At 52.3% G+C, this 70,464-nt stretch overlaps 1 protein-coding gene across 3 annotated transcripts; it reads right to left on the reverse strand.

Moving 5' to 3' along the window:
- Positions 1-31,001: 31,001 nt before the first annotated feature.
- On the reverse strand, positions 31,002-52,039 carry WNT11 (Wnt family member 11). Of its 3 annotated transcripts, none has more exons than XM_039848089.1 (6): positions 51,740-52,039; positions 47,719-47,899; positions 39,763-39,998; positions 37,871-38,148; positions 34,821-35,113; positions 31,002-31,845 (listed from the first exon to the last, which is right to left on the reverse strand). In XM_039848089.1, exons 2-6 carry the CDS (start codon positions 47,799-47,801, stop codon positions 31,671-31,673), a joined length of 1,065 nt encoding a protein of 354 aa, XP_039704023.1. In that variant the 5' UTR covers positions 47,802-47,899; positions 51,740-52,039; the 3' UTR covers positions 31,002-31,670. The 3 variants fall into 3 exon arrangements, with proteins under 3 accessions (XP_039704023.1, XP_039704022.1, XP_039704021.1); XM_039848088.1 differs by lacking the exon at positions 51,740-52,039 and adding an exon at positions 49,917-50,661; XM_039848087.1 differs by lacking the exon at positions 51,740-52,039 and having other exon boundaries at positions 47,719-48,144.
- Between the last annotated feature and the right edge of the window lie 18,425 nt (positions 52,040-70,464).

The following is a 70,464-nucleotide window of genomic DNA, read 5'->3' on the forward strand; positions in this document are numbered from 1 at the left end:
TTATCAGATGTATCATTAGCAAATATTTTCTCCCAAATAGTTGGTTGTCTTTTTGTTTTGTTTATGGTTTCCTTTGCTGTACAAAAACTTTTTAGTTTGATATAGTCCCAATTTTTTATTTTTTCTTTTGTTTCTCTTGCCCGAGGAGAAAAGAAATTCCTGTATCTGAAAAGAAATTCCTGTTAGTAATATCAGAGAGTTTACTGCCTATGTTTTCTTCTAAAAGATTTATGGTTTGGGGTCTTATATTTAAGTCTTTAATCCATTTTGAGTCTATTCTTATATGCGATATAAGAAGATGGTCCAGCTTCTTTTTTTTTTTTTTTACATGTATCTGTCCATTTTTCCCAACACTGTCATTACTCCAAAGGAGGTATATTCTTACCTCCTTTGTAATATATTAAGTGAGTGTACAGGTGAGGATTTATTTCTGGGCTCTCTATTCTGCTCCAATGATCAATGTATCTGTTTTATGCCAGTACCATGCTGTTTTGATTACTGTAGCCTTGAAGTATAGTTTGATATTAGGTAGTATGATACCTCCAACTTTGTTCTTTCTCAAGGTTGCCATGGCTTGGACAAAATTTTTTAAAACAATTATTTAAAGGTCCTGGGAAGTATCTCAAAACAGACAGAAGCTGAAGGAGAGTTTGTTTACTCTTGAAAAGCTGCAGCTGGAAGAGCTAAGAATCATGAAGGTGTTCTCAACCCCCCGTGGCTATGGCAGATGGGGAACCACAGCCTCACCACCTTAGGTTGCAGAGAGTAGAGTTCAGAGCTCTAAATGGAAATTTCAAAGCTGAAAAATATAATACTTGAAATAAAAAATTTACTGTCTGAGCTCAATAGTAGATTGGAGATGGCAGAAAAAAAAAAGAATCAAATCACTAACCCCGAAGATAGATGAACAGAAAGTAATGTGAAAAGAAGAAAAAAAATAAAGAAAAATGAACATAGACTTGAGGGATAATATTAAGAGGTCCAAAATTTGTGTCGTTTGAGGGCCAGAAGGAGCAGAGAGAATGGGAAAAGGCTGGTAAAGTACTTAAATACATACTGGGCAAAAACTCCCCAAATTTGGTGAAAACTTAAACTTCAAGAGCTGATAATCTGAACAAATTCCAAGAAGGAAAAGACAAAGAAAACCACTTCTAGGGCACGTAATGATCAAACTGATAAAAGCCAAAGATAATGGGAAAATCTTGAAAGCAGCCAGAAAAAAAAAAAAAAAGATACTTTGCAGACAGAAGAATACAGATAAAATTAATGATTGATTTCTCATCAGAAACAATGGAGGACGGAAGATATTAGAGCAACACGTTCAAAGTACTGGAGGAAAAAAACCATTACTGATTATTCTATATTTAGAAAACTATCCTCCAAAAATAAAGTAAGACATTTTGAGATAGATAAATAAGGAGATAATTTATCGCCAGGAGAAGTTCATGACAAGAAATGCTAAAGAAAATTCTTCAGGCTGAAGGGAACTCAGATCTGTAGTAAGGAAAGAAAAGAATTGAAATTGATAAATGTGTGGGTCAATTAAAATATTATATATATTTTGGGAAGGTTATGAAGTATGTATATGTAATTGACAACAATAGCATTAAAGACTATGGGGGTGGGGGTAAGCGGAAATATATTACTGCGACATTCCCAAATTCTATCTAAAGTAATTCATTAACTCTAATTAGACTCTGATAAAGATTTGCGTACATATACATATCGCGTATATATGAATACAATAAAGATGTGTGTTGTACTCTCTAGAGGAACCACTAAAAGTTATGCAAAAAGATATAACTAGAAAGCCAATGAAAACTGAATAAAATGGAATACTGAAAGATATCTGATTAACACAAAAGAAAGCCAGAACAGAGGAACTAAGGAACAAAACCCAGATGAAACAAATAGAAGACAAATAGCAAAATTAAATAAATTTAAATAAATAAATAAGACAAATAAAACCATTTCAATAATTATAATAAATGCAGATGCAATAAATATTCCAATCGAAAGGCAGGGATTGTCAGACTGGATTTTAAAAAAGCAAGAATAAGTTTTATGCTGCCTAAAAGAGACATACTTTAACTATAAACACACAAACAGAATTAATGTAAAAGAATGGAAGATGAGATCATGCAAACAGGCATGAGACAACTGCTGTGGCCACATTTAAATCAGATAAAGTAGACCTGGAAACGAGACTAGTACTGTGCATAAAGAAGAACATTTCATAATGACAAGAAAAAACTCAATACATCGAGAAATGTAAGAATTACAAAAGTACATTTTAAATGGGTACAATTTATTGCATGTAACTGTACCTCAGTCAGATGGATTAAAAAAGAAGAAGAAAAAAGCCCAGTGGATGTTCAGGAGTGGAGGGTAAAAGGGAACTTAGGCTGGAATGGAGGCAGGATGGAGGGTGTAATGCAAAGAGGAAAGGCAAGTTTATCAGGAGAAATACTAATTTCAGATTAAATGTGTTCAGTTCGAGAGGTTCACAAGGGTAGATGTTAGTAGGGACCACGTGTGCAGGCAAGAGGTCACTGGCATTAGTCAGAGAGAGACTGTAGAGTGGGAGGAGTGGGTTCAGAACTGAGCTCTGAGGTTCATTTGGAGGTGGGGGAAGGAGGAGGAAAGGAACCCTCACAGGAGACTAGGAAGAAATGGCCAGAAAGGTGGGAGGGAGCCAGGGAGTCCAAAGGAAAGGGTATTTTAAGAAAAAGGATGTGGCCAGCCCAGAAAGTGTGGCTGAGAAGTCAGGTCGGAGTCTGGTGCTGTGGGGAGCTGGAGGGCAGGAGCCAGGTGTCTACCGTCGGGACTGACGGTGGCGATCCTGGCAGGAGTGCAGGCTGGAATCGTGGCCTCACCCTCTGCCCTTGGCCGGACGTGCTCACCAGGCAGGCAGATGGCAAACCTTTGCTGAGCCCAGCCTTAGCGACCTCTCTCTGTTCCTTGGTTCTCCGGGCACAGAGAGGACCTGACCTAGTCCCTGCCCCACTCTAGGAGCTCCCAGTCTGGGACACGGAGGTGGGTAATTATACTTCCCCGTGTGGGAGCGCCTGGACTTTGGAGGTGAGATGGGGAGCAGGGAAAATCTACCTGAAAGAGGAGCAATGTTTGACGGGGGCCATGAAGGAGGAGTAGGAGTAAAGGGTTTCCAGATGGTGAAAGGGAGGTTGGTTTTGTTCTGCTTGATCTGAGGGGTGGACCCGAGACCCATGGGTGGGTGGAGGTCACAAGGAGGCAGTGTTCACTCCACACAAGGTTTCTCGTAGGTGTGCCTGGCCAGGGTACAGTTGGCTAGAGAGGGGACGAGCACCTATGGGGGTGTGGAAAAGTGTGCCGGCAGTGGCTGAGCACCATGAGGAGGAAGGCTGCAGAGGGTCTGGCTGACACGGGTCCCCCATCCCTGAGACAGGGCTCGCTAGAAATGCAGGCTTGCCAAATTCATTTCCTATGCAAGCTACACTCCTGGGGGCCTTATCAGACACATGCAGTCAACTGCCAGAGGCCTGGTGGAAATATATTACTGATGTCTGCTCCTTCAGAACCCCTGCTCTCCTGGCCCTGGCCAGCCACCAAGGCACTACCTGCTGAAATGCACCCCCAATGTGGGGAGGTCTGGGAAGGGGAGGTTTTCAAACTGTGAAGTGCATGGGGTTGGAGGAAACATGCAGACAGAGGTTCCAAGAGAACAGGTGAGGCCTGGGGGCGGTGAGTGCCTGGATCTGGGGGAGCCCCTATTTCTGGTCACACAATTTACAGTCAGAGACAGCATATTATAGAGGTTACGAGTGAGGCCTGTGAGGCAGGCGAGAGGCAGATCGAGTTTTGAGGGACTGAAACTTGTACAATATGGAGAGCCCTTGTTGAGAAACAAATTTTGCCTGACATTTCATCTGAAACAGTCAGATTTCATCGGGACAAGATGAGTCAGTATACAAACGTGGGGTTCGGTGAGTTGGGGCACACAAACGTGCAACTTAACACACGATGTATTTGCTGTTTGTAGTACTGCTCCAGGTTTGCCAAAAACACAGGAATTGTGGTATATGTTATTTTGCGTGATTGTCATCAGAGAAGAGAAAAAAATGAATGCTGTTTTATTGAGTATATCCTTGACAGGAGAGAACTTTCATTTTGAGTATACACTGACAAGAACCAAATCTTCCAGTTACGACTTCACACAATCTGATGATTGGCAGAATTTTCCACAGACTACCATTTGGCTCTGTTCGTTTCAAACATTGCCTCTCCTCCATTGCCCAATGTATCAGGGTCTGTAGGACATGTTGATGTCACAATACAACATGTGGCTCTGCACCACGATGTCATGATGCTGGGGGCCTCTGAGCAGGGGACAGTGTGAGTATTCCTGGAGGCGATTCCACCCCAGAATGACTAGCACCAACAGAACTATACATGCAAGGGACTGTGACCACATGAAACTCATACTCTACACAACTTCCCCTTAGATTCCAAAAATATCTAGAGCTGCTCCAGGGAAGGCAGTACAGTAGAAGTCAAAGTGGAGAGAGATAGAGGTCTTAACCAATAGGAGTTAAAACATTATACTTTTGGAAACTTCACAAAAACATATGTGAACACATGGCTAGCCCCCACCCTCTCTGGCCTCAAAAAAAAACTAAGGGACCTGATGAATGAGGGACCTGAAGCTCGAGCCTCTCGGGATTTATTTCCATCTTAGTTCTACCCTGTCTCTCCTTGCCCGACATCCTTCTGCAGTTCCCCATTACCCTTAGGGAAAAGCCGAGCATTCAGGTCCTCAGAGGTCCTTGGGGGCTTCGTTAGCTCTCCCTCGTTCCCTGAGGAGCTGTGGAAGGCGGGCTTTCGAGGAGAAAGCAAAGATAGGGAGCCAATGGGTGAACTCTGAGGACAGCGAGAGTGACAGACCTTAGGGGTCAGTAACCCCAGGGTCAGGGTCAGTAACCCTTGGGGAGAGGGCTTTACTGATCTCCGAGGAAGCTGCTGGCACCCACCTGAGAGATAAGGGCCCATGGGTCGAGGCAGTACCCACCCTCTTCGTTCTAGCATCTTTCTTTGCTGAGCCAGTGGGGACGCCAGGGCAGAGCCCCATTCTCCTGTGAAATTCTTTTCTGGGCCGCAGAGTGGGGATTGGGGTGGGGAGCATGGGAGAGGTGGGAGAAGGGCAGTAGAAAGGACCCTGGCCCTGAAATCCATAGACCCAAGTTCAAGTGCCTGCTTTGTTGGCTGTGGAACCTTGGGCAAGTGACTTAACATCTCTGAATGTTAAGTCATCACCTATAAATGTGTCCTCATCTATAAATCAAGAAAAACTTGTTCACTCCCTGGGTCCTGGGACCCAGACACACAGTAGGGCCTCATCTGACCCTGGCTGACAGAGGACACTGAACTCATTTGTCTGTCTTGATCCTGAGTGACTCTTGAACCTCCTCAGTAGGTTAAGCAATTCGGTCGACTATTTATTAGCTTTATAAACTCTTCTGATGTCACTTGGCCCCATCTCAAAGCCCCACAAAATCCCGTTTCCCACACTGGCTGCCCTCATACCACTCGGCTGTGGGGACCATGTGGTGTGGGGATAGTACTGGGCAGTGGCCAAGCAGCCGAGATGAGCTCTGCACTGGGCCAGGCCTCAGTCTCCCTGGCCGAACCTCGAGGGGCGAGCAGGCTGAGATGAGTCCAGAGCAGCCCCTCCCGTGGCCTCTGGTTCTCATTACTGCTCTCTCTTGCGTTCTTCCAGGCCAGCGTCTTCCAAATCCCTTTCAGCACCACTTCTGGTTCTTCTCTGGAGACGCCCTCTGCCCGTCCCACCTCCCCATACACCTCTAGGCGCCCCACCTGGCCACCTGCCTGGGCCTTGTCAGGCTACTCAAGGTGGGAGCCTGAGGGGTGGCCTGAGGCCGAGGGGCTTAAGCTCCTAAGCCTGAGGGGGTATGAGTGCTCATAGAGTCCCTAGAGATGGGAGGCTGATCCAGTTGGTGACACCCTGACCGGGTTGGCCCCTGGACCGCACTCTGAGTGGCCGTGTGACTCTAGGTTGGTCTCTTCCTTTGCCGAGCCTGTTTTCTAAGAGGTTAAAAGGGGCTGCTGGGAAGTTTACAGCAAAGGGCCTAGCCCTGCTCTCAGAAGGAGCCCTCTGACTGATGCCACGTGGACCTCCCTGAGAAGGGGCTCCCTATGCCCTTCAGAATAAGCGGTCCCCGTGCTCGGGCCCTCCCAGTGTGGGGCGACTGGTCCCAGGCCCACACTGAGATTGGCCCCGCTCCAGGCCTTTGCACAGATGGTCCCCACACCTCTGTGTGACTCTGGGCAGTCACCTAGGTTCTTCCCTCATTTTTCATTCGTATTTTGAACATTTTACAATTTGTGATGTACATTCATATCTCTCTTTTCCTTTGACTCTTGAAATACTGTGCTTCCTCTCAGGTATGAATCATCATCCCATTTTACAGATGAAGAAACCAAGGCTCAGAGAAGGGTGGTGGTTAGGCCAAGGTTGCCCAAGTGGCAAGGGGCATAGTGCACCCAACCCCAAACCAAAGCCCAGCCTCTCCCCATCCCTCATGGGGCCTGGCAGGGACCTGGGATCTGGCAGGGAACAACATTTGAGTTTGTGATTTGGGTTGTTGATGAGAGTGGAGATGAATTAACTGAGTCATTTTTCAGTGAGGCATTTTTGAACTCCAAAACAGACGAGTGTTGTGGGGAGGTGGGGTCCGGAATAGCTCGGGCAGTGGAGATTCTTCTTGAATTGTGGGAAAGGCCTCCCTCTGCTGCTGGGCACATGGTCAGGGCTCCGGCACCTCAGGGGGCAGTGGACAGATGCACCACAGAAGGCCGGGGTCAGGGCATGCTGGGGGAGGACGTGGGCATAGAGCCTGATCAAGGAAGGTCTAAAAGTGGGAAAGAGACCTGGGCCCAGCCTCCACAGCAGACGTTTCTCAGGGCACTGACTGGGCAGAGGCCCTGTGCTCAGAGAAATGGCTGTACCCGTGTCTCCTGCAGCAGGCTCAAGCTGGGCCTGGACAGGGCCAAGCTGGGAACTCGACATCTGAGTTGTGGTCCTGCCTGGGCCTTTAGTGCTCTGTGTTGACCCTCCCTGGACCTGGGAATTTCATCTACTGAGTAGGGTGGCATTTCCTGCCTTATTAGCAGTTCTGGGCTCCTGGGAGCTCAGAGACAGAGGACATGGAAGCTTTGGGGGAGACAGCCCAGTACTGAGCTCAGCTGGGCCTTTTCTAGTTTCCTCATCCGCCACGCGGGGCATAGGCCTTCCCTGTCCTTCCTCTCAGGACCCAAGAAGTGAACACAGAGGCACTGTGTAAATGGTGAGGTGCAGGACTCATGGAATATTATCACTGAGCAGGGAAGTAGAAACACTTTTCTCTGGACCCGGTCTCCAGTCAAGCTTGGACTGTAGGCTTTGTGGATCCCAGCTGTTTCTTATTTGGTCACGGATCCATCTACCTCTCCATCCAACAGCCACCAACTCCTGTCACAGGAGTTGCAGCTAAGGCTCGGACAGCACGATCCAGAGCCAGCCTCGTGCCTCCTTCTCAGGAAAGGCCGTATAAGCACTTAGATACCCTTAGAGATGACCTGGGGTTCCCCACTCCACTTCCCAAATGTGGAAGCTGAGGTCCCAAGAGAGGCAGGAGGGAACCCTAGGATGATCTGACCGGTTCCAGACCTCAGCTTCAACCGTTCCTCCCTCCTCCCCGGGCTGATCTCTGACCCTGCCCTGGACCAGCCTGGGGTTTTTCGGGCTTAGAGTGAGTCAAGTAGGACAGGGGCCAGGTTACACCCCGGGCACAGAACAGCAAGGCCCCTTCCCAAAAGCTCAAGCTCAGGCGCAGGCAGGGATGCAGAGCCTGGGGGGATAGGTGGTGAGGGAAGGAGCTGGGGAGGCCCAGCCTCACTAGTCTCCAGCATATGATATTATCTCTGGCCTTGGCTCAGCCCTCCAAGCAGGATGCGGCTTTCAACACCTCTTTCCCCTCGGATGGGCTCAGGGCTTTTGGAGTTTCTCACGGCATGGATCAAGGGGCTGGGCCTGGGCAGAGGAGGCCCCCAACCAAGGCGGCCAGTCATCAGACAGTCACAGCCCCTGATGTAGGGGGATGGGCCATGATGCAGGAGAGGGAGCAAGTCACAAGAATGGGTCCCCTGATCAAACGTCTTCCCAACCCCCTCCCCGCTCTGTTGTCCATAATCCAGGGCGCCTGTTCAAGGAAATCTCCACCCGCGTGTTAGTGATTTATTTAGACTCAGTGATTTATTTAGACTCGACTCATCCTGCCTGCTCGGCATCCTGCCCACCCGGCCTGTGACAGACCCTCTCCCCACCTCCGCCCGTCACCGGGTCCCTGGGGCGGTTTTCATCTCTAGCTCGGCAGGCCTGGCCCTGCTCCACGCTGCTCCAGATGGCGACTGCTCTGCTGGACATTGCAGGCTTTCAGGGGACCCCAGAACCTCACTTCTAGGGACCCAGGCAACCCCCTAATATTCTGTGGACCCTGGTCCTCAGTCCTACTGGGCCCCTCCTTCCTAACTAAGGAGGTGACAAGTGAGCTTTAAGAATAAGAGGCAGTCTTCTGGATCCTTCAACCCAAACTCCGCATTGAACAGGTGAATAGCTAGAGGCCAAGAGAGAGGAAGGCTGGGAGGCAGTGGGGAGGTCCCAGCCCAGTATCTCACAAAAAGGCCTTTAGGATTAGTGAGGACCACCCCCCCCCATACACACACGTCATCTCATCTAACCCTCACCTAAACTCTCCCGCCAAGAAAGGGTTAATGTCTCCACTTCACATGTGAAAGAGTGAGATGGAGATGGAAAAGTGGCCACAAATCATCCGACTGGACCACAGCACAAGCTTGAGTCTGTCCCTTTTCCTCTCTGTCTCACTCAGGCTGGGCCTCCAGCTTCCGGGCTGGTTTACTGCCACCCCAGCTGCAGGGCTTTTCCATCCAGCAGAAGCTGGGCGTGCACGAGGTGTGCACAAATGTGTGTCATAAGCGCTCATCCTGCCCTTCGAAAGTGGGGTAGGATACTCCTGCTGCAGGGCCTCCGGGAACTCAAGAGCACTGTAGGGTGGGACCCACACCGCCCCGGGGCCCCTCGGTGCCTCCACCAGTCCTGGTGAGCATGAGGAGGGATCTGCCCCATTCTCTCCTACAGCCTGCAGCAAGAGTGCACCCTGGGGTGAGGGCCCTTTGTGCTGTGGCCTGAGAGATTTGCTCACCATCAGCTCTGGTCCTGAGACACATGATCAAAAGGGAGAGCGGGAAGAAGCCCCCGTGTTTCTGGCTTTTCTCAGCAAGTTCTCCTTGCCTCCCTCCCTCCAACCTCCTCAAGGTAAGCAGAGGACAGGAACCATTGTGCAGATGAGAAAACTGAGGCCCCGAAGGTTGCAGAGATTGGAACTGGCCTGTTACATGACGCTGGGCAAGTCACCTACCTTCCGTGGGCCAGTTTCTCCATCTCGCTCTGATGGGAGGGGAACAGTTAGACACAACATTCTCTGGAGCTCTCTCTTCCCAGGCAGCCACATGCCACCTGACTTCCTTCTCTCAGTGCCCAGTGTGAGGCCAGGTGCCTTATGACAGAACCCAGCCCGTATCAGATCCCCACTGAGGGTGCAGATGACATGGATGTGCAACTGAGCACCTGCTGTGTGCCAGATGGTAAACCAAGTCCCTTGCATACCTTCTCTCAGTCAAGCCTCGAAGCCACTTGTGAGGTCTGTGCAAACACCCCTGTATGATACAATGAGGCTCAAAGAGTTAAGTGACTTATCTAAGGCTGCATGGCTTTATGGGGACAACAGTGTCACCCTCCCTGTCTTCTTGCTTAGCAGGTCTTCCTGGCCAGGGTGGAAGGAGTGTCTGGACCAGAAGAGGAGGCAGGCTGTCTCTGTCCTCTGAGTGTGCAGGAACTAGGCTAGTGAAGGACTAGATGGCAGCACTTAATTGGAGGATTGGGGTTTGGGACTGTGGCCACCGAATATTGGTTGATTTGGGGGTTTCTCTCACTGGGTCTCCGAGTTTCTCCCCTTCTCACACAAAAAAATTCTCCCTGGTTCTGAGCTAGCAGAGCTCTCCTCCCCAGGGTGATCATCTTCATTTGCCTGGAGATAGCAAGGACCCAAGGACCCAAGGCTCTCCATCCCCGGGCACAAGGGGAGGATGGGTGGGCCAGGGACAACCAATGGGCCACTGACCACTCTGTGCTCAGCACTGGACTCTGGAGAATTTTGGTGCTGGTCCCTGCTCTGCTATCATCCTCTCTGCAGCCTGGGAGTCTCCTCCTCAAATGCACCTGTAGAGACAGCTGGAGCAGACATATCTGAAGAGCTTTGGGGCAGGCATATCTGGGTTGAGTCTCACCAGGGATAGATTATAACAGATTGGGCTCTGGGTGTCACACACCCTCCTCAAATTCCAGCACTAGAGTTATCAAGTTGTGTGGCTGTGGGCATATCACTTCACCTATCAGAGCCTTGGTTCTTCATCTGTGAAACAGGGGCAGTAACGGGGACCGAGCTTACTGGAGTATTCTGAAGATTAGAAGAGTTAATAGTACAAAGCACTTAGCCCAGCTAATGGCACATGGAAAGCAGGCAATCATTGTTGGCTCTTATTATTTCTATGATTGATCATTGACTCCTTTGGGCCATGGTTCTTTTTCATAGGGTGGGATTCCTGATTTACGCAGCGTGGGGTTGCTGCGATGAGCCTCTGTAGCAAGATCTGACACACACACACACACACACACACACACACACACACAGCCACACACACACGGAGAACAGTGCACTCATAGTGCCGCCAGCTTCCTCTCTATTTCAACCAGAAATGGAGAGTAAGATGCCTGCTTACCCACTGCCTAAAGGGCTAAAACATGGGATGTGAAAGTGATAGGAATAAAAAAAGATATCATGATAGACCCAGATCATAATTCAGGTATCATTTTTCACTTAAGACCCAGAGAGAGACAGTGACTTTCCCAAGGTCACACAGCAGTTAGGGCCAGTCCAGGGGTGCAGTCAGTTCTGACTCCAGCTCTTTCTCTGAGAGGTCCACAAGAACTGGGCAGGGAGAAGTACCTAGAAATGTTTCTTGGATGAGGGTTGAACATCCACAGGGTGGGATCATGGAGGCCTTGAAATCTGGATATGATCCGGCAGGCTGCAGGGTGCCCTGGGGGATTTGAACATTGAGGGGAAGCCACCTGTCAACACTGTGAGCAGAGCCCTACCCTGGAAGATAGGGAAAGTGAGAGGGGCCCAAGGATGTGTCCCATTGAGGGCGTGGCTGTATTAACTGGAAGCCGTGGGGCGGTTTGGGAAACACGATGTCAAAATTCATTCTGTTCCATGACCCAAACCTGAGCCCAAACCCAGGACTTGGCAGGGTCCTTCTTGCCATGCCTATCAACACCCGCTTCCTGATCCCTTCCTAGCAAATGAAGGGCTGGGTGTGGCTGCTGTCAGGGCTCATCAGGGTCACAGGCCACCATGATCAGACATCACAAAGGCCGAGTTTCATGGCAGCAAGGCCCTGGTCCTGAGCCTATGAATGAAATCAAGCAACACTCCCCATTGAGGACCCTGGGCCAGCTGTACCCAGGCTGGTGCCCAGTTCCCCACCACTTGGCTGGCCCAGAACTGCATACAACAGGTACTCAGGGGCCAATTACTTGCATAATGGTGACTTCCTTTGGCTGGGCTTGGGAAGGACAGGGAGGTGGCAGGGACACCAGGCACCTGTCTGCCATCTATCCACAGGTCTGGGATGTAGATGAGGCAGAACAGGAAGCGGGTGCTGCTGAGGAGGTGGAGAGAGCCTGGGCAGAACCTCTCTCTCCAAGCATCCCTTGGGGCTTCCTTGAATATTAATCTGTCAAACTAGGGGGATAACAAGGAGTAGAAGTCACAGATTGGAAACACAGGCCTGCGCCTGTTATTTCAGGTGTGTGTGTTGAGGGGCGGGGGCAGGGCGGGGGCAGGGCGGTAGCAGGCTGGCCCTTGGAAGCTAAGCCATCCACTGGCAGCCTCAGCCACCAGCCTTCTGTCGGATGTCTGTCTCCTCTCCCCTCCAGGGCGGCTCAGGAAGCCAGTCTGAGGCCTTGGGGGAGCAATAGCTGCTGGTAGCTTCGGCTGGCAGTACAGGCATCCTAGAGGTGCGAAGGGCTCCCCCACAGGGAGGGCACCTTGGGCAAAGGATGCTGGAGCCCAGCAAGTCCGCTCTTGTGTGGCCCCAGCACCCACAAGTCTGAGTCTCTGTCCCCAGTGCTTGGCACATCGGTACCACCGTCAACAGGCGCCCCAGCCCCTGAGAGAGTGCTCCCTGCTCCTCATACCTCACACTCTTTCTGGGTCAGTCTCGTGGTGAATTCAGTGAATGTGGTAGGTTTGGGACAGGCTGGAGTCTTGCTCGTATTTTCCAGAACCTTTTCAGACCCTCCTTACCTGGGCTGGTGCTGGGAGCCAGAGGAGGATTTGACCCAGCCCTCACCTGGAGGTGTCCCCAGTCTGGGGTCATGGAGAGCTGGGTGATTTCATGTGGATCTATACCTGATGGGATTCCTCTCTAGTCCCATGAACTTGTTAGGGAATGAGTGACCACCTGAGGCAATGCTTGCTGACCGCCCTCCAACTTCGTGTTTTTAAGGCCCCTCCAATTGCAAACTAATCTGGAACTTCATCCACCTGAGGTGTGAGGCAGAGGCAGGAGCCCCCAACTGCCTCCCCTAGCCCAAGTGTGCTGTATGTGGGTGGGTGCGGAAGACCAAGGAGGACATGCGGGAAGGGGAATCAGGGAAGGCCCAGAGCTCTGTTTTCCCAAGCCAGGCTGACTGATCACAGGAGAAGGGCCCGTGAAAGAGTAGGTGGGGGAGCCCAGATGGTGAGGGGGGCTCAAGAGACAGATCCACCCAAATTCCTTTCCCAGAATATCAAAACAATGAGTGGCCCAGTCTCTGGAGACATGTGCCCAAATGAGGTTCTTAGACCCAAAGGGAAGACAGATAACCAAGGCCCTGGGGACATAGAGCCCTTCCTCCCTGCCAGGTCTCCCTCCACGCCTTTCTGGCTCTCCCTCTTCATTCTTCCAGTTGGTCAGTCAGTTTATTCATAGAACGTTGTTAGGGGCCCCGAGGGCCAGCCAGAATCTATTAGACCTTGGTTTGAACTAACTAGAGCTTAGAATCAAAACTGATAACTTGAAATCTGAACTCAAAACTCAGATGTGGAGCCCAGCTGGAGGACTTGGAGTGCGAGTTAGGCCAGCAGCCACCAACCCTTGTGTTTCTGAAGCTTTTAAAATTCATGTTCCCTTTTGGTAAACAAACAATCTCTCATGCTATCTTTTAATATTATTCGAAATTCAAAGTGAATTCAATCCTGTGACTAAATGTAAATGAGAGCGACAGGATTTAGCTGTGCCTCCATTTTGATAGGATCATTTTGCCCTGTCTAGGTTTAGCGATTCACTGCACACCTCAGACTTGCAGTGCACAAGAGCTCTGGTGTCCCTTCTCCTCATGGGGGAGGGGACCTGCCAGAAGCCAGTTCCCTAGGCCACACTGTCTTTGGACAGGTCAGGCCATTAGACTCCTTGGGCTGGTTAATTCAGACTCTCCTCTGAGGGGTAAAACCCAATCACTCACACTTTAGTGCGAAATGGCAGCAAATTGACGCTCATCATCGCCCACACCGCGATAAGTTCTGTGGCTTTTTATTTTTTTGGAGGAAATAGGGTGACTTGTAGGCCCAGAGAACTCCAAGGTTACAATCCTAGAGGGGAGGGTAGATATCTTTTCAGGGTCAGGTCTATGGTCTGAGTTCCCAAACATGGCAGGGAGGGAGAATCACCTGGGACTCTTGTTAAAATGCAGACTCCCGTACCCACCCCATTTCAATGAATCAGGATCTCTGTATTTTAACCAGGTCCTGGCACAAAANGGGTCTTTCTGCCCAGGTATCACTTCCACTAAGCACGGCCCCTTGGGCTTTGTGGGCACCTCACAGATTGGCATGCCCGCAACCGTGGCGATGACCAACAGAACTGCATAACTTGCACTTCACTATTTGAAACCCAGTTTGGGCATTTCTTCATTTCTTTTATAAACCGGAGCTAACAACAAAGGAAAAGGTGGCGACCCCTCAGGACTCCTGAGAGGCTGGAGGTACTTGTGAAGAGAAGCCTGGCCACTGCCTCTCATCACAATTCTCACGAGCTCCGTGAAGCTTTGTTGACTGCATGAATGAAGGAAATGATGGTGCCAAACTCCCTCACTTGTGGGCCCTGTGGGCTCCAGCTGAGTCCTTACCACTTTGACCATGTGAGGGGTTGGGGAGCCCCTGAGCCAGCTCCCGCCCACCACTGGTTGGTATGGTAGGAGTACAACCGGAGGCCTGACTGTGGGTCTCCTTCTCACCCAGCCTCCCCTGGTCAAGTTCACTGTGAAGAGAGGAGGTGAGACGTCTGGCCCGCCCAAGGAACCCCACGGGAGCCCAATTATTTACTGGAAACAGTGAGAGATGAATTCTTGGCGGCTTCAGTCGGTGCAAATCAGAGACACGGCTGAACTCAAGTCTGGTTTTGATCAATTTCAACCCTAAAAGATGGCTCGTTAAATCTGAGCTGAAGAGGCCTCCTTTCAGGAACCCCCTCTCCAGGCCTCCCCATCCCACCTCAGGGCTGGAAGGCCTCTTGAAGAGTGGTGAATCCAACGTACCCGTTTCACAGATGGGGAGATGGAGCCCTGAGACCTCTCCAAGGCCACTGTGGCTGCTGTCGTCTGGGAGGGCCGAGCCAGGAGAAGGGGAGCAGTGGCCCTGCAGCTCTCTGAGCTGAACAGGTCAGATCTGGACACATCATTCTGACCTCCCCAATCCCAGCTTTCTAGTCTGGATGCTTCCGCTAGGTTTCCATGGATATGCACTCTCTTTTGTGGTCGAGGATGGGGGGCAGGAGGAGACCCAGACAGGAGACCTCTGGGCCTCAGAGTCCTCATCTATGAAATGCATTATCATGACACAGGCACCCAATTTAATGAAGAGGGCCAAGCCCCGCCCAGTCTGGTGCACAGTAGGTGCTCTTTGCTGAACTGGAATCTGCCTCAATGTAACCTCATCCTCAGGCATCTCTCAACCCCACTTTCTTGAGACCGGGACTGCCAGCTTGGGTCAGCAAGTTCAGTGGGCCTGGCCCAGCTGTCAGCCTCATCCTTAAGGCCCTTTGATCCACTGCCAGCTCCAGTGGCTGGAGCCTGGGCTGGCAGGCCCTGGCAGTGATGGATGTGCCTGCCTGGCGTCCCGCTGGAAAACACATGTCCCCTCATGAAGGTTCTGGGGCCTCTGTCTGACACTGGAAACCCCCCAGCCTCACCCCCTCATTACTGCTCTCTCTTGCTCACACCAGCCCTTTGTTACCCAGCCCCTCATCCACCTGCCACCAACCACCTCCAGTTTTCTCTCCTACTGTCTCCTCCTCCTCCTGTAGAGCTCTCCGAGCCAGAGTCAAGTTCACAGCTCTTGGTCTAGTACACAATGGCTTTCATGTGTGCCCCTTAACTTTATTCCTACCACAACTGCAGTGTGTGAGGCAGGTGCCATCACAATGGTCCTAATCTTATAGATGGAGCCGCTAGAGCTCAGTGAGGCACTGTTACTGGCTGTCACTGATGAGAAGGGATCGGGGTCCTGATCTGTCTGCTTACATGCTATGGGTCTTGGCTGAGAGAACTCTAGAGGCTCAGAAAGTCCTGGAGTAAGGGGGCTGGAAGGAGCCTGGGGAAGCCGTTGCATTTGATACAATTTCAGGGGAATTCTCAGCTCAGGGGGTCACTGACACTCAGAATCTCAAAATAGGGAAATGCGTTGGTTGGAAGGATGCTTGGTGGTCCCTGAGCCCATCCGCCGAACTCCCCAGTAGCCTCCAGCTCCTGAATAACCCCAGGGACAGGGGGCTCCTTCTCTACAATTTGCGGCAGTCTCTGCCCTTGTGGGAAAGCTCTGGCTGGAAGAATGTCTTTCTTCCTACAGATCTCAGTGCCCTGTATCTCCTTGTGGTCCCTTAGAGTCTGGAGACAGCAGCCAAGGCCCCTGGGTCTTCTTCCTTCCAGGCAGGGAACACAGGGCAGGTGTGGGTGTCGGGCAGACATCTGGGGCTGGGCTGGGGCAGAGAGAGTCCTAACTTAAGTCATCAGGGCTGGGCAAGAAGTCCAGTCCCACCTGCCTTGATGTGTGGCCCCCACTAAGTCTCTAATCCTCTCTGAGCCCTGTTTCCCCTTCTGGAAATGGGAGAGGGCAGCTGAAGGGCTGACAGGCTCCTGGCTGTTCCACGCGGCCACCGTGAGGGGCTCTGGAAACCTCAGGTAACCTTTGGCTGCCCTCATCTCCCTGGGGGTCGCTGCGCCAGCGGCTCCTTCCAAGCACTGATTAACAGCTGGGGTGCACCTGGCAGGCAGATGTGGGCTCCTCATCACCCCTGCCGATCCTGCATGTGCATGCGCACGAGTGTGCATATGTGTGCATGTGTGTGAATGTGTGCGTGTGTGGGTGGATGTGTGTGCACATAGATATGAGGGTGTACTGGGGAGTAGAAGAAGCATCAAATCAGGGGCCAAGGATGAGCCGGCTCTGCCGGGACCCTGGGAAGCCCCTGCCTGGTCTGCACCCAGGCCTCCACAGCCCTGAGTAGTGCACTCAGCAGGTGCTGGGATTTGTGGGTATGCCCGAATGCGCTCTGTCTCCCGGCCTGGGGGTCAGCCAGCAGAGGGGCCTCCACAGATGGGGTTTCTCGTGAAGAGACGTGAGGCTGTCTTGGGAGGCTGTGAGAATGAAGAGCATTTGCTGAGAGCCGAGGGAGCCTGGTGTCAGGACTGGGCAGAAGGGTGCACCTGGTACCAGCCCTTGCCCACACTCTGCCCTCCAGAGTCTGGTCCGAGGTATAAGGAGAGGGCACTGGCTCCTCCAGAAGTCAGCACAGACTACCTCAATGACCCTGAGAGGTCGGGGTTGAAGTCCCTATTTGACAGCCGAAGAAACCAGGAACAAGGGAACCCAGCCAAGGTCTGTCTAGTGGGACTGACTCCTAAATCAACACTTGCCCCACATGACACTGGAGTCAGAAGTTTACCCAGGCCTGGATGGAGCCAAGGAGGGGCTCCAGCAGGGCCCTGCTGTCCTGCAAACTGGGGGAGTCTCCCCTTTCCGGCTGGGCTGGGCTGATGATTTCTAACAGACTCAGGCTGGGAGGAGGTCAGGCTGCGGGAGGGAATCTGGGAACAATTTGATAATTAGGCGAGAGGCCTTGACAAGCAGCCTCTGTGGGGTCCATTAGGGGGCCCTAGGGAGGCCTGCGGTGAGGCTGGCCACCTGCCAACCCTCCTTCCTGATTCCCCACTGCCCTCCTGCCCACCCTCCGCCATCTCTCAATAGTTTCTTCTACTGGGCCCCAACAAGCCCCTCCCAGGAAGTACCCCCCAGGCCCTTGCTGTCTCTTCTCCCTCATCCCTTCCCCCGACCCCAGTGCACTAACAGCTCTGAGAACAGGGCGGGGCCTTCATCCTCTTCAGCCTCAGTCACCTCGGATGGACTCCGCAGCGCTGTGAGGCCGCCTTCTACTGACCAGAGATGGCAAGCAGCCTTTGTCCAAGCCCACACAGTGAGGCTGTGAAGAGCCGGAGCTGGGCTCAGGCAACTCCCTCCCTGGCACAACCTCGGTGGGGAGCAGAGCCCCGCAAACTCAGAGCACGTAGGGCTCCTAGAAATGACAAGCCCCCCCTTCCCCGCCTAGCCCCATCTCATAGCTAGTCATTGTGCCACAGAACCAGGCCCCCAGAGAAGAGAAGGACACTGGGGGTGCAGCCAGCTCTGCCCTTTGCTGAGAGAGGCCTGGGGCCTACAGAAACTCAGGCTACAGTAAAAATAGCGGGACCCATGGTCAGGACGGGAGCGGCAATGAAGAACAGGCAAATGTTGGGGGTCAGCCTCTTACTGGAAGGGAAGAGGATCGCTGACATCCCTACCCTCCCAGAACTCAAGTATCCTGGAAGGTCCCACTGGGCCAGGGATCTACCTTGGCCTCATCTTCCTGAAGATGGAAAGGAAGCCTGGGCTACTCTGATCCTCCCCTTCCAGCATCCAAGGAGAGCCCCCTCCTTGTGGGGCCCTGCCCCGCTGGCGATGGCTTCATCAGAGGGTGACCATTGGGCCTAGCACTGGAGCTAGAGCTGTGAAATTATTAATGATCACCAACCATATGCTAGGTCCTTCACTGAACCTCGCCAAAGGTATGCTCACACAGCAACCCCTATGTGTCCTAATAACGATATGAGCAACAAGTGTTCTGTCTGGAAGGTGAGGCTCACAGACATTTAGAGACTTGCCCAGTAAGTCGTTGAATAGGTGGCAGAGCAGACGAACAGCAGACTCCTCTGACTCCAAAATCCATGATTTTTCACCCTCCCCTGGTTCCATGTTGCCTACTGCCATCTGGAATAACCCTTGCCAGGGTCCATCAGCCTGGAGATGAGCAGTGGTATGGGCAGGTTCCTAAGGACAAGCGAGTGGGCAGGGGATGTGATCCAGACATGAGGGGTGGGTAGGCTCTGGCAGGTGGCAGTGGAAGGAAGGGCATGCTTGAACAGGGCATGGTGGCTTCTGAGTCCCAGGCACGTGGGGAAAGCAGTTGGGTGGTTCACAGCAAGGGTGGGAAGGGAGGTGGAGGAAAGGGCCAGCCAGCCCCACTGCCAAGGTCGTGAATGCAGGCTGAGAAGTGGGCTTTACTTGGAGACCAGCCACTCCTGGAGGTAGGGCACCTTGTTCTGACGCTGTCCCAGGATAGCTCAGAGTCCGCACAGGACAGGTGATCCCTGAATCCCCAAGGTTTGTCAGATAAGGGCCACTTTTCCAGGGAGGCCTCGGGAAGCCACAAGACCTTCTCCAAAAAGCCCCCAACCCAGGTCCAGGTAAAAAGCATTTGTTGGTTCCTGAGGAATGGCTGACCAGTGGAGGTGGGTGGGTGGAGGGCAGTCAGGGTTGAGGGGGGTCTTTCATCCCTCTGCTTGCCTCTGCTCCTGTGCCAACTCCAAAACAATCCCAGAGCCTCAGCACAACCAGGAGCTTTCAGCATGGCCTGGTAGGGAGGGGGTGACCCGGGGGAGAAAAAGGCCCCCAGCTGGGAAACTGGGCCCTCCTCCTGTCCCCTGGAGCTTCTGGCCTGCCTGCCATCCACACCCTCCGGTGGAGGCCGGGCCTCACCCAGATCTTTGGCAGTAGGACTTGAGTATTTCCAACCCTTTATCTGGTAGCCAGATCTTCCAGCCCTGGGAGGTCCTCCCCTCTCTCCTAAACCCTTTCCTGGCCCAGGGCAAACACGGCTCCCTGGGTGTGGTGGGCCCAGGGGTGGGAGCCCTGGGCTGGGCGGCCAGCATCTACAGCCAAGAACCACACGCTCAGCTGGAGCGCTGGGGCCTGGGAAGCGCTCACCCACGGAGGTGATGTTGAATCTGTCCGTGCCCCCCTCGTCAGGGTGTCAGAGTGATTTATGTGCAGATGCTGAGAGGAGAGGCTGGAGAAAAACAAGCAGGCTCAGGGCACGATCCTCCCCACTCCTCCCTGCCACCAACGCAGAAGGGGAAAGAGCCTCACTGCTGTGTGACCTCGGGCAGGTGCCTTCTCTCTCTGGGCCTCTGCTGCCTTTGAAATGGGTCTGAAATCCAGCCTGAAAGCACAGAATTGCCAGAGGTCCAAGCGAGAAGTCGGATGGGAAGCACCCAGCTCAGAGACTAGTACAGGGCAGGTCAGATTGGGCCATCGCTCCCAAGCCCGTGGTGGCTCCCCTGCTCCCTCAGTCTGATCCTGCTGGTTTCTAGCTTCATCTCCCACCCTCTCCCCCTTGCTCACTCCCCGCCAGCCCCTTCGGGCCCAGAGGCCCCTGCTTGGAATGCTCATGACCCTATGGCTTGCATCCTCATCCCACCTGGCCAACCTAAGTGACATAGAATCCTTCCTCTCCGCCAACTGCCCCTCCTCGCACCAGCATTCTCTTCCCCCTTCAGGCTGTTGTATTAACTTTCTCAATATTTGCCACCACCTGATTAAAAAAATTTTATTCGTTTATTGTCCTTCTCCTCAACTAGAATGTCAGTTCTATGAAGGCTGAGGAATCCTTCAGTGTGTGGAACAAAGTAGATGCTCAAGAAATGTGGAGGGATGGAAAGTGGGAGGGAGGGCAGTTGGACTTTGAGAAAGGGAAGATGGGGGTTGGTGAAGCCAGGGAACTGGCCTGGGGGAGGTGGCACTGAGTTGGGCCTAAAATGATGGTTTGGCACCTGACAGGTGGCAAGGGAAGGCACGCTGGTGTGAGGTGTAGCCAGATGCCTAGAGACAGGCACAAACATGAAATGGGCACATTAACAGGAAAACGAGGAGGCCAGGTGGCTGGAAAGGAGAAGAGGGCAGGCAGGAGGAGGGACAGGGCAGGTGGGGCCAGACGGTGGAGAGCTGCTGCATATATATAACAGGCAGGATTGAAAAATAACAGTGTGTTCCCCACATAATTTTTTAAAGATTAAGGGTAGTTTAAAATAAAGGATGCAATAGAAGTCTTAACTAAAAGCCCTTAGATGGAGTAGGAAGTAAACTTATCAACCACATAGTAACCTATGTAATGACTGCGATTAAGATAACATTTAGCTCTGAACTTTCTGTTAACCACAGCAATAAAGGAAATAATGATGAGTTAAATACTTGGCACTGTCTGACCAAAGAAAGCACAGCAGTTTAGAAGAGACTAAGTTCTAAGAGCAATTAATCACGTGGTTGAGCTCTCAGAGGGAAGGAGCAGAAGAGCCCAGAAGAGTCAGGTGCTGTCATTTACCCATCACATTTTATACTTCGTGATGTGTCTTGTGCTATCACTTATATTTCAGCAAATTTGGGAAAACTGGGGCTCAGAGATGAGATGTCACTGGCTGAGGTCACCCAACTGGTCTGGGGGAGCTGCTGGAATTCTAATTAAGGACCATCTGACTTTAAAGGCTCAGGGGAGGGTTAACCAGAGCAGGACGGTCAGGGCTAAGGGCAGGAGGTGGGAGGGGTGGGTGATGACACTAGTCTGGAGCCAGGAGGAAGGCCTCGATGTCGGAGGTTTCCAAGGGAGTCTATCTTACTCCAGAGCAGCAACAGCAGCTCCTAGGAACCTCCGAAGCCACAGACAGCTGTGGGTACCAAACTGGGGTCTTTTCTGCCTGGAGAAGCCAGGGAGGACTTCCCAGAGACAGTGTGTTACAGGATCAAAGATGTTTCCAGGCCACCTAGGGACAGGCAAGAGGGATGGAGATGTGAAAAGAGACTACACAAAGTGTGAGAGGTGTGGAGGAAGGGGGTGGGAAGGAGCAGAGGGGTTGTGTGTATGCATGTGAGTGTCCAGAGGGGCCGGCTGGGAGTGGGGCTGGAGAGCGGAGTCGGAGGCCAGACCAGAGGGCCCTCCATGCCAGGCTCAGGAGCTAGGATTTATCCTGCAGGCACAGGGAGCCACAGAAGGTGTGAAACAGGAGAGTGAAGAGGTAGGGTGCGTGTACTAGAGCAGTGGTTCTCAATCTCTAGCACCAGAACCACCTGGAGCCCTGGCTAAAATACCCATCACCAGGACCTCCCTCAGCTTCTGATTCTGTAGAGCTAGAGTGGGGCCTGGGAGTTTGCATTTCTAACCCATGGAGTGGGGGCGGTGACAGGGCTTCCCATTCATGCTGATAGGAACCCAGAGGGGCTCAGGACGGGATGGTGGGGAGAGGGTAAGTCTGAGGCTCCTGGAGCCTCCATGGGAACCCAGATCTGGGTAAAGACACTGCAGCCAGGCTTAAGGCCAGGGCAGGGTCCTGGCTGTAGAGGAAAAGGAGAGGAGCCTGGGGGACAACTGGTCCCCAACACAACCTGGAGAGAGGCCTCCCTCAAAGGCTGGGCTGATCTGAGCCCTAGCTTCCCAGACATGGGACCAGGACTCTGCATTTAGCAACCTACTGCTCTCTGTGACCCTGGACAAGTCACACCCCTCCAAGGCCAGCTTTACCATCTAAAATGGCAATAATAGTACTTGTCTTCTAGAGCTGTTATGCGGTAATAGGGGATATGAAAGCCCCATGCAAACTGTATGTCCCCGTGCATGCATGAATTGCCAATACTATTATTATTATTATGTATTATTATTACTACTACTGCTACTACTTCAGGGAAGGGAAACTTAGCAGGAAGATATGATGTCTTAACCCAGAAGAATAATGAATGATTTCGGTACAAAAGTATTTGTGATGAGGGCCATAGGACACGGCGGGGGCGGGGGCTCGCTCTCCTCTGTGATGTGGCTTCTGGCATAGAGCCTGGAAAAGACCACGGGACCGGACATTAACCCTGGTCCCTTCTGCACAGATTAAATATTTAGGCTTCTCCTTCCCCAGCCTGGTGAGATCCAGGCCCCACTCTGGTGTGGCCACTCTCGCTCTTGGGACTATGGGGAGAAGGGGGAGGACGCTGCCTTGGGGACATGGCAGATGGGATGGTTCAGACTGACCACAGCAGGCTCTGCTCAGCCCAGGCCCCTAGGCCTGAGAGCCCCTCAAAGGCCAGACCATGGTTGGGGACTCAGCCTCTGACATAGTGGGACCTGGTGTAGTCCTGCCCCTCTGGGCCTCAGTTGTCCTATCTGTAGCATGGCGGTAGAGGCAGTAGGATGGACAGGCTGACTTTCAAGGCCCCTACTAGCTCTCCAGTGACCATGGCCTCTCTGAACCTCCACCACGGGGTACCCATCCCACAGCTGCCATCAGTGAGCAGCATGAGGGGAACCTGAAAAATGGGACACGCCTCCTGAGCAGGGAGGTGGGAAGACTCAGTGGTAACACAGATGGACGTCCTTCACCAAGGATGGAAAGCCTTGGAGGTACTCTTTACCAAGGTGGCATTCTGGAGACAGGGTCAGGCTTACCTGAAAGCAACTCCAAATGCCACCATAGCCTCCCTCCTCCCCAAAATAATGAACACTGCCCATTTGTAAGCACCTGCTCTGTGCCCAGCATTGTGGCCAGGGTGGAACAGGAGGCCAGCTTCATGCTCCCTAGGGAGCTGGGATCTCGAGGACTTGTCCTGATGGACGAGCCCAGGCGTCAAGTCCCACCATGATCTTCACAGCGACATTTCCAGGGCCTTACCTCGGCCAGGGCTGTCCAGAGCCCTCGATCTCACCTACTTCTCTCAACATCCCGAGAGAAAGGTACTGCATTGTCCCCATTTTACTGATGAAAGAACTGAGGCACACAAGGTGACACAGATTACCTAGGAAGGACATGAGGGGCTGGCTCCAAGTCAGTTATTTTTTGGGCGATAATGGTGTGACTGACTCCCAGGGCTGTGTGAATGATGATGCCATCAGGACACGTGAGTGCTGCAGCGCCCAGTGTGTCCACAAGGCTCATTCCCACACAGGATCTCAGTCTAGGTTTCAGATTCCACAGCATGCGAAAGTCGTGCAAATCTGATTCTAAATCGCAGTGCCGTCTGGTGGCACCTCCTTTAGGAGCTTCTTCCAGGGGAGAGACCACATCCTGTCTCAAGAAACCAGGCACCCCCAGAAGCCAGTTCTGTGGGAGGAGGGTATGGGGCTCTGAGCTCTGCTACTTCAGCCTCAAACTCTCCAGGAGTCAGGGTCCTCAGAGAGCTTTGGGGGTGCCCCCATGCATACTCATACTGGGGCAGCCTATTACATCGTAGATGCACAGGAAACATGAGTGCAAGCGAGATGGGGCAGGAAAGCCCTTAGTACAGGCTGGGTGAACCACTGGGAGTCAGAGCCAGTAGGAACAGCCTTCTCATCTCCATTTTCTCATCTGTAAATTGGGGTTAACCTGGAGGAAAGCGAATGGGAGTCTGGCTGCCTCTCTGGGTGCCCATCAGTCACCAAGTGAGCAGCATCCTCCAGAAGGCACATGTTTCCCCCTGCGCCAGGTGGGCAACGCCCACCTATGGCCTAGACCCAAACCTCAGCCTCGGACCCTGGGGGACCGCCTGCCCCTTTGGTGTGGGCCCTCACCCCTCAGGCCTTGTGCTTCTGTTCCATCTCTGAGTCAGGACTGATCGGGGTTTGAGGAAGACCGTGGGAACAAGATGGCATCACCAGAAACGCCTGAGGTACCGGTGAGGGCACTGTGTGGAGCCGAGGCTGGGGACCTGATGGTGGGGGAAGGACCTCCCAGAGGTCTGCAGCCTCCTGGGTAAGGACGAGGGGTGCCCAGGTGCTCAGGCAGTCTCAGAGTGTCAGAACTTCATCAAGGAGCTGGGCAAAGCTTCCCTTTCCCCCAGCTCCATCCCAGCTGCCGAAGGAGCAGTGTGTGAGGGTGGAGTTGCACTTTGCCCCTGCGTGGCTTCCCTCCCACTGCCTCCTGTGGTTTCCCCCCGAGTCCAGGGCTGGGCTTGTCCATAAACCCGAGGCCCCTGACAGTGTGCCTCTGTGCCACTCTATCCCCTCTGCCTGGGTGTCCTCCAGTCCACCTGGGCATTGTTCCTTGTCCTTCCAGATCCAGCTATAGGGCCAAGGGGCCTCCTCTCGGAGGGCCACCCCGACTCACTCGCCACCCCTTGAGCCTAGGCTCCCAACCCACTTTGCTTCCCCCATGCCGGGGACTTAGAGGGCTAGAGCCACACTGGTCTCAGCTCTGATCCCTCAGCACCCAGCAGAGCGAAGGTCAGTCAGTACAGCGCTCAGTGGAGGCTTGCCGACTTGACCGAATGACTAAATTCTGATTTGATAACAATGGTTACCAGTTAATAACTCTTGCTTCTGCCAGGTGCTCGATCTCCATTATCTACTTTGAGCCTCACAACAATCCAAAGAGGTAGGGCTTGTTATTCACACTACTCTACAGATGAACAAACTGAGACTCAGAAACGTTAAGTAACTTAGGTCACGCGGTCAGCAAAGGCAGAGTCAGGAGTCGGAGCCAAGCCTGGCCTCAGCTAAGCTGTGCTCCTAACCTCAGTGGTGCTTCCTCTGTGCTGCTCTCTCCCCTGGCCAGGTATACCCTCCAAAAGCCAGGCCTGGCTGTCCTGGTGGGGCGCAGAGCCCAAACTCGGGGAAGCTTTGGAGGAGGAAAGGCAGAGTGCACTGTAGGGATCACTAAGCTTTGGCTGCACCATCCAGCCCAGTGTCCTGTCTGATGCTTGATCCTGAGAGGGCAGGAGAAGCCTGTGTTCGCCCTCCATTTACAGCTGAGGAAATAGAATCTTAGGAGCCAAAACTTGTCCAGGGTCACTCCGTTTGTAAGGGGCAAGAGCAGGGGTAAATCCTGGCTGGGCGACTCTAACAGGTCATGGCCCTACCTGCTACACAACGCGTCCTCCCCACATAGTTTATGCATTTCAGGTGTGTTCTGAAGAAAGACAGAGAAAGGGGTTGGTAGGGTGTCTCTGATGTGTGGGTGTGTGCGGGGGGTGGGAGTAAACTGTGTATGTGCAGAAGGTGGTAGGTATCTGCTTTCCTTTGCCCCAGAAATGGATTTTAGACCCATCAATGCTTTGGCCTGGACAGGGTGTGTCAAGAGCAGTTATCTTTGCCCCATTCCTGAGGATCCAGGTACCCATTGCTAGAGGGAATGGGGCGGGGAGGGTAACAGTAGGATCTCTATTTGCAGGGAGAGGAACCCTCAGGGGCAGCAGGAGGGTAGGACAGCACCTGCCCTGAAAAACCGCAATGACACTCCCACTACAGGTGGAGGAAAGCAAGGCATACTGTTTCGGACTCTTCAGATTCTAGACACTAGACTCTTAGAGTTGACCAGTCCTGGAGTCCTGAACTCCCAGGACCCTGGAACATGTCTAGCGAGGGTCCAGAATCTAAGAAAAACTGAATCAGAATCTTGAGTTAAAAGGTGCCTTCAAGGGCATGGCACCTTGGGCTGCTGCAACAGTACCTCCCAGACGGCCTCCTGCCCCAGAGCCCCCAAGAGACAGCACATTTTTATGGATGCAAAGATTGTGGCGACATAAAATAAACACTTGGGTTTTAACTACAGCCACGCCCTGTCCATGAACACTGGGGGCTGGGCCTCTCACAAGCCTACTGCTCACCTGCCAGCCCCAAGGCGGGGGCTTGCCCTCTTGCCAGCCTGGATGGGTGTGTCTGGGGTGGTTGTGTGATCTGCCACCTCCCTCACATTCCACCCCCACCCCAGCCCTTCAGTGCCCTGCCTCCCTTTCCCGCTGGAGCCCAGCAGGTGAGGCAATGGGGACCAAGGGGCCGATAAGGAGAATGTCTTCAGCAGCCACAGGCCCAGGGAGCCAAGCGGATATTGATTTGGTCTATGGGAGCAAAGGGACCCATTAAATGTGTGGCTGTTAAATCGCTCTGCCTGAAGCCAGCCATCTCTGCGGGTGGGCGGGGGACCTAGCAGGCAGGCGGGGACAGACCAGGCCGTGGCTAACACCCTGGTGGTGGTGGTTTTAGACACCCTGGCTTTAATGTGCCAGCCCAGGACCTGAGGCAGCTTGGCTTGGACCTGTGCTGCCCTGGTGCCCACAGGTCCCCGAGTCCAGCCACATCCCACTTCTTGGCATCCTCCAAACAAACCTGTTGCCATGCCTCGCTTGTGCAAACCCTTCCCCTTCACCTCCTCTTCCATCTCTTAGAATCCTACTCAGTTTTCCAGACCCAGTGCAAATGGCACCTTCTCCATGAAGTCTTCCAGATTTTCCACTTCTTACCCTGCACACCCTGAAAGAAGTAGGCTTACTTTTCCCAAAGCTCCAAAGCCCCCAGGACTCTGCTTGTCTTTCAACCCCAGTCATCACTGCTATACTAACTAGGAGTTGTGGGCCCACTGAAGGGGGACACGTATGCTTCACCTCCTACTCCCCACATACAGAAGGGCCCTGGGAGTCCAGACACCCAGGTGATGGTGAATTTCTCAGCTCAGGAGGACAGGGCAGGAAAGTGTTGGCTGAGCTATACAGCCTGATGGCCAAGGGGATGGGGGCACCTGGACTGCGGTCTCCAGTCCCTGTGACAGATGTCAAGAACTGCTCAATCTTGGATTGCTCCTTCTGTCTCCTGTGTGAAGCACTGTCTGGCCACTCTACTGCCTCAGAGACAACGACGCACTCAGCCGGAGGCCACCTGCGTCCCTGGGATGCCATCATGGACTCGGAGCGAGGCAGTCTGGGGCATGAATCCCCACTCGGCCACTCACAGCTCTGTAACCTTGGGTCTGCTGCTTCTCTCTTTGGGCCTTGGTTTCTCATCAATAAAACAGATCCTGGGCTCTACTCTTCAGGATGAATGGTTGCAAGAATTAAACAAGACAACTGTGAGAGAGGCCCAGAGAGGGCCAGTGGCTGCCTGGAGTCACGCGGCAAGAGAGTGGAAAAGATGCCGGGGTTCCTGTTTCTCAGCCACAAACTCTCCCCCCACCCCCGCCTGCTTCCAGCCTCTCTCGAGTCGGGGTCCAGAGCTGAGGCCTGCGTCCTGCTGGAGGCCTGGTCTGTGTAGCCTGGCAGCTGCTCTCCACGACCTGGGGAACAGACCATGGGCCTGCTTGGGACTGGGCCTGGCCCCCACAGTTGTTCCTCTGGCCTGACCTGGCCTCCCCAGGGGGCCTTATCTGCTTATTCTCTCCTTTCCCACAAGCTAATCTCTCCCTCTTTTCAAGAGTTCCTGTTTCCTCTCTGCCGCCTTCGAGTCTCTCTCCCCAGGTCCCGTTTCTCCCACGTTTCTGGCCAGTCTCCCACGCTCGGTTCAGAAGCTTCCTCGAAATGGCTGGTACTACCATCTTTGGGGAGTTTCCATCTCTTCAGGGCTTTCTGGGCCTCACAGAGTCCAGTCTGGACTGCTGCCCTTACAAGGAGGAAGATGGAACATGGCCTGGGGCAGGGGTCAGGAATCCTGCCGGTGACAAGCATTCTGACACCAAAGATCGATCCCTGGGCCTTTTAAATTCTTTGAGTTGACTATTGGCCCAGGGGACCTCTACAGGGCTTCTGATGTAATGGTTTCAAGATTTTACTCCAAAAGTCCAAGGCACCAAGATTTTATTGTTCCAAATCTCTAAACACAATAAGCTCTGAGACACTAGAGCACTGAGGTTCTGGGATTCACACTGGAGGAGCCTCACCTAAGTGAGAGGGCTCAGCCTAGCTACATGCTTAGCACCCTGATCTGGCTGGGAAGAGCAGACCGGGCACCAGCTCTCCACCGCCCTCTGCTTGCCCAGCCCCTGACCAGCTGGAAAGGTGCAGGGCTTCATTGCAGGCCCAGGCACTGGCCAGCAGCAGGCACTTAAGGCCCACCAAGTAAGAGCCCAGCTGGTTCTCCTGTCTTGAGCCAGAAACAGCCTTCTGCTTCCACATTGCCCACCCTGCTTAGCTGGAGTGAGGACATGTGAGAAGGGGTTTGGTGTCATATACAGCTGGGCTCCTGGCCCCACACTCCTATGAATTGACTGGGAGATCTGAGCCAAGTGGCCATCCCTCTCAGAGCCTCATTTTTCTTACCTGTCAGATGATGATAATAATACCCACCTGGGGCCTGCCCTGAAGTTGACTTGGGACAACGTTTGAAATAGCACACAGTAAGTACACAATAAAGGGTAGCATTTATATTGTGATGACCACCTTTTCTGAGGGTCCTTCTGGGTCCTTGATCTGGTTTCCCCATTGGCTTATCCCAGTTAAGTTCCAAAGGACATCCCCAAATCCAACATTTTCAAGGTACATCCTCAGCTCTGAGTGTACCACCCCTGGATCCTGGGGCCACATCGGTGCATTGAGTTGGTCCCAGCTCATGAGGAGGCCCCAGACAGGTAGGGGAGGCAGATCCAGGCACAGTATAGACCTCCACAACACCTTGGCCCAGTGCAATTTCAGAGGGGAACACAGAGGCCATGGAACCCAGAGGAGACCTTTGACCCAGGCTGAGGGTGGTCAGGGAAGTCTTCCTGGAGGAGGGGGCCACTTACATGGGCCTTGAATGAAGAGTGGGTGGTGGCTGGCCATTGTGATCATGAGTGTGATGGCTGCTTTAAAGGTTCAAAGAGCCCAAGGGCACTGGGGAAGGCTTTGTGGAGATGGCTGTGAAGGTTGAGTGGGATTCCAACAGGAGAAATGACACTCCAGGCCTGCTGAAGAACAGCAGGTGCCCAGAAGCAGGCTGAGCAGGAGATGCCTGGGTAGTTGCAGGAACTGTGGCTGGAAGAGTCACTTGGGGCCTGAGGGAAGGACCTTATGTGCCAGGCCAGGGAACTGGGGGTTGATTTTGTGGGCCATGGGAAGCCAGTGAAGGCTATGGTGCAGGGCAGCCCTGGGCCTGAGAGAGCAAACACTCCAAGGGTTTGTTCCGTGGAGGCTGAGTTTTCTGCAGAGATGCTGGCGGGAGCCCCGCCCTGGGATGTCCTGCAACCCTACCACCAGCCGTCAGCCCTTTATCAGCCCTGTGACCACAGGAAAGGCCCTTCCCATCTCAGAATTTCCTCATCTGCAAAACAGATTGAGAGGAGACCAGAAGACTTATCTTGAAGTTCCTTCCAGCCTGTGATTGTGACTCAGGCCACCCCTGCTGCCACCTCAGCTGCACACTTTCAGGCAGGGACTTGGAGAATGGCCACATCTCTTCCCACCCTGTGATTGGTCCAGCCTCTGCGGGTGCATCCTTGCCATCCCACCCCATATGCCCACTTCATTTCACTGAATCCTGTCCAGGCTCCAAGCCTGTGCTCTGCCCGAACCATTTCAGGCCAGGTCATAGTGGGCTCTGGGGAAAGGAGAACCTCCCCTCAGTGTTAGTGTCTGTTCCCACGCACACAGAAATTCAGTTTATAACATTCTTTTATATGCTTTGTCTCATGTGGTCACCCACAGACAGACTAATACAGGTAGCTAATTGCTTCCATTTGGGGGGACCTACCACGGGCCAGTCCCCAGGATATTCTTCTCCTGCTCCTCAGTGGCATTGCCATGCCAGGAAGTGAAGCTGAAGCTCAGAAAGGGACAGTTTGTGTGCACTGGGACCCCGCCTTCACTTGGCCACGGCTAGGACCCCCGGCTTTCTCCCATCTCCCTGGCCATCACTTCTTAGTCTCTCTGCCTCTCGTCCTCTTCATCTCCCTGACTTCTGGAGCAGAAGTGCTCAGGCTCGGGCCTTGGGCCTCTTTGCTTTTCTATCCCACCCCTTAGTGCTGATGCCTGAGTATGCATTTCGGCTCTGGCCTCTCCCCAGAACTCCAGACTCAAACATCTGCCCATCTACTCAGTATTTCCACTTGGGACCGAATCAACATCACCATCTCCATGTGCCCAAGTCTGAACCCAGTCGTCTCTCCACCCTCATCTCAGCCTTCTTCCAAGTGCTCAGCCAATACCCTTCAGTCCTTCTCCATCATCCTTGCGCTCACACCCACAATCGTAAAGAGAACAAATCCTGATAGAACACCACAGGAATTCCTCTACTTCTCACCCACTGCAGCCAGCCTGGTCCAGGCAGGAGGCTGGGGGCCTTTCCCAACCACCAACCTTAATCTCCTCCACCCCTGTTTTACAAATGAAGTAACTGAGGCTTAGGGAGGGGACAAGGCTTCCCCACAGTCACAGATAGCCCACAGGGTTGGATGGACTCTGAGTCTGCATCCCCAGCTCCTGGGCTGGGTTTTCCCTTAAGCTAGCTTAGCTGTGTACGCCTGCATGTGAGTCCCTGAGGAACAAAGAATCTGCCAGCTGGGTTTATGTTTCAAGAGGTCTGTCCTCGCCCTTGACCAAGAGATCTTACAGGGAGATCAGGGCCAGATCCTACAGGGTGGGGGGAGTGTTGGGAGAGGCACATCAATCGGGAGCCGCCTTGCTGGAAACTGGAGAGCTCCCCGCCACCCCCCCACCCCCACCCTGCCCCAGCCCCAAGATCTTCTGAGCTCACTTGAGGAGGCCAGAGACTGCAGGGCGGTCTGGGGTTCTCTCAGCATTTATTTCATACAGCTGTTTAAAAAGCTTGTTTAAAATATAGATCATTATATATATATTTATATATATAATATATAAAGAGGAATTGAGGCAAGCCACCCCAAAGGAAAAGCTATGTTTTATAAATATTTCTGTAGCTCCCACATCCCAGAGGAAGAAAAAACAAAACAAAACAAAACAAAACAAAACAAAACATTTACAACCCAAGCTAGTGGTTCCATGTGGTGGGCCCAGCAGGCTGAACCTTAGGGGGTGGGGGTGGGGGGCGGTGTGGAGGTCTGGGCCTGCAGAACACTCTCGATGAGGGCAGGGAGACCTCCACACACACACCCCTTCTTCCCAGGAGGTTGGTGTCTCTGGCTTGAAAGGTCAAGTCCATACTAGTCTTGCCAAACCCATGCCCCTGGCTTCTTAGACCAGCCTGAAAGGCAGCAAGTGGGCACTCCAAGGCCTCAGGCTGCCAGGTTATTTTTAATCTTGTCAGTTTCCTTTGATGTCCCGGCCCTCCTGTTCCTGGTGGCTTCCAAGTGGAAGCACAAGCCGCTTCGCAGGCCTGGCATCTGGAATTCACAAGCAAACATCCACGGGGTGTCTCCAGGCCCCCTGGCTGGCCTCTGAGGGTCCCCAGGAGCTCCCACAGGGGCGGGGCAGGCCTCACTTGCAGACATAGCGCTCCACCGTGCGCTCGCACCTGCGGCAGGTGACGTAGCAGCACCAGTGGTACTTGCAGTGGCACCGCTCGACCACGCGGTCTGTATAGGGGTTGTAGCCGCGTCCACAGCACATGAGGTCACAGCTGTCGCTGCCGTGGGATGTCTTGTTGCATTGCCTGGGGAAAGGGGGAGATCAGTGAGTGCTTCTGTCACCTCCCGGCCCCACACTCCCCTCCAGGCAGCCCACGGCCTCCCCCACCAGGACTACAAACTCATTCCCCTTTGGGAGATGTCTTGGTCCTTGAGAATTTAAAATAATCCTCTTCCCCGAGGGTACGTCTCACTTTTCCCTATTATTTCTAATAGGCATTTGTCAAAATGATGGCGGTGTTTTATTTCTTGGAGATATCTTTTTTCTATTTCTTCCACTTCTAAATACTTGAAGGAGTCTCCAACCACTCTAATAATCTTATCTTCATATTTAATCTTGAATTACATTGTAACAAATGTAAAGATTATTTTTACTTTTAAAATCCCAGGATAAATCCTAAAACAGACAAAATGGCACTAGATGTGAGGCAAAGCGAGTGTCTGGCACACTGTTCATTAAGAGAGAGGGTCTGTCACCCATTTGCCCCCTATGTGCCAGGTGCTTCTCTCCAGTATTTTATCATATTGGAGGCATGCAGGGTCCTTGGGTCAGTGGAATTGTTATGCCCATTTTACAGATGGAGAGAGGTTCAGCAAAGGGCAGAGACCTATTCAAGTCTCACAGGAGTCTGTAGATGAGCAGAGCTTAAGCTCAAGGGTCTTGAAACCAAGTCCAGTTCATGCTGTCCCTACCCAAAAGGTCAGAGAACTCAGAGCTGCCAGGGGCTACATTTCTTCCAGAATCACTCGTGCAAGAAAAGAAGATATAGAACGTCTCTATATCTAAATATCCTTCTTTTGCCACCAGCTCTTATGTCAAATGAAGAAGTATCTGTGTAGGTTGGCAGCTCCTCTAGCTGGGCTCAGGTTAGACAGGGATGTTGTCATGGGGACAAAGCTCATTTACATCCAACCCCCTGTACTCCCAAATTCTCTAACCTAGCAAAGCTCACGTTTCCCCTCCTCAAGGAACCCTTCCTTGATGTCTAGGCCAGGTCAGGGCCTCTCTGGGCTCCCCTTACTTCTAAGTTTCCCTCTGCCACAATCTAAGCACTCAATGTCTCTTTCTCTCCCCCGGGCCTCATGTAATGGGTGTGAGGAGTGTCTGTGGTTTTAAGCTACTGAGATATTGGGGCTGTTTGTTATTGCAGAGAAAGCTGACCAATACAGATGTCTGCAAAGGCCCGTTCCCCAGAGGAATGGCTGAAAGCTGAGCATGGCAGAAAACCTTGGGGTGGGGCAGGGAGAAGGAGCATTCCGAGAAAGCAAGGAAGGCCCCTGGTGCTGTGGGATGGGGCATCCTTGTCAGTAGTTTGTCATAGGGGCGGAGTGGGGGCAGCTGAGAAAGAAGAGGCCTGGGACAGGAGACTGCCCTTAATGAGCCCTTACCGTGGGACTGACACCACCTAGCACAGGGGAGCTGCTTGGTAAGTGTAATCAGAGATAACTCACCAACACTCTGAAGTGTGTGATATTGACTCCATTGCACAGAAGATGAGACTGAGCCTCAGACAAGTGAAGGGATTTGCTCGAGTTCTCACAGCTAAGGAGCTGCGGAGTCAGGGTGCAAACTCTCCTTTCCCAACACACACACACACACACACACACACACACACACACAGTGCCTGCCCCCCTCGCCAAATGCCAGAGACCCTCTCTTTGTCTGCATTTTCAATGGGCTTCCCCAGCCCCTCTGAGGTTCTAAATTCTCCTCCCCCATCCCATCCTCATCACACCCATCCTGGCTCCCTCAACCCAGACTCTCACTCCTTCCTGTCTCCCTGGCCTGACCCGGTTCCATCTTCACTCTGCTCGACCCCCTCAATCTGGACTCCAGATGGGAGCCTAGGCCTCCTTGTGGAGCCTGCTGCCCTGGCCTGTGAAGACAGAGCCCCCTGAACTAGCCCCCCTCTCCTGGAGACAGGAACATGGGCTGCGGAGGAAGCAAATGCTGGCTGGGCACCAACTATGTGCCAAACACATTCTCAGACACCCTCTCTCTGGTTCAATATTCTTTTAACCCCGCAAAACACTCATTTTGTGGAATGCTATTAGGGGCTCCTTAATAAAAGAGTTCCACAGCCAAACACCTCTGGGAAACACAGCTTAGACAGATCCTTTACTGTGGGATTCCTCAGAGCCTTTAATATGTACTCATGCCTTGTGAATCACCAGAGAATTTCCCAAACGTATATGATTGCAGAACTATCTCTATTATAGCTACTCTGGACTGGCTTCCTCCAGAACCATCTCTGTGAAATGCTGCTCCTCTGAATCCCCACCAGCCCTGATAGCACACAGTAGGTCTGCAGTTGTTACTGGCTCCCTCCCTCTCCCTTGTCCTGAGCCAGCTTCAGCAGCCATGATGGGGCCATCTGTAGGGATCCCTGCCTTGGCTCTGAAACTGTGGGGAGAGAGTTAGGGCCCAGAAGGTGGGTGCACGCATGTCAGGAGACATGGGAGTACTGTCTCTCCACAGAATGTAGGCAGACCTCGCTTTCCCGCCGCCCCTCTAAAATGTGGTTGCCCTAATCCTGCCTCCACTCTGTGCAGACATTCTGTGTCGCTGTGGGCTAGTTGATGCCCCCACCACCCCTTGTGCCTCACTCAGGTCCTCATTTGTCCGATAAGCAGGTTATATAACATTTATCTCTCACTTTCACTTGACATTTACTGAGACCTAGTTTATGTTGGGCAACTTCTTTCCAAGCCCCTGTCCCCCGCTGTCTCTTCCCATCTGTCTCCCCAACTAGAGGGAAGGTGGAATGGGGGCCTCCCAGCAGCCTCCATTCTCAAGGGGCCCCTGTCTGGGTGAGATGTACAGCAGCCATTTCCAGAAGCTCTGCCAGGGGTCCCTTAAACCTTGGCACCTCCTCTCGGCATTCCTGGGGCCACCTCCTTTGACTGGGCAGAGACTCCGTGCCCCAAATGCCAACTGAGGCCTGACAGCATGCCTGGCCCTGAGCTGGGATGAGGCATGTGCAACACAGCTGACCCTTACCTGTCTTGCGTCCCATGGGAGCCCACCTTCTCATTCTTCATGCAGAAGTCGGGTGAGCTCTGCAGATAGACAAGCTCTGAGTCCTTCACGGGTCGGATGTCCAGGTCCTTGGGCACCAGGTGCTTGCGGGTGCCCATGGGTCGGTGCACTACCTTGGTGGCCGACAGGTAGCGGGTCTTGAGGTCAGCAGCCACATCTCGAAGCTCCTGTAGCCCCTTCCAGCAGGTGCGGATGGAGCAGGAGCCAGATACCCCGTGGCATTTACACTTCATTTCCAGGGAAGCACGCAGAGCCTGCGGACAGGAGAGGGCATTGGGCTGGGCGGCCAGGGTTTCCTCCCTGGCCTGCCCCGGGATCCTGTGTCCCACCCCCGCAAATCCCCCATATCAGTGCTGGGTGCTCTCAGGAAGTCATTACCCACTCAGGCTTCAAGTAACGGGGTTTTCTGCTCTAAAGTTGGGGGGTATCGTAGGTCCTCAGCTCCCCCTCCAACTTGGGGGGCAGCTGGGAGGGGCAGAAAGAGAGTGGCATCTGCAGGATAACGAATGCCGTTTATATACCTACTGTATACCAAGTGTTCTAACACGTAATATGGCTTAATCAGAACTACAGCCCTTCACAGGAGGTCTCTATTTCCTCATTGTAAAGAGAAGAAACGAAGGCTCATATAGGCTAAATCTCAGGCCCAGTGTTGCATGGCCGGGCAATCTTGGAGCTGAGACTTGAACGCAGGTCTGAGAGTGATTCCAAAAGCCATGCCTTTAATTAGTCTGTGCTTTTTCTTTCACACAAAACTGGGGCTCACTAAGTGCTTGCTGGAAAGAAGAGGGGAGGGAAGGAGTGTGGAGGGAAGGAAGAAAAGGCAGGAGGCGAGCGCATGAGGGGGTGTTCCCTGGCCTGGCTGGCCTTCCCCTTCCACTGCCCGCCTGCCAGGGGACCCTCAGCAAGCCTCTTCACTCAGCGCCTCTGTCTTCCTATGTGCAGAGCAAACGCATAATTGCCACCTTGCACAGCCATTGTAAGGTTTCAGTGAGATGACATATATGAAAGGATTTGATGAACTATAAAAGTTAAATCAATACTAGTTTTGAAAAGTCAGTCTAAGTAATAATTTGGTGGAGCAGGGAGGCTTGGGCTTTGAGGCTTGGGGAGACTCTAGTCCTGGCTTCGGAAGTGACTCCATCCCACCACCTTCCCTGGGCCTCAGTTTCCCCATGTGTACTTGAGGGGCATGAGTTATATCTTTTCAGTTCTGCTGTGTAACCCCCACTTCTTTGCACACAAGACTCGGTTCTCTGTGTCCAGGGCAGCCCTCCTGCCTGCCCTGTGCAGTCAGCCGTGAGACTTAGACCCCCGGGCCTACCTCCTGCATCAAAAAGATGGGGAAACTGAGGCACATAGAAGGCAGAGACTTGCCCAAAATCACTTGGTGATTTAGTGAGGGTGTTGGCCAAGGTCTCAGGGCCCCTTCTCTCTCACTTGTGCCAGGAAACGGGGAATGAGGGAGTCCATTCAAGTGTAAAATCTAGAATGGTCTCAGTGAAGCCTATGGGAGAGAGCTCAGGAATGAAGCAAACACAGCTGCAGGGCACGGTCAGCCTCCCGAAGGTGGGGAGGTACTTTTGAGTCCCCAAAGAAAGGTGAGCTATGTTCAGTTCCTCAGCTCAGCTGTGTGCCGCACTGAACCCATTGTATCCTAGAGGCCATTTACCCATCACGGGCCCTCTGCTCGGGGGAGGGGGACTGCTCCCTCTTGCCGATGCCCCAAGAAGCCCAGCTCCTTGGCATCAGGACCCCGGGGACAAGTCCAGGGTGCTCCTAGGCCGAGAACCCTGTTTGGACTTGAGGCGATGGCCGTGTCCCGGGCAGCACGAGGCTTGGGCCTGGCCATGGGTGGGAGTGCGGTCGGGGCCTTGGACTGGGGGCTGGGTGAAGGGCCCCCACTCAGTTTCCTGGGGTGGGGGGTGGCAGGACCTCAGGGTTGGGAGGCTGGAGTCCTGGGTCCCGGGTCAGGCTCTGCTACAGACACGCAGTGTGACTTGGCCTCAGTTTCCCCAAATGTCCAAAGATGGCCTGAACATCCTAGAATCCTTATGTGAGGGACACCAGTGAGAGAGAAAGGTGAGGACATGGAAACCTCTGGACTTGGTGTCCCGCAGACCTGGGCTCCATCAAGCCCTGTGTCCTTGGTTAATACACCTTAGCAATTTCTGCCTCACTTGGTGCCTCTGTAAAATTGGTCTCACAAGGCTGCAGGGAGGAGGTCATGAGAAGCCATCTGTAGCCGACACCGTTCTCCATCTGTAAGAAGGGGTAGCAGTACCTCTTCACAGGCGGTTTATGGACCACAGGAGAGAAAAGTCATCCAGCACCCAGCACAGTGTCTGGCACACAGATCAGTATAAAGTTTTTTATTTTTTTTAACTTTCAAAAAATAAAAAGGTCCATTCATTCGCTCACCCAAACTTTTGTGGAATGAGGTGAGGAATTAAGAAAAAATTGCTAACAGATGTTGAGGGAAAGTGTGTTTTGGAGGGTGGGGTGGGTTTTGGAGCCAGGAGGGGTCCCCATTAGATCCCAGGAGATGACTCCTTAGACTAAGGCTCTGGTGCCCCACAGCGCTCCCCATGCCACCTCCACCTTGGCCCGGAGCCCCAGAGGTCGAGCCTGAGAAACGCAGCCGATGGGGATTCGAGAGCACCAAACCTTCCATGTGATAGACGGGAACGACCAAGGCCAGAGAAGAAGTGACTTGCATACAGAGCCCAGTACCAGAGCCAAGGTAGAAACTCAGAGCTCCTAACCCCTAACTCAGTGCTGCTTCTTCTCTGCCAACATTCTCCAACCCAAATCCCAGTGGAACCCCTGGAGGAGGAGGAGCCAGGCAAGCCCCAAGTGGCTAGAGAGGGAAGAGCGGGGAGAATGTTAGTGTGAGTGCATCAGGGCCCATTCCACTGCCCTCCACCCCCTCCATCGGGGCACACTGGGTGGCCTTTTCTGGCCTACTGGCACAAGCACAACCATCTGGGGTGGGTGGGGTGGGTGGTTACCTGTCTCCCCACTTCACTGTTGTGTAGACGCATCAGTTTATTGGCTTGGGATCCTGTTTTTTTCACCTTCATAGGAGCATCGGAAAACTTGGCCCCCATGAGGAGCCCGTAGCTGAGGTTGTCCGCACATCCTCCCCAGCGGTTCCCGGGCCCGGGTGGCTCACCTGGGACAGGGCCGCAGGAGCAGCCAGGCAGGTCGCCGGAGGTGCAGGCCCGGGCGATGGCGTGGCTGATGGCGGCTGCCGACAGCGCATACACGAAGGCGGACTCCCGGGTCCCTGTGGGGAGGCATGAGGTCAGCCAGGGTGGGGTGACCCAGGGATAGCACCCAACCCAGGCCTGAGGGCCTCCTCCTTGGCCCCTACCTGCTTCTGTGAGGTCAGGTGGGGATGGGCTGCAAGCAGGGTGGAGCAGGTGGAGGACAGCACTAGGGCCATTAATCTGTCCCCTCACATTCTCCCATAAATGCACGCGTGCGCGCGCACACACACTCACAAAGGCCTGCAGAGTCCTACACATGCACAGGCACTCCCTCAGTCCCACATACTCTCAATCCCATATCTCCCCCTGCCTGCCCCACACTCAGTGTTAGGGGCTGCTTTAGAGAAATGGAGGCCCAGTCCCTCAGCTCAGCAAAGCACTCATGACCTGATGGGCAGGACAAGTGTGCGAAGAGCCTGCTGTGGGTTGAAATGTTTCCCCCTAAAAGACCTGCTCAAGTCCTCATTCCTGGTACCTGTGAATGTGACCTTATTTAGAAATAGGGTCTTTTGCAGGTCTAATTGAGCTCAGGTCATACTGGATCAAGGTGGGCCCTAATTCAATAACCTTAGAAGAAGAAGGAGTTTTGGATTCAGAGACACATAGAAGGAGAAGGCCATGTGACAGAGGCAGAGACTGAGATGATATAGCTCTAAGCCAAGGAACACTGAGAACCACCAGCCACCACCAGAAGCTAAGAAGAGGCCAGGAAGATACTCCCCTAGAGCTTTCAGAGGAGCACTAACTTGCCAACACCTAGGTCTCGAACATCCAGCTTCCAGAACTGTGAGGCAATAGACTTCTGCTGTTTGAACCTCCCATCCCCTGTTTGTGGTGCTTTGTTACAGCCACCCTAGCAAACTCACACAGAGCACAATGTGTCTTGGCTATGAGGTGTCCTTGCCTTGGGTTCAAGCCCTGGCTCCATCTCTTACCTAGCAAGTCACATCTCTTACCTCTTAAGCCTCAATTTCCTTAACTGTAGAATGGGGAAGATGATACCTACCTAAAAGGCTATCTCTGGAGTTCAAATAATTCAAGAAGGAAGGAAGCTTTGTTAAGTGCTGTACAAACATTAGCCGTTATGTGCAGGGGAGAGATTCGATTTATCAGGGAATTTCTGCTCATCAAAAGCCTTTCTGTTGCACACATGACCCCCAAATCCACCCTAGGAGCCACCTTCTCCAGGCAGTCTTCTCCAAAGATATTCTTTGTCTTTACATCATTCCGCATCTTTCAACAACTTTAATTGGCCCACTTTAGAATTACCTGCAAACACCAGTATGTCCCTGGCATCATTCATTCCTCCATTCATGCATTAGGGCATTTGTGCATTTGTGCTTATTCAGGCTCTCCTGCACTGGTATATTCACTTACTATATTTTTATTCATTCAGCAATTCATGCCTAAATGTTCAGATCTATGATTAATTCATCCACCTCTCCATCCATCCATGCCTATGACCCTCTGTGTATCCATCCATCAACCATTCACTCATCCACCCATTATATATCCATTCATCCACCCCTGAATTCATCCACCTATCTAAACATACATACGTTTATGCCTGAACTCATCCATCCCTACCCACATGCATTCCACAGCCCCTAGTAGCCCCACTGGCTCTCTACCTCTCTCCAGGTCAAGCAGGTAGTTGGGGGCAAGTTCGATGGAGGAGCAGTTCCAGCGCATGTCCGCGAAGGCCTTGCGACAGGCCTTCATGACCTCACGGGCGGCGTGCACGACGGTATGCATTAGTTCCAGGTTGCTGCGGCACAGCTGCACCTGCGCAGACACCAGGCCCTCCAGCTGCTTGCAGTGCTGCGTCTGGTTCAGCGCCAGGGCTGCCGGCGTCTTGGACAGCGCCCTGCACACAGCCGAAAGGCAACAATGATGAAGGAAAGACAGAGCATGTGAGGGGCCGCATAACCTCAACCCTCCAGGCCCCAGCTGCTCCTCAACTGGCCAGTAGCTGTTGCTGGAAGGAGCCAGGAAACCGAGAGGCAAAGCACCATCCCCCTCATCTGCTTCTCTGTGACCTAGGGCACATCACTGTCCATCTCTGGGCCTCAGGCCCTCATTCATAACATAGGATCCTGACCTCCATCCGACCTAAGCTTTATTATAATTCTACTAACAATAAACAATTTTGCAGTTAACAAGGTACTCACATCCATTGTCTTTATTTAGTTCTCACAAAGCTGTGAATTACTTTTCAATCAACATTTATTCAACACTGAGTACCTACTAAGTGCCAGACATTGTTAAGTGCTAGATTACTGTAATTATAGTAATAGGTTATAGTTAATTGAACACTTACTATATGCATAATGTAAGTTAGGAGTCTCCTATCATTGCTTCATTTAATTATTAAACTCATTTATTAAGCTATAAAGTCCTACATACGTGCGAGGGATTTTTATTAAAGAGCCATTCATTTTCTGATAAATCAGAAATAGCCATTAACTTGCCATGTGATCTTAGTAAATCACCATCTCTCCCTGGACCTCAGTGTGCATACCTATAAATGTATTTCCCAGAATGGGTTCCAGCGAAACACTCTGAAAAAAGAGATCCGTGGTCAAGCACATTTGGGGAACATGATATACTACAAATCCCCTTGGAGAATCATGATGTACATTCATATTTTAAAGCCCTGAGAAATGTACCAGCAAAGCAACAGGCTTGGTTTTGCTTAACTCTTAGTCTGCTGAGCACGAAGCCGTTTGAGGAACACTGACCTCATCCGTGCTTTGGGAAATGCTGGCCTGGGGGCTCTCTATGGACCCTGGCGATGCTATAGGACTTAAGAGGTTCCCAGATCCTGGCCCAGAGCACTGGGATTCCAAGACTTGAGGAGCAGGGGTCCATCCCGGATCTGTCTTTTTCCCTAGGCCTTCTCTGAGGAACACACTGCATCAGGCAGCACCTCCTCTAAGTGCAGGCTAGAGAGACCACAGCCTTAAAGAGTTCCATATAGACTTACCCCTGCCCCAGGGTAAGCTGACCCTCAGCCACCCAGGGGAGACCCTGGAGGGAGAGGGGGTAAAAAGAGGCCAATCTGAAGCTACGAGTGCTACGTGCCCACAGCAGTCCTCACTCAGGGTTGGGGCTCAGCCCTGGCAAGGCTGAGATCCTAGAACCCCTGAACTGAGACCCTGAGGGAGGCAGCCTGGTGCCAGAGAACAGCACAGGCCTGGGTAGACTGGTGGCTCTGTCCTCCCCTTGTGACTCTGCGCAAGTCACTTAACCTCTCCTCTCCCAGCAACTTCCCAGCATTATCTGAGGGATTAACTCAGACAATGTGCATCTCTTCTCTGCCTGGGGTTGACACGCCATGGTCAGCGCTCAGCTCTATTACTGCCTTAGTGATCTTTTCCTACTTGTGGGCTGCCTTATACTCTCACTTACTCGAGGCCCAAGGGCTGCCACCTGACATTTAAGGTCCCTCAGAACCCGGCTCCTTGCCTTCTCCAACCTCTCATCCTTGTCCCCCATGTGTCCTAACACCCGGCCACGCAAGACTCCTGGCTTCTCTGACAGGGACTATCATACCATCACGCCTTTGCCCAGGCTTTTCCTGACACCAGGAATGCCTTTCCCCCTGCTCCTGTACCTAAATGAATAAATTAACTTTATCTGCTTGTGGAAGACATATGTACTAAGCACCAACTCTTCTCAGAAGCATTTGGTAATGAACATGACACAGAACCCTTTCTCAAGGAGCCCCTAGACTAATGGCAGCACAAACCTATCAACAGTTAAAAGGCAGGGACCCAGATGTTCCAGCTCATGGGCTGGGCCAGGGAAGAGCACAGGCTTTGGGCACCACCTGCATTACCTAGGTAAATTACCCAACCTCTCCGGACCTCATGTTCCTCATCTGTTATAAGAAAATGATAATATCTACTTCAAAAGGTGATGGTAAGACTTAAATTATACAATGAGTGCAAAGCATTTGGAACATGCAGGATCCTTAAGCAGGATCCCCTTGGTTGTTGTCCGGTGAATCTTGGACCAGTGGGAATAAAAGACCTGGATTCTAGCTCAAGCTCTGCCCTCTATATGCTGAGCGATTTGGGGAAATAGCTGCCCCTCTCTGAGCATTGACTACAACGGGGCTCCTAGAGGTCTCGTAGGGGCTGAATGAGATAATATGTGCTATGTTTAGTACTAATAGGTTAGTTTGCTTCCGCTTGCCTCTCATTCTCTGCCAGGCCCCACCCATCCTACAGCTCCAAAGCACAGAAATCTTCCAGGGGCCCAGGAAGCAGACCCAGGGTAATGGCATGACCTGGTGTCCACAGTTGGGGCAGCACAACCCAGGCTCTCTGACATCGATGTGGCTGTCCTGTGCAGTCTTCCCTCACTGCGAACCCTAGCACATCCCCACTCCCCCAAACCATGAGCAGGGAAATGTCTGGTGTACCTGGATGCCAGCGTCTAGCATGCAGAGCAGACCTCAGGCATGCTTTCTTGACCTGAACTGAACAGTCTGTCCCAACCTGGCCTTTTGAGCCACTGAGGCCCGCCTACACCGGGACACCTCAGGGAACGTATGATCTGACTTCCTGCCGCCTGTACTGGGTGAGGTGTCACCACGTAGAGGCAGAGGCCACCCCTCAGTTGTGACCTTCTCCACTTCCACCCAGCAGGCACTGTCCACATGTGCAGCCCCACATGGACACAACACTCCCCAGTTTGCAGAGCCTCTCACATCAGGCCTCACCCCCTTCTCACGATGCTCAGAGTGAGCCTCCTCCGTGCAAAGGAGGACACTGAGGCCCTGCCGTGCCTGGGTGCTCTGCCTCCTCCTGACACCATCCTCCTGCAGACCTGGCCTCCCCTTCCCAGGTCCCCGCTCTGCTGGGCTGGGGGCCGTCCACACTCAGCCTGTGTCCTGAGCCTGCTCTGCCCCTCATCTCACCCAGCTCTCTTCCTCTCTGAGACATTTTTTCTGTCTCACAACAGGAAGGACTACATGAGATACACCAGAAAATCCTGGGTGTGGTACCGGGCACACAGCGGGCACTCGGGTGGTGAGGGCTGCTTCCCTCCCAGGTCTTCTCCCTGCTCTCCTGCTCAAGCCAAGAAATGGGGTAACAGGAGCCAAGCCTTTCCTGGGGACCTCACTTCAGGCAATTCCTGAGTGCCCGGTGCTGCAGAGCCCAGGGAGGGGAGCTCTGTGATCCTGGTCCCTGAGGACCCTGGGCCACGCTGGGTCTCAGCCTGTCCACCTCTGAAGTCATCCAGGACCCGCCTCCCCAGCTGGCAGTGAGAGCAGGTGCTATGAAGGAAACCACAGTGAGGGTGCTCCCAGATGAGGCTCAGACAGTACAGGTGGGTGGAGGACAAATAGGAAGAGTCCTGGAGGCCCCTGACGGGCCCAGGGTGGACACCAAAGGAGCTGCTGGAGAGACCGGCTGGGACAGAGAGGCCTGCTCGGTGTGGAGGGGGCGACCCGCCTATAGGAGTGTGCAGGCTGGGAGACCCAGAGGCGGGAGGCAGCGGATTCCACTCCTGAGGAGGGCCATGCGGTCATCTGGTAATTAGTGGTAATGACCGTATCTAACTAAGTCCCCCTTGGGGAGGTAATCAAGGATTAGGGCAGGAGGCGGGGGAGTTACCCGTCTGGACATCTCCACCGGCTTGCCTCACTGCAGCAGGCCCCTAATTGAAAACATTTTGGTTTATCTGGAGGTGGGGGCACGGGGGAGAGGGTGGAAGAGAGGACAGGAGGGAATAGAGAGTTCACAGGCAAGGCCTGTGCCAAGGGTGCTGCTGGAGTGGCTGAGGTCTCTCCATTTGGGAGTCATGGGTTCTCCTGGGGGGCAGAGACCTAGGTTTCAGCTCCAGCTCAGCTGTTCACCCGAAATGCCACCTAAGGCAAGTCACTGCCCCTTGCCAAGCCTCAGTTTCCCCACCCCATTGTGTAAGTGGGGACACTGAGGCTCAGAGAAGGGCGGGGCTTGCCCAGACCTGTACATAGCCAATCAGAGGCAGAGCCAAGCTAGAACCAAGGCCTCGCAGATGCCAGGCTAGGGCTCTTTCACTCCCATTTTCGAGATGAGGAAACAGGCTCAGAGCCTATAGTAACTGATTTGCCTGAGGCCTGGCTCATGGCTAGTGAACTGGCAGAGCTCAAGTGAGGACCCAGGCTTCCCAACTCCAGTCCTGTGCTCTTTCCACCCACTCTGCAGCAGCTCTGTCCCTTGTGGGGACTCCTGGGACTCTTCCTCGAGAGGCACAGTCCCTAGTGAGCAGCAGGCTTGGGGCTGCTTTTACGGGCCCTCCCAGCCATCCCATGCCTTTTCCCTCATTGACAACCCAAGAGGTTCACCCTCCCCTCCGCCCCCGCCCTGGGCAGCCAGAGAAGGAGGTGGACAGCCCACCTGGGTCCCTCACCACTTGCTGGTCTGAGAGCCTCCCAGCACATGACTTGGGTGGGAGGTGAGGTAGGGGAAGGACTCCCATATTATTTCTGGTCAGCTGCTTTCGAGGGCAGCCAGGCTCTGTCCTCCTCTCCCTTACTTTCCGTCCCACCAGGAAACTCAGGCCAAGTCCTAGGTCCCCAACTGGTGGGCATTCTAGGTCACCAAATCACATCTGGTTTCAGTTCCTATGTCAAATACTTCTTTCATCTTCAGCTCGCTTTTTAAATTCCAGGGCAGTAGGACCTCTAGGATGATCCAAGGACAGATGAGTCTCCTGGATGAGTCCCCAGCCTCCCACCAGCACTGTACACTTCTCTGGTCCCAACTCTCCTGTGGCTCCCTGTAACCAACAGGCCACAGAACCAGACAGCCTAACTCCAAATCCTGCCTTTGCTGCCTACCAGCTGTGACATCCTGTTAGTTAGAGACACCCTGTTAATTCCTCTTCTGTTTAATGGGGGTGATAGCAGGGCACACCTCACAGGGTAGGTGGGAGATTTAAATGAAGCAATATACACAAAGCACTTAAAATTGTGCCTGGCATGTAGCAAGAACATATAGAGTTGGCCCTTGAACAAGTCAGGGGTTAGAGGCACCAATGCCCCTGGTCCCATGTAGTCAAAAACTCACATTAAACTTTTGACTCCCCCAAAACTTAATTTGTCCTTCAGTATCCATGGAGGATTGGTTTCAGGACCCCTGAGGATAACAAAATCCATGGATGCTCAAATGCCCTATATAAAATGGCATCAATCAATGCATACAGTTGACTCTGCATATCTTTGGACCTCCAAGCATGGATAGAAAACAGTGCAAGTATTTAATGAAAAACATCCACATATAAGTGGACCCGGCAGTTCAAACCCATGTTGTTCAAGGGTCAACTGTTCACTACCACACACACACACACACACACACTACGCCTGCAACACACACACACCTGTTATTCTCAAACTCCACTTTTTCTCCTGCTTCCCTCTCTATCTTCAGCTACAGCAAGAGTTTAACCACTAACAAAAGGTTTGGCTTCATGAAGCCAGTCTGCCTGAGTTCTGAAGCCACAGCCACCATTAATTACCTGTGTGACCTTGGGTCAGTTACTTAACCTCTCTGTACCTTCATTTCCTCAAATGTAAAATGGTAGTGATAAGAATATCACCTACCTCATAGGAGTATTATCAAAACGAAATGACTAAAGCTCTTGGAACAGTGTCTGGCATTTTCTAGTAGGCTCCTGTAATTCATGGTTTCTGTTTCCCCACATACACTGTCCTGCCTCTATGCTTTTGTGCCAGCCCCAGCTGTTCCTCCTGCTTAGGGTGCCTGCTTTGCATTCCACCCTTAATCATCAAAATCTTACCTATCCTTCAAAGCCCAGCCCAAAGTCACCTCTCCTAGGTGGGAGTAACTGCTCTTCCTCTGGGCTCCCACGCTCCCTCTCCAAGGACACAGCCCAAAGTCCACTCTGTTTTTTATACATGTGCACCTCTCCCCAGAGGCTAGGAGCTTCTTTAAGGCAGACACTGAATTGTACCCATTTGGGGGCAGCCTGAGCTATGCAGTGGGGACGGCATGGATATTGGGCTTAGCTAGCCAGCCACATGCCAGCTTGGGGGCTTGTGCATATCACACTTCTTGGAGCCTCGGAGCCTCGGCATTCGCACTGTAGCGCAGGAAGGATAGCAGCGCCCCCACAATGGTCTAGGAGCAAGCCCAGTTCTCGGCCTGATGCTCCTTTGCTCGTTAGCAAATCCTTTCCCTTTCTGGACGCTGGTTTCCTTCTCTGTAAAATGGTGGTGGTGGGCAAGGAAGGCTTGGACTCCCTGGTCAGAAGTTTCCATGAGCTGGGACAGGGCAAGGTACCAGCAGAAGAAGGTGGATGATTTCTTACAAAACTAATGAGGAGTGGCTGAGCCCAGGCTTCTCCTTATAAACAAAAAATGCAGGAAGATGGGGTTCCCCTATTGGATCACCGATTAATCGATAACTCAGCCCCAGAAGGGGCAGGGCCGGTGACCTCGAGACTGTTTGCTGGTGGCCTGGTCCCTATCGCAGCTCAGTCTTCCAGCTTATCCATGAACCTCCCCCAGAGGCCCTCCCTAGCCCCCATAATCTGTCCCCTGCCTGTGTTATCTGCACGGCTTCCCACCCCCAACCCCGAACTCCAGACTGTGTCCTGTCCTGGACTTTCCCACCACTCAGGGAGTTCCTCCATGCCAAGTGCCCTCCTTCTTGCTGTCCCCACCTGCCCCCCTGAGCCTCCTCAGGCCTAGCCTAGGGGCGCTGCCCCAGAAAAATATCCCCAGGGTTTCCAGTGTGTGCCCCCTCACCAGGTGGTCTCCCCTCCTCTGGGCCCCCACAGAACCACTCTGGTCTCTTCAGGGCGCTTGGAGTTATTTACGGCCTGAGCTTATCTTTTCCAGTCCGGAGGGCGGCTCCTCCAGGAAAGGGCTGGGTTTGACTCCTCTCTCTCTCTGCTTGCAGGGCCCACAGTCCTACACAGAGCAGGCGCTCCCTTCTGCTGGATGGAAGGGTGCTCTCTCTCCTACCTACCCCTCCATCATCTCTATCTAAAGGAATACCCTTCACATGTGCAAAGCATCTGGCAATTTATGTGGTGCTTTCAAGAGCCACTTCTCATCTGATCTGAGTGACTTACAGACACTGACCCTCCTTTGACAGAGGAGGACACAGAGGCTCCCAGAGACTATGGGACACTTCCTCAAAGTCACCCAGGTGGAAGGGTCGGGACTGTTTGAAGACCTCCAGCTAGGGTCAGAAGACTGACAAGGAAAGGGAACAGCAGGACCCTGTGCAGGGTGCAGACTCTCTTGACTGTGCCCCTTGCTCACGCTATCCTTTTCCATCTGCCCTTGGGGGCGTTTTGCGCAACTCTCAGCTGCACAGGACAATTTTGTCGACCTCCAGGCCCTGTCTCGCTCCTGCTTTGAAACCCTCCGGGAGGTAAGAACAATATTTTACAGAGGAAGAAAAAAAGACGATTAAGAAGAGTGACTTGCCCCGGCCTCGAAGCCAACTTCTGCTCCCAGGATTGGGGCGCGCTCGCCCCATCCAGGGGACCCATTAACGCTCCCCGCCGCCCCCGCTGCCCATCCCGGGGCCCAACTGAGTAGACTCGGGGTCCCTACTTACAGCCACTTGATGCCATAGCACACGCCGGTCTGGAGCACCAGGGCGAAGAGAAGCGCCTCGTAGACCTGCGGCCGCGCCCTCATAGTCGCGCGGCGGGCGCGCACGGGGGTCGCACCCTGGAGGAGCCGCGCCAAGTGCCGCCGCGCTCACGGCCACCGCCGCTCGTCTTCGCGCTGGTCGCCTGCAGTTGGAAAGAGCAGAGGCGGCGGGTTAAGGCGGCGCGCAGGGCGTGGGCCGCGGCGGGGATGGGGGGGCGTTTTATTCAAATTACGAAGGGGGGTCGGGGCCCGGAGAGGCCGAGCTCGCGGCAGGCGTCGCCTCCCGCCCTGCTCAGCCCGGGACGCGGCCGGCGTCTGGCTCAAATTAGGTGCCGCCGAAGCGCGGCGGAGGGCGTGTCCACCTCGCACGGCCCCTAGCCCGGCGGTTCCTTTGTGCCACTTGGGCTGGGACCCAGGCTGCCGGCAGGAGGGGGAGGGAGCGACAGGACCAGAGACACCGGAGAGACCTGGCAGAGAGACAGAGAGAGAAGAGGCCGAGGCTGAAAGACACTGAGCAGAAGGAGAAGCCGGGATAGACACACGGAACTCTGCAAGGACAAAAAGGAGAGGGCGGAGGGGGTCGTGGCGGAGGGCGCCGGCGGGCCAGAGGAGGAGTGGATTTGGGGCCCAGAATCTGGCTTCTTATCTATGCGATAGTAATTATTATATTATGGCCCTGGTGATTTTCCTTCCCCACTGGGCCTCAGTTGACCCCCTCTGTAAACTGTGGACACAACTGTGATTCGAACTGTAATAAAGAACTTTCATCTAACAGGATCGCATTTGCTCCTCACAGCAACCCTGCGAGATAGGTACTACCACTGCACTCATCTCACAGCCAGGAAGACTAAGGTCCAGGGATGTGAAATGGGATTGTTCAGCCAGTGAGCGCCTGGTGTTCTACTACCACGTCTATTCTGGTGTCCGGTGACATCACGGACCAGGAGAAGACAAGGACATGGGGACTTGCTCTGGGAATCAGTTTCTCAGTCTGTAAAGGGGAGGATAAGAAATGGGATGGCAAAGGTCTTTGTATTGTGAGGGCTGTTCAGGATGCCAGGTCTCCTAGTCCCACTCAAGCTGTCTCCCTTCCGAGGGTCGGGTGGTGCTCTGGCTGGGGCGGGGGACGGGGCGGCAGCCTGGCCTTGACTGAGCAGGGACGCTCACCGAGCCTGCGCGATGCCGCCTCCGGCCGCCAGGCGGCGTCCTGGGGCCGCAGAGCAGCCGCTACCCCTCCCTCTCGCAAGCCTCAGAACCACTTTCTCCGGCTTTTCTCTTTCTCTCTCTCTTTTTTTTTTTCTCTCTTCATTCTCGCCTCATTAACTCCCTTTCCAGCTTCTCCCAAATTTACCAACACCTGGCGTTTGCCTAGAGTCATTCACAGCCCCAGCCTTTCTCCCCTGGGGAGAAGCAGAGACAAAGGGATTCCTTTCTAAAAGATTTGGGGGGTTTGAAAAAGGAGGCGTCTGCCTTAGTGCAGGCGCTCGAGTGAAAAGGGGGCGCTCTCAGTTGGCTGTGTGAGCTTGGGCAAGCCCTCCACCACCCAGAGCCTCAGTTTCCCCCTCTGTAAAAACAAGGTACTGGACTTCGCCACGCATCTCCCGGAGGTCTTTCCAGACTCCTAGAAGTCTGCGGGTCTTTGAGCTCCCCTCTGCCTGTTTCCACTATTCCGAATACCTGTGCAGTGTGTGCAAGTACGTGTATGCCTTAAACGCGCACGCACGCAGATTGAAACCCCACTGTTTTCTGGAGCCTTCCAGCATGACCCAGAGGAAGGCAAGGAGAAACCCCTGAATTACATTTATTGTCTCCTTCTCATAGTCTCCCGCTAGACGTCTAGCACAGGCGTTGGCTACAAATATGCGAGTCAAGGCTGGGGGTCTCAACGGGATTCTCAGTGTAACTCCCACCCAGCCTGTATCCAAACCCTTTGTCTTACTAGCCCCGAAAGTTTTACCACACTCGCGAACGAGAAAAATATCGGCTGGATGTGGAGAGGAGGGGAGATGATCAAACCTCCAGTCACTGTCTCTCTTCGCTGTCTCTCCCACACCCCTCCCAAAATGTGGGCTTCCCTCACACACACCCCCAACGCGCTCAGCATTCCAGGCTGAGAAAGGTGAAGGGGCTGCACCCAGAGGGAGGAGATCGCAGACTCACAGCGAGGGACCTGTGTCCAGCCCAACTTGCCCGGAGAGAGGAGGGGCCGCCCGGGTCGCACAGCGCCGGGAGACCCAGGCCTCCAGCTACTCCTGCTCTTTCCGAGCTGCCCTGGTGGTCCCGGGTTTCTCCTTCCGCCTCTCCAGCACGTCACTGGGGGAGGCACTGCCTGACCTGGGCCTCTGGGTTCTGACGTATTATTCCTGTCCGGTATAAGAGCTTCCACGACAGCCGCGCCGGCCTCTGGGTCACCCTCAGCCTGTGCCGGGTGGGTCAGGGCGCACTCGCCTCCTGGAGCCCCCGATCCGCCAGGGGGCGCTAAGTCGGGGTTCGAGGTAGAATCGGCAGATGCCTCTGATGCCGTGGGACTTTGGGCAAGTCCCCTTCTCTTCCTGAGCCCCAGTGTCCCTGTCTGGGGATGGGATAAGGTGCAGTTTAAGTGCCCTCTCAGTTCTGATCGTCTTATAAGACATTAACTTGCCGTGGACAGTCCCGAACTTCCCGAACCCTTGCTTCAGGCCGGGCGCTGAGCCTCCCTTGATGCCAAGAGCATGGTGGGCCCGCGTCTAAGCGTAGTGTCTTTGGAGAGATAAGCGGTCCCTTTCCAACCCCGCTGGGGATAAGGTCCAAGGTACACCGCTTGCCCTGGGCGAGAGAAGGGACCGCCTGGGCTGAACACACGCTGGGCACGGGGGCGCAGCAGCAGCCCCGCTCCCACAGGTGGTTATAAGGCTTGGGCTCTGGAAGTCCCTGGAAACCCAGCTGCTAGAGAGGCCGGAGGGGCCTGGCCTCCCCTCCCCTACGCGATTGAGCCCGCACCACGCGCGGGAGCAGGGTGTCCACTCTTCGCGTAAAGTCAGCGCTGGCCGGGCCTGAAGCCTACTGCCCTGCAGCTCGCAGAGCTAACACCGCAAGCCGGTGACGCCCAGCAACCGCTTCAAGGTTACCTGCGACACGGAGCGAGGCCAGCCCCGCAACCTCGGGCTTTGACCCAAGAGGCTCGAGTCTTGCTAGATGTGTCTGCTCCTCTGAGAATGATGCGCCCGGTTGCCCGCGGAGACGGGTTATTTTGGAAGTGGGAAGGGTGGGGTGGGGGAACTCGGGGTACCTCCGACTATCCTTCTGAGCCCGACCCTGGGAGCCTAAGGACCGTGAGGGTCACAGAGGCACCTCAGCCCCGAGAGGTGGGGGGTGCGGGGCTTGTACTCGAGCTCAGCCAGATGTTCGGGGTGGCTCCAGATGTGCCTCGCGGCAGGGACAGGACTCTCCTCCTCCCCACCCCCAGCCCGGATCTCAGGTCTGTAAACAAACTCTCGGCTCTCCCCGCTCCCTGCCGCTTCTGGAAGCCGGTCTCAAAGGGAGACTTGGCCCCCACCCTCTAATGCGGTATGAGCTGCCGTGGTTCTCTGCCTTCTGCCACCCTCTCCCACCCCACCACACATTCTCTGCAGCAGGATCCAAATCCCCCACCCCCGGGATGGCTCGGGCATGACCTCATTCGCAGGCCGACTGGGAGGGAGGGGTTCTGATGGGGGGAACAGGGCCGGAAAGTCTCGCGGCGAGCTGCAGGAACCGCACAGCCCACTTCCCAAACTCATCCGCGGAAAGCCCGCGTCTCCAGACCCTGCAGCAGAGTTCCGTAAGAGGAATTCCTCGGAGTGCCGCGGAGGAGACGCGTGCAGGAGGGCTTAGTTTGCTTACGGGGGAGTAGGTGCCCAACGGGGTCCTGCGGTAATCCTCGGACTCGGGCGCTCTCCCTCTCCCCCCGCCGCCCTAGCTGGTTCCTGCTGAGCACCCGCCAGCTGCCTGCCGTCGCTGCTCACCTTCTGGGGCGCTCGCCCTCCAGGCGCGCCCTGAGTTCTTCGCTGCTCTGGCCCGCGGGGTAGCGGGGAGCGCGGCCCCCAGCGGACCCCAGCGCTCTCGGAGCTGGGGAGGCGGCGAGGGCTCCCTCTTAACAAAGTGACGAGAGAAACACGCCCGGGATCCTGGCAGGCGGCGGCCGGCCGGGGTCCCGCGGGGACTCTGGAGAGGACTCAGGCTGCTCTCGGCTTTTTGGGGGCTCCTAGGGCCTGAGACTGCCTGCGTCCCCCAGCTCTCCTCCCGGCCGGGCACAGTCTGAGGCGCGGGCCGTCCAAACTGCTTTATAAGGCGCGGGCAGCCTCTTTGATCCGCCCACGTCAGCGCGCCGAAGCCCCATCGAGCCTCTCCCGCCGCGAGCGGGGGCCGGGGGCGGGGTCCCCGTGGATGCCACAGACCCGTGGTGCCAGCAGTTCAGAGGACTCCGCACCCTGTTCATTTACAAGAAGAGGACTTAGTAACTATAGCTAGTGTTCATGAAGCATGCCGGCTGCGAGCCTACTGCGGGCCTGCTCTGCGTGGGGCCCAGGTAGGTCGGTTTCTAAACTTCGCAGCAAGCTGGTCAGGGGACCTTAACCCGTCTTGTTTCACAGAAGAGGAAGCCAAGGCTCAGAGGAAAGCCCCACTTAGGTCCCATCTGGACCCCGGTGGGCATCACTAAGTGTTCGTCCTGCCGCTCGAGAGCTGCGCCGGCGTCTCACTCTGTCCTTCGCGGGGTCATCTTTCACCGCCTCTGGTTCCGGTAACTGGAAAAAGGATCAACCATTCTGAGCTCCCTTTAGAGAAAGGAGGCGCAAGGGCTCTGCTCTGGGAAGCACGCCGTAAACTTTAGTAACAGGAAAGCAGGCGTCCCAACCGCTGGCTGGGATGACTGTTGGGGAGTCTTCTGGCCTCCTTGCCCCTGATCCCCAAGAGTCCACCAGCAGAGGACTGGGTTTCAAAAACTAAAGGGGACTGCAGAAGAGCTTCCTGCAGCCGCTGCGTTGGCCTGGGGCAGGCGCTGTATTTCTGCGGCAACTTCCCTGGGACTGGTTGGGCAAGTGCGCATCCTCCTAAGACCCCACCTTGGCCTTCCTGGCCGGGCTACACCTCCCTCCCCCTTTTCTAACTGCTGGGTCAGGCTGAGGTTTCCATGGCTACCATCTTCTCCCCACCTCAGGGGCCTCAATCCCGAGGATAATCTAGCTCATTAGTAGAAGGAGAAACATTCTTAGTGGAAAGGGGTTTGTCTCAGGTCCCCCAAAACGCCTGGTATTCTTTTCCTCAATTTTTGCAGCTACCCATGAAGTGCCACTCATAGGCTGCCCCAACCTTGCTACAGGTACCTCCACAACAATATACACATCTGTACCCACCGAGCCCACTGCACTCTCAGCCATACAAGTACCCGCTACACAGGGACAGCCAGTCCCCCTTGCACACAGGGCTGGAACATATCACCCCATAAATGGTCACAAACACACTCAGGAGATACTTGCACACACCGTATGCCCATACACACTCAGAAGCACATTCAAGTGAAATGGCTATATACATGTTCAAGATGCTGCCAAACATATGACTGCCCACAACCAGTTCATACACAAAGCACACATGTGCTTCCATGTACACATAGCTTCCAAGTGTGCAACACCAAATGCACATATCCTCCTGTACACACTCACAGGAATGTCCTTGTAAACACATGCTGGGTCACACCCTTCTCCTCTCCCAGAGCACTAGGGTCAATAAAAGCTGTGGGAAGGTAGTGGGGATATGGATGGGGCATCTAGGAAGAGGTGGGAGGGACAAGATTTCTCCACTTAAGAGGCTAGGGATAAAGGCCTCCAAAGGTCTCCAAGAGTGTCCTTAGCTTTTCTACCCCAAGGCACTCTGGCCACCACAGCCAGAAGCATTCCAGGAGGACTCTGTCCAATCGGGATGTACTGTCCTCTTTGTCTAGCTCTCAGCTCATTTGACAAGCTAAATCAGTTTCCTCCACGCATTTGCATAAGCAGTCCTTTGACCAGAATCTATTCTGGCTTTCAGCTAGAATTGACACAGAAAGCAATTTGGAGTCACATAGGCTTGGCTTCCGATACTGATTTTGCCCAATTTTATTTTTAGCTGTGTGATCTTGAGCAAATTGCCGATAACCCCTGAAGCCTTAGTTTCCCCGTTCATAAAATAGGAATAATACAATCTCATCAAATCCTCTGTTTTCCAATGTGGGGATTAGTATCTGCATCTTATAGATGTGGAAGCTGAGGCTCAAAAGGGAGGAGCTGGCAAGGGCTGGAGCTACTATTTGAACCCAGATCTTTCTGGCTCCAAGTGCAGTGTAGCTGGTGGCCTCCACTGAAATAGATGGGTGGAGGAGGATAGTGACTTTCCACTGTCTTGAGAGGAGTTGAGGGAAGCAGGAAGAAGATGCCAAGACTCCTGAAGTCCAGCCTTGACCCCTCTTGGTCCCTCCTAGCTACTCAGCTCTGTCTCCAGAATCAGCTAGGGCTGGAACAACCCTGCCCTGTGTGGGAAGAAGGACATGAGGAAATGATGGTAAAACCTTGAATTGAGAGTAAAGAGAGATCTGGGGCAAAGGTATGCTCCTCCCTGCACCCCAGTCTCCCCATTTGTATAAGGGGGCGTACTTTACCACTTTAGGCATTCTGGAATTTCCTGAGACACTTATGAGAAGAATTTTTTTTTTAAATGTCTAGAACCAGCTGACCTTCCTCCTTCCCTGTTCCTCCTTCCTTCTGTCCAAGGTCTCTTCAAGGGCTGTTGTGGGTCAGCCTGTGCTGTCCACCTGGGCTACAAGCTCCCCTTCAGAGGGAGGAGGCTCTGACTTAGGCGGGATAGACACATTCTTGGCAGTGGCTGCTATGGACGTTATTATTTTCCTTCTCCTAGGTTACCACCAGCAATTCTGGTTATCTGATTGCCCAGATGTGCTGGGGGCTTCCTATCAGTGGGCTTCTCAGCCCCTGCCTGACTGCCATTGGTCAAGGATATACGCCTTTTCACCCCAACCCCTGCACACAGCCTGCCCATGGGGCACCCAGGCTGAAAGGCCATGGAGCGGAGAAGCCACAGTTCCATTTGCTGTGTTGACCTCTATTGACCCTTCCACCCACCTCAGCTTCTTTCCCTTGGGGCCAAGGCCTTGGTAGAGGTGGGTAGGGGTGAAACAGCTGTTTCTAGGAGCCCTTGGATGGGTGGACAGGTGACCCAGTTAGTCCTTACCCCGTCAGAAGTTTTCTGTGTGATAGCAGATAATTGTTTTGCCATCTCTGAGCCCCAGTTACCTCATCTGTAAGTGAGGGGGTTGAACTAGATAACCTCCAAGGGCCTTTTTGCTCCAGAACCTACGTCTTAGGTCTCCTTGATCTTTACCTGTGTCATAGGATAACACAAACATGGTGGACACAATGAGGCCAAAGGGTGCTATTTTAGCACCAGGGTGCTTTTTAGAAAGGCCTTCCTGGGAAGTCGGGTAATCAGGGAGTCTGGGCAGAGTAGCCCGCCCAGCTTTCCTCTGACTTGGCGATTGAGCTTCCGGGCATGGGGGAAGAAGGCTCAAATAGCAGCAGGTATGTCATCAGAGTATATAGGCCTGGGTCTCAGATTCTCCTTCACATACCCACTGTGTGATCTTGGGCAAACCACCAAATCTCTGTGATCTTTGATTTCATCATCTGCAGAATGGAAAAACTGCTAAACCACTCCCTCCCAAGGTTACTGGAAGATAACATTGCAAAAAAGAAGTAATATTGTTGACTGAGCACCTACGGAGTACCAGGCAGTTTCTGTACCTGTGGGCAAGATAGGCCTTGCTCTGCAGATGAGCACGTGAAGCCCAGGCCTGTCTGGTGATTTCTGCAAGAACTCATAGTCAGTGAGTACTAGAGCCTGGCTACAAACCCAGTGCTGTGGGCGGCTCAGCCTCTGCCTACTGGGTTCCCTCGGGGGAGCAATTGTTTTATAAGGCTCGGAGAACAGGCTAGGGGATCAGGGTCAGCTGAGAAGTTTCTTTCCTGGGCGCACATAACAAAATGCCACCCATCATGTCTACTGAGGGCATCACTTCCAAAAGGGCGCTTTCAACTCTCCATTGTTTAACTGTGGTGGTAGCTACTCAGGAGATGATGTTTGTGTTTCTGAGGCTTCTTTCAACTCCCAAAAAGAAACCCAATGCCAAGTGGCTTACACATAAGAGAAACTGATTGGCTCATGCAGCCGGAGGAGAAATTGGGGTGGCTAGTGACCTGAAGGGAGAGCTGTATAGGGCCGGTTCTCATTTCTGCTTTTTGCTGCTTTCTTTGAGCTGATGTCGGCCTGATTTCTTCTCCCCTGGTATGTAGCCACCAACAGCCCCAGTTCAGAATTCCAGGCAAATGAGAACTTCTGTTTCCCTGGGCCTCTGTATTCGTCCCAGAGAAGGCAGCTGATTGGCCTTCCTGAGTCACAAGCCCTCCTTTTGCTTGACAGCTGTTATTGCCATGAGGAGGGGCCCCTGGGAATGGCCAGGGAGCAGTGCCTGTCACCAGAACAGGATGAATGGGAAGCAGTGGACCACTGGGGCACTCGTGTCTAGGTTAGCAGTTCCTAACACGGTTGAGCTTCCACTTCTCTGATAGGATACAGTGGTGTTTCTGCACCTGGGTCTCACCCTGCACACGTACAGGGCCAGAGCCTCACAACATCCAATGCCCCTATTGCACACAGAAAGAAACTGAGGCTGAGAGAAGAGAGCAATTTGACACTGGTCTGAACTCTTTCTGGGAAGGCCAGTGAAGTAGCTTTTTAATGACACCAATTCTTTGCATCCCAGAACACACACACTCCTTTGAAATGTGACTCTATTCAGAGGTGGAGTCTACTCTCTCCCACCCTCCAACCCCATCCAACTCCACCTCAACTTGATCTGGGCTGGCTTCATGACTTGCCTGGACCATTGCATGTGAGAGAAGTGAAGCTGTACTTGTTCTGAAGCCAGGCCTCAGGGGTCTTGCAGCTCTGCTCTCACTCCCTTAGAGCTCAGCCCAGCTTCAAGTCAGAAGCCAGTGCTGGACTACTAAATGATAAGAGGCCAGTGCAGAGAGAGGCCTTGAGCCCAAATTGAGAGAGGCCCGACTGGCCCAGCAGTCCCAGCAGAGCCCAGGCCTGGCTGACATACCAGTCAAATGCAGCCGCGTGAGTGAGTCCAGTGAGATCAGCAGAACTGCCCAGTCAGTCGCTATATTTTGACATCATTTATTGCATAGTGAGAGATACCCAAAGCAGCCAAGCTTAAATAGTGAAATGCTAAAAATATGCATTTGTCTAAGGTTATTTCAGAATTTCAGAGGCTGGCCACTCACCCTGTCATGTCTCTGAAGTTCTGGCCACCAGAACTACTGTAAATGTCCCCGCCATTCTGGGAGCAGCGTGCAGTCAGTGACTGGCTCTCTCACCCACGCTGCACTCCTGGTGCTCCATCAGGGCCAGCAAACAGTGGTTGCTCCAAAGCTGCCAAATGAATAAGCAAATGGCCTCACCCAACCTCTGCCTGCATACACCCAGGAAAGGGAGCTCCCTCCCTCTAGGACAGCCTCTTCCATTATGAGATGGTTCTGCCTGGTGGAAGGTCCTTCTCCATTGCAAGAAGAGACCTATGACTCCCCTGGTGGCCCTGGCTCTCTTCCTGGGTCTCTTCTTCTATATGACAGTCTTGGATACATCACAATGATCTCTGACATCTTCAAAGCATCACGACCTCCCTTAGTAGCTAGTCCATGTACATGGAATGCTGGCCACAACCATCATCTTAAGGGAATTGTTTCCATCAGGGCCTAAAACAAGCATGGGTCCTGGGATCACAGAGTTTGGGGTTTCAACCCCAATCTCACCTCTTTTGGCCTTGGAAAAGATACTTCCTATCTCTGAGCCTTAGTCTTCTTGCCTGGAAAATGGGAATAGTGAAATTTACCACCTAAGGTTGCTGTGGGGCTTAAAGAGATGATATATGTAAAATGCTCTACATGTAATCGGCCCTTAATAAAGATTACTTTTTTTTCTGCCAGGTACATAAATAGTTCCAGATGGTGAGGTCATTTGCGCTTAGCATTCATGTCTTCATAAATAATGTGCAGGTGGGGGAGGAGCTGTCAGGTGGCTGGGGATGGGGAAGGCCACTCCGAACGGCGGGAACAGCTTAAGCAAAGACAAGAGAGAGGAGTTTGGTTTCAGGGAAGGGTCAGTGCGCGGGGCTCAGTGCTGCTGACATCAAGCGTGACAAGAGAGAAAATGACTGGGGAAGATGACAGGCCCATGCCAGGGATGGCCCAGAATGCTGGGCTAAGGAGTGTGGGCTTCTCCAAGAGAGGCATGGAGGAGGTTTGAAGCAGGAAGGATGAGGTTGGGTGTGGGATTCAAGTCTGGGCAGATCTGGGGCAAGATTGTGAGAAGAGGCAAGAGAGAGTTCCTGGGAACCTGAGAGGGGAAAGTCGGGATGAGAGAGGGACTGGCTTAGGCCCAGCATGGGGAAGGAGAGCCTGGCCGCTCAGTGTGGCCATCATGGGAAGCAGGACCCCTGACCCTCTGGCCTAGCACCTCCACTCTGTGTCTTCGGGCCAGGTCCTGTTGGGAAGAGCATCTTTTCTGCCTTTTTAGTCTAGGAACAGGCTGTGAGGGAGGCCAGCGGAGAAGACCTGGGCCAGATCTGCAGTCAGAGGAATGAATATAGGATAGACCAGAGCAGGGACTAACCTCACCTATTTATCTGGCAGGAACTCAGAGAAGTCCTTTCCAGGTCTGCTTGCTCCTGGCCTCTGAGCCAAACTATACAATTTTCTAAGCTCTGCCACAGTATAGGCTCCTTTGAGACTTGCAGCTGCCTTGGGAGGGAGGGTGGCTAGGCAGAGATGATTAGTCCTATTTTAAAGACTAAACCTAGGGATAGTGACATGCCCAAGACCACACAGCAGATGTATGGCATAAATGCCTTCCATTCATATCCAGCCTCTTCCCACAGCACTGAGGGACTGGACATTCTTGCTTACCTGCTCTGGGTAAAGAGTGAGCGGAGCCAGAGAGAGGTTGACAGGCATCAGCAGACAACACTTAACCCAAACTGACAACTTAATTGTGAAAATGTGGATGAGGTACAGTTACGTGTAAGGAAATCCAGACTGTCCAGGCCCCTGGGGAGCCTCGGCCAGCACCCCAGTTGCCGGGGAAACAGAGGGGGTTGGGGATGATGTCACTCGACTCTGAGGCTGAGGTATGGGGGATGGGCTACCCAGCCACCTTGCTGGGACCAGATGGGGCTGTGGGCCTGGCCACAGGCTGTGGTCCTCATGGTTAACTCCTTCCCTTACACATGGGGGAAGAGGGAGCTTCAGAGCTGAAGAGTGACTTGTCCAGGATATCAAAGGGGGTCAGTGACTAAGCTTCCCTCACTTAGGTGACCATGTCTATCCACCTAGCAGGCTGCAGGTACCTTGAGCACAAAGGCTAGGTCAGAGTCATCTGTGAGTCTTGAGCCCAGCACAGGGACATGCGAAGAGCAGAGCTCAACTCTGCAGTGAGGTCTGCTTGATCCTTTCATAAAATGGGGGTGTAGGCCACTTTGGGAGGTGACACTTTCAGAGCTCATAGTAGCCTTAGATGAGGTGGCATCCTAAGCAATCATCATTGAACTCAGAGAGAGCAGGTCACCAGGCCAAGGTCACCAGTAGGTTGGGGTGTTGTTGGGCTGACCCTGAGTCATTCCCCACAGATTTGACACCTTTATGCAGTCCTCACCCAGGGAAGAGTGGTCCCTCTCACTCATCCCCTTAGCCCAAGGCAGGGATCTGGGCCTTTGGAAGCCCCCATTGTCTAAAGCATTTACTCAGAATCCTTAGCTCTTGTCCAAACATCAACTCACCCAAAGCATCAATAGCATGATAATTACTGCCCTTAGCGCAGCCCCTACCAGGCTCTGTGCCAGGCTCTGGTCTATCATGCAGTGCTCCCTATCTCAAATATTTACAACTCTATAGGTTGGGAGTTACTGCTCTCACTTTGCAGTCCCGAAAACAGAGGCTGGAGTGAGGAGAGGGGGCACTTGCCTACCTGTACACATCCGGAAAGTGAAAAGCTGGGACTTAACACTCTAAGTCACTCTACATCTCTTCCCTGGCTCTTAGATCATCCCATAGCGGTCACTAGGGGAGGGGTGGCTGAATTTTTGCCTGCCCTGTATCCCTCCCAGTTCTGATGATTAAAGCACCTTCCCCTTCTATTGCCCTCATTTTCTGAGGTTCTGGTAGTACTACCAGTAACAGAGCCCAGTACCCTGCTAGAAGGCTTAGCCTATTGGAGAATTCCATCTTCCTAGCCAAATAATATGACCCAACAGGACCAAATAGAGCTATTTCCCTTGGCTTGCATAAATGGGTGCTGGGAGAAAGTGGTTAGCTTCCTTTGGAATGCAAATTCCCAAGAGCTTCCAGCAGACATATTCCCTGCCCTGTGAGGAAGACCAGGAGAATGAGCGAGGTTATTTGAGTCCCTGAGCACACCCTTGTCCCTCCCACTGATGTGAGCCAGTGAGTCCATGTTCCTTAGGCTCACTGGAATTGGTCTCTAACTAGTCTCTTGCAACTGGGCCATCTTGACTATTACCTCTGGGATGTGCCAAGTCCCGTGCTCTTTTTATAGGAGGTACAGGATTAATAAAGGTTCTCGTCCTCCAGGAACTAACAAACTGGACAGGGGAGAGAGAGGGGCAGATATGGTTCTGGGTTCTATCCTTGCTTTGTCTCAAACTTGCTGTGTGAGCCTTCACCTCTCTGGGCTATAATTTTCCCATCTTTCACATGGAGGGGGATGTTGGGTTCAATGTTCTGCAAGATCTCCTCCAGCTCTACACAACTATTTTTTTCTAAGAAAAAAATTTGAGATATAATCAACATATAATATATTCACCTCTTTAAAGTGTACAGTTCAATAGTTTTTAGTATATTCACGAATTTGTGCAACCATCACTGTTTTCTACTTTCAGAGCCTTTCCATCACCCCCAAAAGAACTCTCTATCTATCACTCCCCACTCCTCCCGCCACCTCAGTCCCTAGCAGCTGCTGATTTCCATTTTGTCTCTATGAATTTTTCTATTCTGGACAATTCAAGTTCATCCATGTTGTAGCATGCATTAGCATGATGTCTTCATTTCTTCTTATAACTGGATAATATTCCATTGTATAGCTATACTCCATTGTGTTTATCTATTCGTCAGTTGATGGACATTTGGGTTGTTTCCATTTTTTGGCTCTTATGAATAATGCTACTGTGAATATTCACGTACAAGCTTTGAATGAAATATGTGTTTTCAATTTTCTTGCATGTATACCCAGGGTAGAATTGTTGGATCGTATGATAACTCAATATATATGAAATTTGGGAAATTGTCAAATAGTTTTCTACAATGGCTGCACCATTTTACATTTCTACCAGCGATGTATGAAGGTTTTCATTTCTCCACATCCTCGCCAGCACTTGCTAGTGTCTGTCTTTTTTTATTTTGGCCATCCTAGTGGGTGTGAAGTGGTATCTCATTATGGTTATGATTTGCATTTTCCTATTGACTAATGATGTTGAGCATCTTTTCATGTGCTCATTGGCCATTAGTATATCTCCTTTGGAGAAATGTTTATTCAAATCTTTTCCCCATTAAAGAAATAGATATCTTTTTTTTTTTTAATTGTTGAGTTGTAGGAGTTCTTTATATATACTGGATACTAGGATACTACATCCTTACCAAATAGATAATTTGCAAATATTTTTCTCCCAATATGTGGGTTGTCTTTTCACTTATTGTTAATGTCCTTTGAAGCACAAAGTTTTAAATTTCTATGAAGCACAATTCCTCTGTTTTTTCCTTTGGCTGCTTGTGCTCTTGGTGTCAAATCTAAGAAATCATTGTCTTATCCAAGATCATAAAGATTTATACCTATATGTTCTTCTAAGAGTTTTCACGCTAGTTTTAGCTCTTATATTTAGGCTTTTGATCCATTTTGAGTTAATCTTTGTATATCATATGAGGTGGCAGTCCAACTTCATTCTTTTGCATGTGGATAGCCAGTTGTCCCAGCATCATTTATTAAAAAGACTATTATTTCTTAATGAATTGTTTTGGCTCCCTTGTCAAAAATCAGTTGACCATAAATGAATGTGTTTATCTACACAATTACCATTTAATTGATATCCACGAAGTAAATCGCAGTAGGGCCCACATAGTCACAATTATGTGACACGTAGTATGGCAGAGGGAGAAGAACAAATGAGAAGTTTGGAGTCCTGCAGACCTGTTTCAATTCCAGATCTTCTGTAACCTCAGGCAAGCTATTTTATTTTATCTTTTAAAAATAGCACAGTGTATTACACTGAACACATTCTTGTGTAAAAAATACCAACATCTGGATGTCCCTGAACCTCAGTTTTCTCCTCTGTCATGTCTAAGTCCCAGAGCTGCTATAAGAGAGAGGACATGAGAAGGGTGTTCGCTCTCTCTGAAAACGAGAGAGAGGAAGCAGAAGGGTGTTTCAGGTGGAGTGAGCGGCATAAGTGATGGCTCAGAAGCTGGAAAGTGCAGATATGATGTAGGGTGCGGGGGACAGTGAGAAGTCTGTAGGCCAGGAGGTGATGTTGAAAGGCTGCCTTAGTGTAAAACACAAAGGACTCTGGTTCCTGCATCACTGCACAGTTCAGAAGACACCTCCAATGTCCCCCTGGGGAGCCCCATGGCAGAGAGGCCCAGACATAATATCCAGCCACACCTCCCAGCCACAGGGCTAGCAGTGAGCAGGCTACACATGTGCGTGTCGCGACGCTGTTGGCTCCACTCAAGTCTGGGTGTGGTGGGCTGTGCCAAGAGAACAAGATGGGGTCTGGCTTTTGTTTCTCCCTTTGTGGTTAAGTGAGTGGAACATGCAGAAATGCAAGGAGAACAAAGAAGGGAAGACGAATCTACCATTTGGTGAGCACTTACTGTTTCCCAGGAAGCACTATATGAATTTCATCTCAGCTCACATCCACTCAGAGAAATGGGAGTTAGGAGGATCATCTCATTTCACAGAACCCGAAATTGGCTCAGGAGGATACATTTGCCCATGATCACACAGGTGATCTGAGCTAGGAATTGAACCCCGTTCCATCTGTCCTAAAGCACATGCTTTTCTTATAATGCCAAGTTATCCTAGAGAAAAGAGAGAAAAAGAGGAGGACAAGAGAGAGGGAAGCCCAGCAGAGGGAGAGAGTCACACAGGGAAGCAAATAGAGGCAAAAATAAAAATTAAAAAAAAAAAGGAGTGGAAAGAGCATGAGGCCTCTGCTGAGGTCTGGAGCCGGTCTTCAGGGAGTAGCTGAGGGTGGGGACGGCCGGAAACCGGCTCACCGAACCTGGAGCCAAGAGCCATGCTTGGCCTGAGACCTGGTGGAAAAGCTCTCACCTCCAGATATTGAAGAGGGGAAGCTGGCATGGGGGGAGCAGGGTCCCCCTGGGAGGAGGGGAGCGGGGCCGGATGGCCAGGGGCTGCCAAGCAGGGCTCTTCGTACATCATCCAGCTCAAATAAGCACGGAGGCTGCTCAGGCTGGCAGGCCCCTGCTCCTGGACGTGCGGAGCAGCAGGCTTGAAGGCCCGGAGGGAGGGAGTGATGATCAGGCCTTCCTGGAATACCAGTTGTTCTTAGGACAAACCCCTTAATATAGCCTTATAAGTAGGGTGGCTATAGAGTTTATTGTCCAAGCTGGGACACTCAAGAGTGAGCAGGGACAACAGGCGTAAATGGATAGGTATGGGCCCCAGCCTCTGAGGTCCCTGCATAGGCGGGTCTGCCCTGTTTCTGCTGCAGCTGCTCCCCAGCTCTTTGCTCTTCACTCATAGTGGCCTTCCTCTGCAGACATGTAGGGCCATCACCAACACCTCTCCACACCCCTTCATTGTTGCTAGTTGCTCTCAGATCTCAGCTCACACTAGTGTTCTTGTTAAGCCATTCAAAATATCGTGTGCTTTTCCTCCATAGCACAGGTCACAATCACAATAATGAAAGAGATTCTTTATTGTGTGTTTGATCGTTTTAAAGTCTGTCTCCCGTTCTAAGGGCAGGGCTAGGCCTCACTTGCCTACTGTCATATCCTGAACACTAAGCCAATGGCCTCAATGCGTAAATGAATTAATTCCCAGTGCCCCCTGTAGGGCCCCATAGTTCTGGGCTACCCTTGTATTTTTTTGGTTCTTTCCCATACAAGAAAAAGGAAGGAGCTAGTCCTAAAAAATAATAACCTCTTTGGTACAGTGTGCACTTCTGTTTTCTTTCATAAGAAGAGACTTCATTTCCTTCTGATCTCTTCCCCAGTCTCTGGACTAGTCTGCTTTGCTCACTGCTCTACCCCAGCTCCTCGAACAGTCTCTGTACCAGCTGTGGGCCTGAAGAGAAGACTCAAGTTGAACTTATTGATGAGTGATCACAATGTGAATATCATTGTAGTAGATCACAGACAGTCCAAACTGGAAGGAACCTATAAATTCTGAGTACAGGCCCTGGGGTATTGTAGACACAAAGAATATTAGTGTCTCTTCTTTAGAGATCATTTTATCCAAACAATCACTTTTTTTTCTTTTTTAGGTTTTTTTAAGTATACCATTCAGTGAATTTTAGTATATTCATAAAGTTGTACAACCATTACTATTATCTAATTCCAGAACATTTTAATCACCTCCACCTCCCAAAACACACACACACACACACACACACACACACACTCAAGAGCAGGCATGCCTCCTTTTCCCTTCCTCTTAGCCCCTACAACCATCAGCTATCTTACTTTAGGGACAAAGAAACTGAGGTACAGAGAGGGCGGTGGCTTATCTAATGTCACATTGTCAGCCAGTGGCAGAGCCAGGACTTGAGCCCAGGCCTTCTGATGCCCAGTCTTCTCAGTTAGGCAGCAAGTCTTAGCTCTCTCTGGTACACTCAGGCACTCTCTGGTGCCTGACATGAAAGAGCTATTTAGCAAAGGCCTGTTAAAATTGATTCTAACAGGTAAGATGAGACTATGCCACCTGTAGCTATGCCCTTAACTGTTCAGGGCCTGTACTTGCTCAGAATGTTTTGGTGCAGAAGAGACCCACGCATTTCCAACTTGTATCCCACTTCCTATCATAGCCAGTGTTCTTTCACAGCTGGGGATGCCCTTCTCCCAAATGACCACATGGTTTCCTCTCACCTCCTTCAGCACCCCAAAGGCCCCCTTCTCAGGGAGGCCTGCCCTGACTACCCTATTTAAAAGTACAAACAGGCCCCTCTGTGCTGACACGCTTTCCTCCCTCCAGGTAGACTATTCCTGCATAGCACTTACCATCCGTGGGACATACTACATCCTTCACTTCTTTATCTGGTTACTGTCTGTCTTCCCTTGCTAGAATGTCAGCTCAGTGAGGGCAGAGATTTTTGTCTGCTTTGCTCGCTGCTACACCCCAGCTCCTAGAACAGTGTCCGTTACACGGAAGGTGTTTCATAAATATTGGTTGAATGAATTCATGACTAAATTAATGATTAGCTATTATTGCATTTTATTCTAATCAACAGTAGTCAGGAAGGGGCTTTTATGCCTATTTCGTAGCTGTGTTTATGTCTGCTATAACAAAATACCATATACTGGGTGGCTTAAACAACAGACATTTATTTCTCACAGTTCTAGAGGCTGGGAAGTTCAAGATCAAGGTGCTGGCAGATCAGTTCTTGGTGAGAGCTCTCTTGCCAGCTTGCAGACAATTGCCATCTCACTGTGTGCTCACATGACCTCTCTGTATACTCACAGACAGAGAAAGACAGGGTGGGAGAGAGCTCTGGTCTCTTTTCCTCTTCTTACAAAGACACTAATCCCATTGTGGGGCCCCATCCTCATGATCCATTTAAATCTAACCACCTCTGAAAGGCACCACCCCTAAATACCATCACAATGGAGGATGGGGCTTCAACATATGAATTTGGAGGGGATGCAAACATCCAGTCTGTAACAGATAGCAAGCTGAGGTCCAGAGAGGTAATCTGGGAATCAGAGGCAGGCCGTTACTGTCTCCTCCCCCTTGGTCCTGTCAGGAGAGAATGGAATGGGGTCAAGGTGAACATGAGGAAGCAAGCCAGACTTCCTGGGACTGCCATTGTTTTTAGGACCCCAGAAAGCAGAGTCAAACTATGAACCCTGCCTCTACTCCTTCCTGCAGTAATTTAGCAGCTTTCACATTCCATGCCTTAGCCAAAATGGAAAAAGAAAGAAAAGAAAAAAGGCAGCACTATTTTTTAAAATGGCATTAACTCTGTGAGCTCCAACATAAAAATTGTTGTTCATGATGTCACGGGCCTGGAGGTCTTCTGGGCAATGCTACTGACACTTTGTATGGTGAGCTGGGCCCAGGGTCCACACACTGCTCTTGCCAGAGCTGTGTGAGCCCTCGGGCAGGCAATGGCTCCATCTACAAGCCTGGGCCAGACCCTCTGAGCCTGGATGGAGCCAGGCAATGGGGCACCCTTAGCTCATAGCCCCGTAGAGCACCCTGCTCTGTGTTATCCAGAGGTCTTAAAGGCCCACCTCCCTTGGGATCTATGGCAGCCCTGAGACACACAGAGGGTAAGTACTCTGATCTGTGTCTTTCCACAGAGGAGCAGAGCGCAGAGTGATGTGGTGCCCTGACGATGGTCACACAGCTAGGGAGTGATGGCCTTGGGGACCTTGAAGCCTGCCCTCAGGTTCTAAATTCTATGGTCCACTTAAGAGGAGAAGGCATAGTTCTTGCCCAAGAGAAGCTGACAGATTGAGACAGGCTGCAGGGAAACAACTCCGTCAAGTCCAAGTCTTCATTTTAAAGCAGAAGAAACTGAGAGGGCAGGGACTAGCCCAAGGTCACACAGTCAAAATCCACAGACTAGGCAGGGCTGGATGCAGGCTCTAGACTCCTGGCCAGGAGAATTTCCTATGTCCTGTGCTTAAACAGTTCCGTTTGGGCGGAAGCTCTATAGTTCCGGAAGAGACGCCAGGCCATTCCAGAATCCGGTCTAAGGCTGTCTTCCAGGATCCGCTGTCAGGCTTATTCCTCAGAGAACGGCTGTTGGCAAAAGGAGGTGAGGTATTGATTATGGCTGGGGCTGGCTGGGGGAGTGTAGCCATGAAGCCAGAATTGAAAGCGAAGGTAAGAGAGAAGGAGTAAAAAAAGATGAGAGAGCAGTGGAGAAACAAACAAACCAAAGGTATATTTATTTTTACTTTTGCATATCTCTATTTTGTAACTTTTCTGCAGTCACATAATTTATTTTTCCACATTCGAAAGTAATAAATTATTTAATTGAGATCTGTCTGGAAATCCAGGTTGTCTCGGTCCTGACTGGCTAGGCAAACTTGGGCAGATCTCCACCTCTCTAGGGCCTTTCTTAGAAATGCTGGTAAAAAGGCTGCCCCATGAGAAGTGAATGAATGGAAAGACTCCCTGATTCAGGAAACGGCCCTCCAGCCTGGTCATCACAGATGTTAAACATTCGAAGAAAGATGCAGCAACCCAGGAGTGAAGTGTCCGAAGAAAAGCCAAGGTTCAGAGAAGCCCACTTTGGCCACGTGCATGTCCAACACTGTCCAGAAGGCAGGAATTATTGTCTGAGGGATGTGCCCATCCCAGTCCCCACAGAGGGCTTCTCTGCTCCAAGTGGAGGTGGTTCATCAGGCTTCACAAAGGTCTGCATCAACAATCCTCTGCACTAGCCCTCCTCACTCCTTTGCAGGCCCACCAGGCCCACCAGGCAAGAGCTTCCCAGAGACCAAGCTTCCAGAGAGAAGGGACATGGGGAGGGGACAAGAACACTACGGTCAGTGGAAAGGGAGACGGCCTGGTGTCCATTATAATAGTGTTGGGAGGAGGCGTTGATCTTGAGTGACATGGTCAAGGCCAGCCTGTCTGATCTTTATGGGTGTCTTGAGAAAAGTCAATGTCAGAAGCAGCCAGATGAGAGCCAGTCTCCAGGCTGGTCAATCACCCAGGACCTGCCACCCAGTGCAAGGGTTAGATGATTTTAATATGACTACAATATTTAGAACAGTGCCTGCCATAAAATAAGTAGTAAATAAAAATTGCTGAGTGAAAGTTAGGCATGGCCTTGATCCCAGCCATCTGCCTTGCTGGAGCTGCTGTCTCTGGGAGGTACGTCGTCTTTGCCACCTATGGGCACCGAGAGGGTACCCACCTAACTGTTCTGAAATGTGGTATCACTTTCCGGTCTTCTCCTCCTAGCTCCCCTATGATGTCCAGGTATGAGGGACGGATCATGGTTCTTCACCCCTGAATTATCTCCCCATGTACCACTCATTATTCACCTGCCACCAGCACTGAGCTAAAACTTTAGAGGCAGAGAATTCTAGGTCAGGCTAGGGCCACACAATGTCATGGCTAGAAGGCCCTCAGGGTATGCCTTCCTTGCTCCTCCCCCAATGTACACATGGGGAAACGAAGGCCCAAAGAGGGAAAGAGACCCCCTCCCATACCCCAGTTACAGTTTGCATAGCCAGGGAGCCTGTGGCTGGGCTGGAGTTGGCCCAGGCCCAGTGCTTTCTCCCAGCCTCCTCTGCTCTTTGGGGGTCCCCAGAGGCTGCTCCAGAGACTATGCTTCCCCTTCTTTTGTGGCCACACCTCACCTGGTCTTTGTTTGCTCCATTCTCTGTGGCTCTGTCTGGGATAATTCTCTCCAAGCAGGGTCAGTCCCCTGGGAGCAGAGCAGGCAGCTAATGAGCTTCAGATGTCCAGGCCAAACTGCCTTGAGGCAGGCGATGCTCAGAGGCTTGTGCTGATTGCAGACGCCTGCCAGTGGTGGTGGTGTGGAAAGGAGACCTCCTCTTCCCTTCACAGATTACTTAACTCCCAACTTGGATGTAGCAGGTGCCAGTGTTTCACCCCAGAAACCCCAGTCAGGGCAGCTATTTCAAGGAGATCTGGAAAAAAGCAGGAAAAACTGGAAGACAATTGCATTTTGATCATTTGGGTACTTATTTCTTCTTCTTTCAAACCTTTTCTGGGTCTGGAGCTGGTCTTGCCACTGAAGTAGCAGCAGGAAGGGGGAAAAGAGGGAGGCAAGCTGCATGCGCTGGGGTAGGCACAAACATCATCTTTTCTAAACCTCACAGGAAACCTGCAAGGTTGACTGTCATCATCCACTTTACAGATAAAGAAAAGGAGATTCAGAGAGGTGAGGCAACTTGTCCAAGGTCACACAGCCTCTGAGAGGCCAAACTAGGATTCCAGCTCACCTCTGTCAGAGGCCATGCTCTACCCTACAGCAAACTGGGATGTTTCCAGAAGACCAAGATGGTTTCTTGTGGTCTCAAAGTCACTTGAATGGTACGAACCTGAGGACTGCCTTGGGATTTCAGACATTGAGGCTGCCTTTGCAGCTGACTCACTCCTTGATCTTAATTGGGCAGCAGATTTCACATTTACAAAACGGGGATCACCATCTCAAGCTCAGGTGAAGTAATATGAATTGCCACCATCACATCCTCAGCCATGCCTGGAACACATTCTGCAAGTCAGATAATCTGCTGGGAGCTTTTTGTTGTTTAGTTGTTAAGATCTTGGATTCTAGAGCTCTGCCACTTACTAGCTGTGTAACCCTGGGCAAGTTCTTTTACTTCTCTGTGCTTCATTTCCTCATCTGTGAAATGAGAATAATGCTAGTTTCTATCGCATAGAGTTGTAAAGTTTAATTAGTTATATTGGTAAAGGGCTTAGAAGGATGTCTGGCACAGGATACGCACTCATCACATGTGTTAGCTGATATTGGGCTCAACTCCTGAGACCAGTATTGTAATTATCCCTGAAGTACAGATGTGGAAACCGAGGTAATATGGTACAGTGATTCTCAGACAGTGTGCACCAGAATAACCTGAAGGATTCATTAAAATATGGAGGGCTGGGTCCACTCTCAGAATTTCTGGTTCAGTAAGTCTGGGCTGGGCCTGGGAATTTGCATTTCTAGCATATTCCCAGACGAGGCTGCTGTTGCTGGTCGGGTGATCACACTTTGAGACCCAGGGCTCTAGTAGATCTGAGTGTGGCCTCTGTTCTGCCAGGGCCAGCTAGGACCAGTAATAGCAGACTCTCAATAAATAATTTGATGTGTGAGTGAGTGATCACAGAGAACAGAAAGAAAAGCTGTTGGACCAGGAGCCCCAGGATTCTTTCTAGTTCTGAATTTGCTCCCAACTCCCTGTGGGACTTGACCAAACATTTTTGCCTTGCACTTTGGTTTCATCCTCCATAAAACAGGGGTTATGATAATCTTTCCTCACAAGGGTCTGTGAGGATGAAGCAGGGCCTGGCACAGCTTTGACACTCAAAGCATGAATGATGAGCGTGGTCTTGGTGGAAGGTGTCAGGTGACAGGTGCTTACTACCATCTTTCACTGCTGTCCCTTTCTTCTCTCAGCATTGAGGGCTGTAGTTCATCCCCTTCACTTCTTTCTTGAACCTGAGTTGCGAAGATCAAAGATCGAGGCCACACTGTCCCCATGTCCCATGGCACTCGGCAGAGGGCAGTGTGCTTGCTGTGGCCACAGGCTGTATAAAGGGGCCTGTGTTCCGGCTGCTCACCTCCCACTGTGCGCCCGGTGGTTTTCTATTTCAGTTGCTGTAAAAATATCACCTT

Source organism: Pteropus medius, unplaced genomic scaffold, assembly GCF_902729225.1.
Source record: "Pteropus medius unplaced genomic scaffold, Ma_sr-lr_union100, whole genome shotgun sequence".
NCBI classification, from domain to species: Eukaryota; Metazoa; Chordata; class Mammalia; order Chiroptera; family Pteropodidae; genus Pteropus; species Pteropus medius.

Coding starts and splice junctions, on each gene's coding strand:
- WNT11 (XM_039848089.1), bottom strand. CDS start 47,801: ATGAGGGCGCGGCCGCAGGTCTACGAGGCGCTTCTCTTCGCCCTGGTG. Junction 39,999..47,718: donor TGCTATGGCATCAAGTGGCT/GTAAGTAGGGAC, acceptor GGCTGTGTGCAG/GGCGCTGTCCAAGACGCCGG. Junction 35,114..37,870: donor ACAGTGAAGTGGGGAGACAG/GTAACCACCCAC, acceptor TCCTGTCCGCAG/GCTCTGCGTGCTTCCCTGGA.